The sequence below is a fragment of the Camellia sinensis genome, chromosome 1 (assembly GCF_055761805.1).
Source record: "Camellia sinensis isolate YWXY chromosome 1, ASM5576180v1, whole genome shotgun sequence".
Lineage (NCBI taxonomy): Eukaryota > Viridiplantae > Streptophyta > Magnoliopsida > Ericales > Theaceae > Camellia > Camellia sinensis.
The window spans coordinates 250924591-250996679 of NC_138961.1; the positions used below are offsets into that span (position 1 = coordinate 250924591).

The following is a 72089-nucleotide window of genomic DNA, read 5'->3' on the forward strand; positions in this document are numbered from 1 at the left end:
TTGGGAGTAGGATCCTTACTAGAAGTCCATCCCAGCAATGTCGCTGCACACTTCGAGCTTGTCTCTCGAGACCACCTTTGTAACCATGTCGGCTGGATTCTTATCTGTGTGGATCTTGGCCAGTTCTAATAACTATTTTTCCATCAATGATACCGAACATCAATGTAATTTGTGCGAGAAAGGTACATAGAATTCTTGCTTAGGTTTATGGCACTCTGGCTATCATAATGTACCATGAACTTTTTTTGCTTTAGTCCCAGTTCTTGTAGAACCGCTTTATCCACAACACTTCATTTCCAGTATCTGCGGCAGTAATGTGCTGTGCCTCTGTTGTAGATAGAGCAACACACTTTTGCAGCTTGGACTGCCAAGACACAGCTCCCCCTGCAAAAGTAAATAGAAATCCTGATGTAGATTTCCTACCATCAAGATCGCTTGCCATATCTGAATCAGTATGGCCTTCCAAGACTGGTTTAGCTCCTCCAAAGCACAAACACATTTTAGATGTACCCTTAAGGTACCTCAGAATCCACTTGACAGCTTCCCAATGCTCTTTCCCTGGATTGGAAAGAAATCTTTTTACTACTCCAACAGCATGAGCAATATCTGGTTGGGTGGACACCATTGCATACATTAAACTCCCTACTACAGATGAGTAGGGAATTGTCTCCATCTTTTCTTTTTCATTTGTAGATGAGGAACAAGAACTTTTGCTCAGCTTGAAATGGTTAGCCAGCGGAGTATTGACTGGCTTGGCATCTTTCATGTTGAACCTTTCAATCACCCATTCAACATATTTCTCTTGTGACTGCCATATCTTCTTGGCTTTCCTGTTACGAACAATCTTTATGCTCAAAATCTACTGTGCTGGGCTTAAATTCTTCATGTCAAAATACTGCGACAAGTCTTTTTTTAACTTGTTGATCATAGCAATATCTTGTCCAATGATCAGCATATCATCGACATACAACAGTAGGATGATGAAGTTTCCATCCGAAAACTTTCGGAATTATACACGCTGGTCTGCTACTGTTCTTTTGTACTCGTGATCCACCATGAATGAATCAAACTTCTTGTACCAGTGTCTTGGAGCCTGCTTCAGGCTGTAAAGACTCTTCTTCAGTTTGTAGACTAGATTCTGTTTCCCTTTAACTTCAAATTCTTTTGGTTGCTCCATATAGATCGTTTCTTCAAAATTACCATGAAGAAAGGCAGTTTTGACATCCATCTGTTCTACTTCCAAATTCAAGCCACTGTTAATCCCAGAGCTACTTGAATGGAAGTCATCTTCACAACTGGAGAGAAGATCTCATCAAAGTCAATTCCCTTCTTCTGCCCAAAACCTTTGACCACCAAGTGAGCTTTATGCTGCAGTAGCTTATTGTTTCCATCTTTCTTCAATTTGTATACCCATTTGTTTTTCAATGCCCTCTTGTCATTTGGAAGTGAAACAAGCTCATAAGTATGGTTCTTCTGCAAAGAACTCATCTCCTCCTTCATGGCTTGTATCCAGCAATCTTTCTCTGTATGACTCTTTGCTTTCAAAAAACTCTCAGGCTCTCTCTCATCAGTAATCAGAATATATTGAGAATCGAGATATTTGGTTGATGGCACGACATCTCTTCCAAATCTCCGCAACTGAGGCCCAATTGCCTCTAATTGAGGGGGTTGCTCCCCCTGCTCAACACCCTCTTCATCCGGGTCTTCATCTTTTTCCTCCTGATCCTCAATTTCTGGCATAGGATCCTGCAACTTTGGTACTTCTTGTTGCACATAATCATATCTAGCATTTTGTGATGACTCGGGAGATGAGAACAAGTTTAGAGTGATGACATCTCTAGACTTTGCAGACTTCTCAAAATCTGCTACTGTCTGGTCTTCTTAGAACACAATATCTCTGCTCTTGAACGTCTTCTTATTTATTGGGTCCCACAAATTGTACCCAAATGCTGCATCTGAATAGCCTACAAATATACATGGAGTGGACTTGTCATCAAGCTTCTGTCTGTTTTCCTTAGAGATGTGTGTGAATGCCTTACACCCGAAGACTCTCAAGTGAGAATATGATAGCTCACGCAATTGGCGTTGTGAGCAGATTCCTCGCCAACCCAGGTGTGAGTATTGTAAACTCTCTCCGAGAAAATTCTATAGTGGATATCTCTCTCGTGGATGTAGGCTATTGCCAAACCACGTAAATATCTTGTTTCTTTTTTGTGTGTGATTGATTTCTGGTGTGGTCTAATCCTAACAAGTGGTATCAAAGCCTCGTTGGTTGATTTTTCAGAAAAACAAGGTGTGTTTTTCAGAATTGCCTAGAAATCAAGTTGCTCGAAATTCACTTTCGAGTATACCAGGAGGAAGCTCTCGATGAGAGGAGTCCAGACGCATAAAGCAGAGGCAAAACGGATGTTGGGTTGGCCCACACGCGCCGGTTAAAGTGAGGCGCGTAAAGACAACTTTGAACCAGAAATCAATCACAAACAAAAAAGAGACAAGATATTTATGTGGTTCGGCAATAGTCTGCGTCCACGTGAGAGATATCCATTATAGAATTTTCTCAGAAGGAGTTTACAACACTCACACCTCACTCTCTCTCTATAGTACTCTCACTCACAGATTACACTCCCTGCTCTGTCTTTCACTTTCTGATTGATACAATTCAGCTTACAGCTCTCCCTATTTATACATAAACAGGAGAGTCCAAAAAACAAATCAATCTCTGCTTGCCAACCTCTACTTGCCAACAGCCAACTACCAAGTTAATGGCAAACCATCCTAGGTTTGAAAAACTTCAGCAATCATACTTGACTTCCATTATAGCCAAGTTCACATTGGTGTGGATCCTTAACATGATCTTGGTCTTTGCATAAATTTTAACTACTAACACATGTTGTAATATGAAAATCACTTTTTTTTTTTTAAAACAAACCAAAGGTAGTGGTGTAAGAAAAATCGATGGAATCAAACTCATTGCTTGAGATTGATCAAAATTTCAATTTCAATTTTTGGTTAGCACAATTTTTTTTCACAACTATTGATGTGATATAGATCTATATTACAACCTTCTAATAGAGAGCATCCAGATCCGGAAACTAGACCCACATCAGGTAAGTTAAATACAAAAAAATTGGCTAGAGAACAGAGAGTCCATCATCCAAATTTCAACTGAAATAAGTTGAACTTCGAAAAGCTAAGGGAATTATATAATATACATGATACACAAATATTAAACATATATATATACACATTCATGCACATTACAACACAGTTTGATTGAAGATAAGAAAGGAAACTCAAAGTGGGTCCCCAATAGCCTATTGCCCATTCCCCTTCCCGTTCTCACTTTAAACTAGAAACAGCGTGAAAAGCGCCTTCCTTTAAGCCCAATTTCTCAAGTCTGTTATACCCAATTCGTCTTTCCATTCTCACTCATCCCTTCCCCCCCCCCCCCCCCCCTCTCTCTCTCTCTATATATATATATATGTGTATATATATATATATATTTGTCACCTTTTGTATCAGAGCCTTCAAACAAGGCAAGAAATGGCTCACCATAGCTTGTTAAGTTTGGCTGCACTAGTGTTCTTGCTGATCATTGACCCTTATCGAGCATTTGGTTTGAGCCGTGGTTCTTTTGGGTTAACCGGCAGTAGTAATACTGTCATCACACCACCGGCTGGTATGTGCGCTGCTGCGGTGGCAATACATGGTTACAAATGCCAGGAGTTCAGCGTAAGATAAGACCATAATGTTTGGATTGATACATGCTATTTATAGTAACATGAGCTTCAGTAGTAGTAATGGACTAGTAAGGTTGCCATTTTGTTTGGTATTTTTTCAGGTGAAAACAGAGGATGGGTACATATTAAGTGTCCAGAGAATTCCTGAAGGTCGCGTCGGAGGTGGTGGTGATGCGAACAAGAAGCAGCCTGTCTTATTGCAACATGGGGTTCTTGTGGTACGTGTGCTATATATATATATATATATTCTATATATATATTTAGTTGCACTGTTTAAAATACAATGTCACCGGCTATTGAAAGTAATATTTTTTAAACAGTACAACTAAATAGCTGGTGTCATTGTATTAATAACCTATGGTGGACAAATAAGTTTTAAATATTATTCAGTCAAGTTAAGTCAATGAAAGGGATAAATATTTTCAATCATTACAGCAATGATCTTGTCCTAAGTACACTACTAAAATATATAATCCAACAAATTGAATTTAAAATTAAAAGTATTGCATTTTTTTTAAAAGCCATACACAGTAGTTTAAAATATGACGTAATTTTTTTTCCCTTTAGCTTCAAATATGAAGTGTTAAAACTATCATTAACAAAATTATTGCCTAGTGATTTATAGCAAAGGATGCTGTTGCTACGGGGAATAATGTTACAACATTTATACCAATGGCTTATTCATTGTCAACCTATGTCTGTGAAGTTGCATTAATCATATCATATCATAGAGAAAATAAAGTTTTACCTATTTTCTGTGCACTTAGAAGTGCTTGCTCCATAGATCATATATTTTATTCAGTCTAAAAGGAATGATGTAGTGATTCTGTCAAACTTTGAAAAAGGTCATGTGACATGTTTTTTGGTCCATGGTAATTTTGATTTCTTTGAGAGAAGCTTCAAAGCATCAATGGACACCCATGTATTTAGTTCTTTGAGTGGACAGTGGAGTCCATGTGAATGAATCTAATTTCTTGACAGATATGGAGAAACCAATTCAGTAATCAATTCGTTCATAAAACCATTGATTTTGTCTTTCTCCCTCGATGATATCATCACGAAGATGAAGATGTATTGGCTAAAAGCTACTCAAAGGTCCTAAAAAGAATGGTACACTTTATAAAGTGACTGGTCATTGCTTAATTTACGCCTATACTAAAGTGATCACTTCAAAATATCGACATAAAAAATGTGAAGAAAATTTTATAATATAACTTTGAAATTAATTCATAGTGATATGGCATTGGCGGTGGGTTGGGCTTTGAGAAATGACATATAATAATTCATGACATAAAGTAGTTCACGTCATTATAAATAAATTAATGTTGTGTTTGGTTGGAGGATTTGGAGAGGAATTTGGAAAGGGAAATGGAAAAGGTAGGTGAAATGTGAATAAATCATGCCTATATTTCACATAGTTTCACACACTTTTTCCCTTTCCCTTTTCAAATCCCTCCCCAAATCCCTCAACCAAACACACCATAAAAGATTATATTTAAGAGTATCAATTTTTTTTTTATTCATTAACTCGCATCACCTGCAATTTAGTTTTTTCTTCTGTCTCTAAATTGTAGCCTGTTTTTCTTTCTTTCTTTGTCACTAATGTGGATAAACATGATTCCCACATTAATTAGGAGATAAATGGCATATAAATTTTTTGTTTTTTGTTTTTTGTCTTTGGGTAGCCTAGGTGGTGAGATAAATATGGCCTTGTCAATGTGTAGTGCAAAAGTTGAAACTCATACAGTGAATTAAGAAAACAAAAGTGGCCGTTACAAGGAGAAAAAGTAAATGGTTTGGTGTCACGCAACCTTATAAAAAGCAACGTAACTACTAATACTATGATGTCAAACTCCAAGATAAAAGTCCAATAAAAGACTCTTGTATCTATCTTTGGCACTTGTTCCTCACAAAAATTAAGGTGTAACAGTCCAAAAGTGTGTAAAGTAAGTCCCATATAGAAGGTAGAAAGCAGAACCCTACTTACTGTTTCTGCAACGAATCAATTTTCAGTCCAATTAATGTTAAGTGATCTTACAAATTAAACAAATGTGTTTTTGTCTCTGTGTACTCATAATCTTCTTTTTTGTCCTCCTTTTTTTCTTATTTTGTGGGTCTTGGGTTAGATTCTCTCCAACCTTCTCTCTTTTGGGTTGTGTTCACACATGAATTGGGCATACTTTTCTGTGCCAATCTAATTGAGATGGGCCATCCCTCTCCTTCATTGATGTATACCTAGTGAAGTAATATTTATTTGATTTTCATCAATGAAGGATTTTTTTTATTTTTTTTTTTGGGTGGATTAAAAAATTTATGTGCAAGTACAAATGAATGCTACAATTTATGCTTTGTACCAGATTGTACCATGTGTACTGCCATACTACTGATAGTTTGTACACTTAATATTACCAATATATATAGGGTGTGATGGATGATTATGTGTGTGTGTGCAGGATGGAATGACATGGCTGCTAAATTCACCTGATGAATCTCTAGCGTTCATATTGGCTGATAGCGGGTTTGATGTGTGGATCTCCAATACTAGAGGCACCCGCTTCAGCCGCCAACACGTCACCCTTGATCCTTCCAACCCGGTATTTTTACTACTCTAATCATGATCAAGAGACCGTCATTATCATACTATTTCATTTCATCATATTATAAATGTCTCAAGTTCTATCTCATATATGATCAGCAATGGAGGTGTGAGGTTTGAATGCCATACAAATTTTACAGGAATTCTGGAACTGGACATGGGATGATCTTGTGGCACGTGAACTTCCAGCTGTTATTGATTTTGTGTTCAAACAAACTGGCCAGAAGATTCATTATGTTGGCCACTCCCTGGTAATCAAATCTTATTATACTTAAAATCATACATTGATTCTCTAGCAAAAAAAACAAGCGTTAAATACTACATTATTGGTTCCTAAAGTAATAAAATGTACTTTGACAGGGAACATTGATGGCTTTGGCATCCTTCTCAGAAGGACAACAAATAGACAAGGTGAAATCAGCAGCGTTGCTAAGCCCAATCGCTTACTTGAGCCACATGACCACTGCACTTGGTGTTGTTGCAGCCAAAGCCTTTGTTGGAGAGGTACTCATACTCATATATATGATTACCTCTCTTAATTAATCAATATTATACACAAGATACAGGTAATTAAGGATTGTAGCCCCTATAATAATCAATTAATTTCTGTTTTTGTTAACAGGTCACAACGTTGTTTGGCCTTGATGAATTCAATCCAAAAGGGTAAACAACCAACTAATTGTAATCTTTACATTTAGGCCATGTTTGTTTGGGTAGACATGAGTTTGAGATTGGACTAATAATCCAATAAAATTATTAATCTGATGTTTGGTTAAACAATTGAAGTACGAGCTAATAATCCATCTAGATATGATATTCTACATATGATGGACTATTCAATCCCATAAGAGGGGGTGCGATATAAATTGGAGGACTAAGCCAAAGTCTCCCTCCTTGTAATCCTAACTCAATCCAAATATAGGATAGGATATACAATCCAAAGAGATTCGTTGTCCTAGAACTATTAGTCATATGAATGTTAATCCAACCTAATTTAGTCCGCCTAAACAAACATGACATTACAGTAATACTATGTACCCAAAAAAATAATCCACAAAATTTATCTTGGATGTATGCTGAGCCAAGATAATTCACAAAAATAATTCACGAAAAATTCCCAAAAAAATAAATCTTTCAAATTATGAACACCTTTCTCAATATTTTTTTCTGGGTGCATTGCATTTTTGTAACATTTATCTTCAAATTTAACACTATTTTCTTAAACTGAAACTTGTAGTTTTCTTTCTAGTAGAGAGCCAGTGGCCAACTTTCTCAAGGCTTTGTGTGCTGAGCCACATGTTGACTGTTATGATTTACTAACTGCAATTACAGGTATACTAATTTGTATCCAGATTGACATTTTAAGTTTTACACCACATTTTACATGACACAAACAATTATTATTTTTCAGTGAAAAATTATACATACTGATTTTGAATGTAAAATTTGTGTTGAAGGGAAAAATTGCTGCCTCAATGCCTCCACAGTTGAGCTTTTCTTGAAGAATGAGCCTCAATCTACAGCAACTAAAAACCTGGTGCATTTGGCTCAAAGTAAGTATTCCATGTGATCTAAGCTCGGGATTTTGGACTTTTGATACTGATATTCATGCAATTTGAAATTGCAGCTGCTCGAGATGGAGTTTTGGCGAAATATGACTATGGAAATGTGAACTACAATGTAGAGCATTATGGGGAATCAAAGCCACCGGTTTATAATCTCTCCAACATTCCACATGACTTTCCTTTGTTTCTCAGCTATGGAGGCCAAGACGCGCTTTCTGATGTTAAAGATGTGCAAACTTTGCTTGACAGTCTAAAGTTACACGACCCGGACAAGCTAAGCGTTCAGTACGTGAAGGAATATGCTCATGCAGATTTCATAATTGGGGTCACTGCTAAGGATATTGTTTATAACCAAGTTATTACTTTTTTCAGAAGCCATCAATGATCATTGATAAAAAAAAAAAAAAAAATGATCATTGATTGGCCATCAGTTTAATGTATTGGCTCAAATTTTCACTTGTTAGCTGATGATGATAATAAATGTTTACCACTTCACATTTGACTGATTTAGTCCCTGTAGCAGGCTAATTTTATCCCTGACGTGTTTAGTTTTGACTTAATTCGTCAGTCTAAGTAGGAGTATTCTATGAAAAATACTTATTCACCAAAATCACCTTCTTGACAGTCTTGAATTGATGGCTAGGATTGTCATGGAAAGTTTTCTAGTACCACATAAACGGTGAAATTAAATAAGAGATAAACTATGTAAGTTTTGAAAATCAACTCATCTCCAATCAACTCAACTTTTCAAATGAACAATACAGTAAAAATGATAATTTTGTTCAATCCATTTTTATAATAGATATTTCACTCTCTTAATAGTTCTTTTAGAGCAATGGATACTAATCAAAAGTAGGTTATATTCTGTTCATTCATTATCCATACAAGTGAATGAAAAAAATTAGTTCAGATCTGTGGCTTCTCTGGGATAGAACATGAAGCTATTTCAATAGCAATGTGATGTCCCATTTTCATATCTTTGACACAGACATGCTAACTAGGAAGGAAGTTGTAGATTAAGTATCAAACAAACCATTAAAAATCAAGCCTTTGACATGTGTTTCAGAAACTAAGCAACGACTATAAGACTTCACCAAACTTTTTTTTTAAAGGCTGTGTTTGAATATTTCCGTATTGTATTTGGTAAGTTTAACTTTAATGCAGTGAACAAAGGAGCTTCCAGACAAGGTCTGTTGTGAGTATGATCACCAATAGTTTTATAGCTTAGTTTCAAAGCCAAGACTCCACGACTTCTGCATCTACCTGACTTTGCTTAGAGGGCAATCAAAACATTGTCCATGTCTGTCATTGGTATTTGCCCCTATTTTTATTTGAAATCACACAAATGCCCAAGCCAAGCTAACTAGGTAAGACGTGGAGTAATTATTCAGATATTATTTAAGGCTCTTAGTTAATGACATAGCGAAATTTTTTTGGGATGGAACAATGTTGACTTGTGTTTTCAGTTCTTTATTTATGAGAAGCACCATATTGGCAATTCTATAAAATAGTTCGAAAATAGTAATTAATAATTTTCAAAGTCATGGTGGGTTAATTAATAATAGTTTTGTTAGATATTTAGAAAAAAATTATTTAAAATTTTACCTAAATGTGTAAAGAAGATTTATGAGGCACAATTAATTCTATATGATACAATTTATTTTCTAGATAAAATTTTGTGGATAGTTAGAATTATTGAATTAACAATGAGCCCAACAAGGGCAAAGTGGTAAAAATTGTAGGAGTATTGATGTTTAAGGAAATAAACTATTTGCTGCTGAAGAGCTGTACTATATGTCTTGGAATAATATTATTTGTAGACAACAAAACAGAGGATATGATTAGTAACCGGAGTACTATATATAGGACGAGGTTGACGATGAGAGTGATCCAACAACCAAGAAGATCGAGGAGAAAGTGAAGGAAAATCAAATTGCAGCAAAAAATGGAGGGAGTGTACTTCAAAGTTTTGTTTGGAGTAGCACTGTTTATTGTTGTAATGATGAGTGAAGAAGCCGCGGCCGCGACACAACATGTAGTTGGGGGAAGCCAAGGTTGGGATGAATCTACAGACTACAAAACATGGTCTTCTGGTCAGACATTCAAGGTCGGCGATCAACTTGGTATGTCTTCATTTCAATGCATTTCATTCCTAAGATCTACAAAGAATATTGAAAATTTACTATGAGAATTTTTTTTTTTAAAAAACATTCCTTTATCAACTTTTTTCTGCTTTTCTTGTTTTGTCTCGTATCGAATTTATGGGTGAAAAAATTATCTTTTCATTCTAATTTAATTTATGTGTTGTGATTTGATTTTGTTTTATGGTTTTTTTTTGGGTTGGGGTTAGTTTTCAAGTACACTGCAGGGCTGCACAGTGTGGTGGAACTTGGTAGCGAAACTGCATACAAGAGTTGTGACATTACCAGCTCAGTCAATTCCTTGAATGGTGGCAACAATGTGGTGAAATTAAACAAAGCCGGTACTCGCTACTTTGCTTGTGGAACTTCAGGCCATTGCGGCCAAGGAATGAAAGTTAAGATTACGACAGTCGCTGCAGATGCTGCATCTTCTCCTTCTTCTTCCTCTTCTTCCTCTACTTCGCCCCCTTCAACTACTTCTGACGCTCCTGTTTCACACTCGTTTGCACATGTTTTGATGGTCACATTGCTTGTAGCCATTTCTATGTTCCTAGTATTTTGAACAATGTTGTGAGGCTTGTTTGTTTGTTTGTAAGAGCAAAATATTATATTTAATTTTGTTTTGTTTTGAGTGAGATTATTTGATAATATAAGTACTTGGTTGTTTTGAACGCGATTTTTTTGCATGACTATATGAACACTATACATCATAAGTATGAAGCTCTTTCAACAAATCAAAGCAAGATTGTTTTATTGCATCCAATCAAAAAGGAAATTGTTTGATTGCACCCAATTAAAAAAAATAAGGGCAAATTACATATGCCCCTTGAGGTTTAGTAAAATTACAGATACCTCCCCTGAGGTTTGAGAAATTACAAATATCCCCCTGAAGGTACTATTTGCATAACAAATTAGGGGGCAAATTATTATGAAAATATAAACTTCAAGGGACAATTTGTTATGAAAATATAAACCTCAGGGGGTATCTGTAATTTCGGAAACTTCAGGGAGTATCTGTAATTTAGCTGAATCTCGAGGGAGGTATATGTAATTTGCCCAAAAATAAAATATATTACTTTTTTTTTTTAGAGGGACACGTGATGTTAATGTCTACCTAGATTTGTTTTCTCCCATATTAGTACGTGAGCCGTATGATATATTTTGATGATCAAATTTGTTTACTAAAATATGTATATAGATCTATCGATTAAATAATTTTAGTTTATTAGTGATGTAATTCATTTTCTATAATGATAAATTAGATTATTATAATTATCAAATCATTTTAATTATTTTTAAGAATAATAAAATATTAACAAAGCTGATTATTACAAAAAAAATAAAAAAAATACCTTCTCTCTGCTCTTATCAAGTTGGGGCCCATAGACCGATCACCCACTTCAATGATCCTAATTTGTTGATTTTCTAAATTCTTGTGTTTATTCATTCATAAAAAAAGAAAAGAAAAAGAAGCATCATATTCATTTGTTGACTGCATCTATTTTATTAGATTTATTTTAAAAAACAAAAATCTATTTATTATTATTTTTATTTATTTAAGAAAAATATAATTAAATTATATAGTTACATTTATTAAATGAATTATTATTATTTTTTCGTATGAATATTTAAGACAAATAGCAATAGGATGATTGAAGGCCCATAAAGGGCCCACGAGCTCGAACTAGGCTGCTCTAATTAGAGATGAGTCCATTCCAAAAATAAAACCCATGACGCGGGCATAAATATGAAACGGACTGAAAAGAAGCCCATTCATTTGTATTTATTCGTTTTCTTTCGGCCGAAGGACGTTATAGACTTGTCATCTACCGCCAAACGAGGCAGTAGCTTACATCATACGCAAACTCACAAAATTTCCATGTACTACAAAAACAGAAAAAAAGATGGTAGAGAGAGAGAGAGAGAGAGAGAGAGAGCGCATCAAGCACCAGAAATGCCGGAGGAGGAGAAGTGAGAACATACCACGCACATATTCTCTCTCTCTCTCTCCACGATTGAAGATACCAAAAATCAGAGCATCAGAGCACAAGAGATTGCGTCAAATTGAAGCGCCTTTCGGAGTCCTTACAAAACACTGCTTTAGAAGAGAGAGACAATGCCGGAGGAGTGGAGGCCGGTAGATGTAGTGATGGAGGCAGCGTCGGGACCTCATTTTTCTGGCCTACGATTAGACGGCGTCCTCTCCTCCGCTTCGTCATCTTCAACCCTAGCCGACTCCAACTCCCCCAAACAGTTCTTCGTCATCGGTAATTTATTTTCACTTTTCTTTTCTCCGTTTGATTACTCAGAAAATCTGTTGCAATCGAAAGTCTGTAAGCTTTCCTTCTGTTTTCTTTCGATTTTCTCCCGTATTAAATTGAATTATATATATATATATATTAATATTAATTTTTCTATTTATTATCGGTTCGCTGTGCTTTAGGGCTACGATGTTGGTACGATTGATGTGAAATAAATTTCAGTTTGATGAAGTTGTATTTTAATTTTCATGTTTTGTGAAAATTGAGTAGGAGTTTCAGGAGGTACGGCTTCTGGTAAGACGGCAGTGTGTGACCTGATCATTCAACAACTTCATGATCATCGGGTTGTGCTTGTCAATCAGGTATACTCTAAAAACATTTGAGGATTTCTTTTTGTTTTTTTTTTTTGTTTTCTGTGTAATTGCTCTACTTGATGCTTGTGTGCTTATATAGATGCCAAATCCTTTATAAAAACGAGTAAAATGTTTTGCATGCACTCTACTACTTTTGTTTGTTAGGCACCCACCGTGATACTTTCTTGTAGGGTTGTTATGATGTTCATACTTGGCGGGAATGTAAAATTATTTGCTACAAATTTGGTTTTATCTAAAAGTCCTGACTAACAACATAATAGAGTAGTCATCAATGTTGATTTGTCAGCAATTCCAAAATTGTCCATAGATACATGACTGATAAGTAAGGTGAGTAAACGACAAGTGTAGATATATCTTGAATTAAAATTGTTATTACTAATACTTGGGTTTGGCATCAACTTTTAATCTTGCTTTATAAGCTTCTGTAAGTGTTTTTTTTATCAGCAATATTTTTAGATAACATCAAATTAATAATATAAAAAAGGCTGACATTAAACTTATTTATTTAAAGTTTGATGCCATCTAAAAAATTGAAGTAAAAGACAACAAAAAAAGAAAAAAGAAGAAAAAAGCAATGTAAAAAGCCCAAAATAGTAGGCTCGAAGAAAAACATATGAAAAGTGTGGTAATACAATTTTTTTTTTTTTTTTTGGAATACTTTGATCTGTAATGGTTTTTTGTTATGTTGGAATATCAAGTTAGTTAGTTAGTTATGATTATATTTTCTCTGATGCTCTCATTGATAGGTGCTTTTGAGCTAGTATACATAATTCTTACTCAAAATCTGATGCTCAGTGTAATGTTCTACTGCGGTGGTGAATGTAATGAACTTTTTGATCATTTTGACCAGTTGTTGTGTTCTGCACACCTTATTTCTCTTGGTTTCTTTTCTAGATTTCATTTTTTCTGTAATTTTCTTTCTTTTGGTTTTTGATTTCATTGAATGATACTTGGCCCCAGTAAAAACCCAGCTCACTTTGTTGAGTGCTTTACAACGGCCTTCTGGTATTATGGCCATGATTGTGAGTGATACCTGGCAGTGTATGGTTGGGATTTTTTTACCAAAGAGTTAAATGTCATGTATGGTATGTTTATTTTTCAACTTTTTGTTGTTAAGGATTCTATGGCTACAATATGGAATGCAATAGGAATTTTGATAGACAGCTGGTTGATTGGCTTGGATTACTCACTCTTTTATGAAAGCATATTTCTCTTTCAAATTTCCTGATATATGTTTGGTGTGGCTTATATGTAGGATTCATTTTATCGTGACTTAACAGCTGGAGAAGCACAACGAGTGCATGAATATAACTTTGATCATCCTGGTAATAAAATTTATAATTAACCTTTAATTTGTACGTAAACTCTGTTGGTGTTTTTTGTCCACTTTGCTGACTATATGGTGCAACTGGAATTCAGTAGAATGCACAGTAGCTTTTGTGCAAATCTCAAATATATGTTTGCTTGTGTGTAGATGCTTTTGACTCCGAACAGCTTGTAGAGTGCATTGAGAAACTCAAAAGTGGCCAATCTGTCCAGGTCCCAATATACGATTTTAAAAACCATCGCAGGTGTGCAGACAATTTCCGGCAGGTAATATTCTATGCAACATTTTGTATGTACTATTAATGTGGTACTTGGTATCCATCGCACTTGATAAAAGCTTTGCAACTCCTTTATATAATTTTGTTAAGAATTGCTGTGACCTTGAACTTGTCAAGAATAAATCTACTTCTATGTTTTATGTTATTGCTAATCATGCATTTTAATATCCCAATTTTGGCTATGCATGTCCTCCTTTATTACATGCTATGGTCAAGGTCTGTAGAATATCTGAGCCATAAAGACTTGTTAAGTCATTGCAAATTCAATAATTGTTTTTGACCCTTCTCGGATAAATTTCACCTGCATTAATATTATCTTACCACATTAACCTCACAGGTGAAACGCCAAGCTTCTTAACAATTCTGGTGTGGGAAAAGAGGGCGTTAGGCTGGGCTGGGCTGGGTTGAGTATTATTAATTACCTTTGTTAGGGGGTGTGGGCAAGAATCTGTTTCTGAATTTAGCTTTTAATGTTGTTGACCTCATTGAGGAGAGGAGTGAATCAAATTTTCTCACAGTTCTCAACATTTGGGGCAGATACTTTCAATGCCCATGAGAGGGCTTGTGAGATACGGAGTTTTCTTTGAATAACAAACTCCTCAGGCTGAATGAAGCAGAAATAAGTTGTGAAAGTATTCCTGGTTAGGCTCCAGGCTCCTCCTCTTGGTTTCTATCCATTTGTGTTCTGCTTTAGCTACGATTTGACCAGACATGGCCATACCCATGCCTTGCATTAGTAATCTTAGTTGGCTCTACACACCTGTTTGCTAGTAAATTAATCTTTTTCCACCCATAATTGGGATTGCTTTTTTTATTTATTTTACTGACAACTTGCAGACTCGGTTTTTCCCTGTATATTGAAAGAGGAAACAGGTCCTAGCCTAAGAATAGATGGCATACCTCAATTTACAGTCTCTGTCTGTAGCAGCCAGCTAGCATGGCCACTATGTGGGCATCTTAAACAACTAACCACAGGTTTCACCTATTTATGGACAACTTCTGATGCTGATTTTGCATTTCATTGCAGTTTGGGAGACGAAGAAACTGTTAATGCTTGCGTCACTATTTATTTTACAGAAAAAAGAATAAATTGGTGATTCTTGTACTTATGTGAGTGGAGCACGTTGAGTCCACCTTTGAGGCTAATCTCGTTGTCTCCAAGTGAAAGCTATTTCATGACAGTGAAAAAGAAATAAGACAAACTCTTTCAATGTCAGAATTTGGTTAATGCCTACTCAATATCACACCACTTAAAGAAAAATGCATGCTGTCAACAGCCAAAACTTCAGATCACTTTCAAAGGCCTGAGTTTGAAAATTGTTTCCATGTTAGGACAAGCTCTTGATCTGAAATAGGAGTCATCTTCATCATCTACAAGAGGATCAGTGTAATTATTGTCTGCATCAAGAATATTTGCTCTGCCCCGTGTGTCTCAGAGAGGCAGACGGAGAGAGAATGTTGTGTTTTTGATATTGACAATGTTGTTTTGATGATGATTTATGAATTTTCCTTCAACTTCTTTGAGTTACAGTTTAACGTTCTTTGTCAGGTAAATGCATCTGATGTAATTATCTTGGAGGGAATTCTAGTTTTCCATGACTCACGTGTTCGTAACTTGATGAATATGAAGATTTTTGTTGACACAGGTCTCATTCCTCCACTCAGATTATTGCTCATGTATTATCCCATAAAATCGTCCATTTTAGTAGCAATTTTGTTATTATAGCTTTGTTTTGTAGGACATTATTGTTGCAGTGCTGTCTGGTTTTTGAAAATCTTGTACATAATAAAGGTCTCTGTCTAATGAGGCTACATTGTAGAATAACATAGTTGATTCAATGCTTAAAGGTCATGGTAAATATCCTATGCAGGCCTGAGTTATTGAGGTCAGCTTCACTCTTTTAGGATGATCCATTGCCTTGCTTTTATTTTTTTGTGTATTAGCTCTGCGCATGTTCATTGCAGATAGCTTCCTTTTGATGGCCATAGACACCCTGCCTCCTTGCAAACTGTAGTTCTAGCATTTCTATATGATCATGCATATAAACATAGCTTCATGTTTGGCATTATTATCTTGAATCTTTTGGTAGTAATATTAAGCAATTTTTATGCTAGATATTATGAGTTTTTAACAAGTTTTATTCATTCCATCTTTAGTACATTACTTTTCTTATATGTCCAATTAATGATATACTTTTTTAATGTTAAGGCATCTCTTTATTATATATATCACAAATTTTCTCTCTTGGTTGTCTTCCTATTCTATTTGTTGACTGATACTGCAATTTTATAGATGATGATGTGAGGCTTGCTCGTAGAATAAGGCGTGATATAGTTGAGAGGGGTAGGGACATAAACTCTGTGCTTGAACAGGCAAGCCTTTTTTCTTATGTTAATTTCTTTCTTTTGGTTGTGTTTTACACTATATTCTTACTATTCAACTAAGTCTGGAATGTGTTGTTTTCTTAGTTGTACGATATTGTTTGCTTTTTTCATCTGATGCAATGCTGGTGGCATGCAATTTCTGAGGATGGTTTTTGAGAAACCTTTGGTAAGGCCACTGACAGTAACAGAGACCCTCTGTGTATGTTTTCTGTCTTTAGTAAGCTGATTTTGTAAGCACGAATGTTATGTGGTTTTGGCTATGAATGCCTGGATGGAATTTTGCTGAACTTGGCTTGGAATTTATGCATTTTCTGGGATTTTAGCCACAGAACATAATTGTAGGCCAGTTGCCAGGCAGGAAAGTAAATAAGATTGATAGAATGTCTGTGGGCCTTCTCACCTGTGTTATCGAATCAACTTTGGTCTATTTATGGTCAAATATTCGGAAATTGTTGACCAAGATGGGCGGCTTGGCTGGGGAAGATGATGATGTGTTTGAAGGGAAGCCATATGGAATATTTTGACACTACTAGGGTGATTCGTCCATATGCACTCTGAATTTTCTTGAAGTCATCAGTACCCAAGTTCAAGTCTCTTCATATTGGAGGAAAGGGGCACAGTACAGATACTTGGTTTAAGACTTGACTCGTTCATATGAATCATTTTTTCCTGATAAGTAAATAAAGTATCCACCAATGCTGCCAAAAGGGCTGCAGCATTTATATTAGGGAGCGCAAAGAAAAAGAAGTAGAGAGTTTTGGTGAACGGCTCTATTTCTTTCTCTTTGCGCTCCCTAATATATTGTATTTTTGTTTAGATTTTGTCTAGGAACACGCACATTTATCTCATATGGTTTTAATTTTTCATTGCTATTGGTGTGCTACTTTTAGGAACCTTTAGTAAACGTGCAACTTTACTAGATTTATTTATATTATTTAATTATAATGGGATAACAAAATTTGCAAATACCTTGTTGATTGTGCAGTACGCAAAGTTTGTGAAACCCGCTTTTGATGATTTTGTCCTGCCAGCAAAGAAGTATGCTGATGTTATCATACCCCGGGGAGGTGAAAATCATGTTGCCATTGATTTAATTGTCCAACATATCCGCACAAAACTTGGTCAGCATAACCTTTGCAAAATCTATTCAAATGTTTACGTTATTCAATCGACATTCCAGGTACACCTTTTTGTATCTTCTTTATTTTGTTATTATTATTATTTTCATTTCCCATGGTGGTCTTAGCCTTTTTTTTTTTGGGGGGGGGGGTTGAATTAGTGACCATCTTTTTTTGGGTGATTATGGGTAATCACCCAAAATCTTATTGATCAGTGATCTTGACAAACTTCTGAGAGGAGGGGGGATACAAAAAAATTAAGGCCTTGTTTGGTTTGTTTCTCAGAAAAATTTTTGAAAAAATTCTCTACAAACAAATTTTTAAGAGTAATCAAACCAGACAAACTTTTCCAAAAAAAATCTTAAAATTTTGTTTGGTTACCTACTTTCCAAAATCTCTCTCTCTTATACACATCAAATCAATCACTTTTTTTAAAACTCTCTCCCCAAAACAATTTTTCAAAATTATTTCTGAAAAAAGACAAACCAAATAAGTTTTCGTACTTTTTATCTCAAAACTACTCTACAAACACAAACCAAACACACCCTAAATCTTGGGTAGTTACAAAAGCTAACCTCAAGTAAGGTTGGGCTACAACTTTTTAACTGTGAGCCGCCGCTTTACAACTAAGATGTGGTTTCTGCTTCTGGGATGGTGGCACATTGTATAAAAAAAAAATTTGGGGATAGTGAACAGTAACAACAATAAACCAGTGAGTTAACATTAGAGTGCTGTTGCATATAGGCCATTCACATCGACATAAAGGAATGGGAATATTGTTTAACATTTTTTTCATGCCCTGTGATTGAAATGCGAATATTTATCTTGAGTTGTAGTTATGATCATACTAGAGACCCATGCTGCAGATAAGAGGTATGCATACGCTGATTCGAGATCATGATATATCAAAGCATGATTTTGTATTTTATTCGGATCGGCTTATTCGTTTGGTAATTTCAACTGGTTAGCTTATCCAAATTCCATTGATTTACAAAAGGTTAATAGAATAAAAATGTTAAATCTTACCAATCATCATTGCTTTTATTGTTTTTGACTTTCAGGTTGTGGAGCATGGACTTGGCCATTTGCCTTTTACTGAGAAGCAAGTGGTCACTCCAACAGGTGTGTTTTAGGAGAAAAATTAGTAGCAAGGCATGGACTCAATTCAAGTCTCTTCCTCTCTCTCTGATGAGATTTGGAATATAAGTAGACTACTTCCTTTTTATCTCAAGTTTCCTTCAATTCTCTGAATTTAAACTGAGAACTTTATATGCCTTCAATTTTTATTTGTTTGTGTTTTTTTACATATATGGTTGTGCGTTTTTCCTTGCTAGCATATAATTTAGTATCTCCTGATGGTGTCAATTTTATGAAAAGATATTCCTCTACATATGCCGACCCCATTTGATGGGACTTAAGGCTTGGCTTGGTTTGGTTTGGTTTGGTATATTCCTCTACATATGGCTAAACTAGATTTTAAAACTAACTATAAATTGTTGGGATTAACTTATGATGACTGTGATTGTTGTTTCATTGGGGTGTGATTTATTCCTTTTTTTATATCATCTTTTCTGAAAGCATATGTTTCCTTCGCTTTTAAAAAGTGTACATGAGAATGAAATAATTTGTCCAGCTCACTTTTAGTCTTCTTCCTCATTTGCTTTCTTTCTTGTTGAATAATTTTGTAGTTTTCTGTGACACCTAAAATTAAACATTCATGGCAAATTAGTTTTAACTTTAAACTTCATTTAGCTATTAACATTCATCATACTGTTCTCTTGTTTGTCTTTACTTTGTATGTCATAAAGAGGGGGTGCATATCCTTTTATTGAAAAAGCAAACAGCAAAAAAAGGTAATGGACTACAATATATTTCTATCTGCAAATTGGAACTGTCCACATTTTTTTTCCCTTTTGGTACATGTAATTGTTTTATGTTGTATTCTTAAGTTGCCTATCCCAAAACATAAATTTTGTTAATTTGTTGGTATACTAATGCAGGGTCAGTATATACTGGGGTTGACTTCTGCAAGAAATTGTGTGGAGTTTCCATTATTCGAAGGTGAGCATTAAATCAGGTATTTTAATAGTGACACTTCTGGTTCTGGAAATAATTTTACTGAATTCATTATAAAAACCATTTCCCATTATAATGGTGAATTATGATTCCATTGGTAATGTAATTTTTAATTATTTTTTTAGTCAAGAATAGATATTTTAAATGAATAATCATTCCATTGTAATTAATCAGACACTACCTTATAGTTTGTTTTTTTTCCGTTCCACTTCTGGTTCCATTTTTTAAATTTTCTTTTGGTTTACTTTGTAAGGTCACTGTGATACCCAGAATGAAGTCACATTGATGCAAAAGCGGGTGTCTTTTGTCAGGACCATCCTCTCTATTTATGCCCTTCAAAAGTGATGTGATTTCTGTTTCTAGTTTTCTCCACTATTTCGATTTTGGCTTCCCCCTAGTTAGGAGGATGAGAAAATTAAGAGTACATTGCACCCCAAAAAAAAAAAATATGCATAGATTTTTTGCAATGTGGAAGAACAATCTTTTGGTGTATTTGTTTGATATTTTTTCTTGAAAGATATTTTGCCTTATGAGTACTCTTTTAATACTTCAGCAGCACTACAAACACTACAAAACTTTATTTAAATCAAAATGTGATGCCAGTAATCATCATCTGCGGATTATTATTATTATTATCATTATTATTTATGTTAAATAGCATCCTTGCACTTGGTGCTTGATGCTAATGTTCATAAATGTTTCTACAGTGGTGAAAGTATGGAGAATGCATTGCGGGCTTGTTGCCAAGGAATAAAAATTGGAAAAATTCTGATCCACCGTCATGGTGACGATGGGAAACAGGTGATCTTTTTTCCCGCCTTCCTCAGGGACTTTGCTTTCTTTTTGTCACAAGGATCATGAATTGATGTGTAACTGTAAATTGTCATCTCTTATGCAGCTTATATATGAAAAACTTCCCAAGGATATTTCGGAACGGCACGTGCTGCTTCTGGATCCAGTTCTTGCTACAGGTAACCCATCATCCTAGTAGTTCCTTAAATTTTTTCCTATGTTTTTTGCTCGTCTGTTTTCAATATCTATTAAGGTTTGTGTCATGCAAAATGGGCCTACAGGAAAGAGGATGAGTTACATTCTGATGATTTTTTTCTCTCCTTTTGCTCTTTCTATTTTTCTTCTTTTATCCCTTTTTTTCAATCAAATTCATGCATTGTTATATTTACAACCTAACAAACCATATGGACTTTCTTGAAGGTAACTCTGCTAACCAAGCAATTGATCTACTCGTACAGAAAGGAGTTCCAGAATCCCGCATAATATTTCTGAATCTCATTTCTGTGAGTTATTTCTCACTGCTGGTTGCAAGTGCATGCTTCTATTTAGTGCTAATTACAAGGTTCGCCCTTGAGATTTTTGACAATTATAGAGACCTCCTTTGCGGTTTCTAAAATTACATTGACCTCTTCTACTTTTTCTGACATTATATACAAACCTCGCCTCCATTATCTGACTGTTAAGATGGTTAGATGGTAACAGAATTTTCTAATGTCAGTGCATTTTGGTCTATAAATACCAAAATTATCATTATTCTCTAGCAACCAAACACTACACCAATATTATTCTCACCACCAAACACCTCTCATCTTCTTCTCCCATTTCTCACCCCATCTTCACACCCCCATCAAGACCACCATTTTTTTCTCCCTCCCCTTTCTCTGCACACACTCTACAAACACACTACTACAGTCCAAACATCAATATAGTACTGGCAATACAAGCCATTAACTCACTAAAATATTCTTTCTGTTAAACCCACTAAACCTAACCCACTACACCCACTAAACCTAACCCACTACACCACTACCACCCACCACCTCCACTACCATCCACTACCACCACTCACCTACCTCACCTACTCCCAAAACCTCTCCTATATAATAGCTTGTAATATACAAAATCAATACATAGCAATTATAATACATACAATTTCTCTCTATATCAATTTATATAATTTCTCTCTATATCAATTTGTCTAACATGGTATCAGAGCAAGGTTAAGAACTTAGTGATTCCGCTTCACCGGCGGGCGGCAGCCTCGCCTTGGCCGTCCGCCGGACAAATCCAAATTTTCTAATTTCTCTCTCTGCAGACAGCTCTATTTCCCTTCTCACTGACCACGGCTTTGCTTCATCTTCTCAGCCACCACCTCTGCACCGATCCACCTGCACTGCCACGGGTGATAGAGAGAGGGCCATTGTCAATCTGGTTCACCTTCTGCAAGAAAGAGAGAGAGAGAGAGACTGCAGTGCAGTCGGCACAGAATAGCGTCACGCCCCTCTTTTCCTTTCTGGTTCGGTTTATTGATTCTTCTCTCTTTACTACTTTCTCTCTCATCGAAGGTCACTTTGTTCCCACGGCATTCGATTAGAGTGAGAGAGAGAGAGATTGAGAGGGAGAGAAAAAGGAAAGGACGATTGGATTCAAGCAATCTCTCTAGTTGTCTTCTGAGATTAGCATTTTCTTTCAACAAACGTCCAACTTCATTCTCCAGCTCATTTGTGTATGCCTGTTTTCTAGCTCTTGAACGGTCAGCAGACTCTCTGTTCTTCATCAAGCGCTTGTGTCGCCGATCACTATCTTCATTAACCCTTTTCTTCACCAAAGCTTCCAAGGGATTTCTACCATAGGTATGACTTTGCAATTGTGGGTGTGATCTTGTCCGATCGGACTTTTCAAAACCACAGTGGTCATCTCATCTCTCATCCCCAAGAAAAATCAATGGAGGAAGTGTGGAAAGACATCAGTCTCTCTTCTCTCCAACAACCCTATAACTGCACCCACCAACTCAACTTCCAAGACTTCCTACCTCCTTCCACCACCAAAGACCCACCACCACCCACAAGGGTTTATGAACCCTCCTCCGCCAGAAGCGGCGGCGCCACCGCCTTCGGTCCCCTTGCGCCGCCTCCGGCCACCGTATTGAGCTTGAGTTCAGGTTACGGAGAAGACGACACACAAGCTGCTTCAATACACACACACGGTGCACATCTCTCTCCATGCACGACACAACTCACTCTCTCTGACTCTCGGTTAGAATAGCAACCAACAGCATGGTTTTTAAAGAATCACCACACACACACCCACCCAACTTCTTCTCTCTCTCTGATACAACCTGTAAAAGCTTCTCCATATATTCTATTTCCTCTCTCCCACCTTAGCTGTTTTTTGTCCCTCCACCATCATTGTTTCCACCACCCACCTTTCTTTATTATTTTCTTTTTAGTCTCCACCCACACCTTTTTAGTCTCCACCCACACAACACAACCCTCGAGGAGGAATTGGTGCAATAAAAAAATAGAGCACCAAGTAAGTTGTAAAAAAAAAAAAAAAAAAAAAAAAAAAACAAAACAACCTTCATCATTCCACAAACTCCTTTTATTCATGTCGGGGCTCACCCCGATCACCATATTTCCACAAAAAAAAAAAAAAAAAAAAATCTTCTTTTCATTCCATCTAATTTTTCTGCTCAGTCTTATCCCTTCAAGCCATTCGGATTTGCACAATACACTCATTTTATTTCTATCGGGCCTTCGCCCTGATCATAATTTTACACCAAAAAAAAAAAAAAAAAAAAAAAAAAAAAAACAACAACAACAACAAACAAATCGACACCCAAACAACAACAAACCAACAACATCTACTGACGGGATTTTTCTTCTCTACTCTGCCGCCGGTCTCTTCTTCTTGCCTCCATCCTGGGCGGCCCTTGACGGTGCTGCCTCCGTGCTTCCTCGACCACCAAGCCAGTTGCCTCCTCCCTGCTCATCCACTCCCGCATCTGGTGGCCCTCCAAATCGGAACATCACGGTGGCCTTCCGCTTCAGCTCCTTGTTTTCTGCCCTTAGCACGCTTATCTCTGCTCGCGCATCCTTATACATGCGTTGGAGCAGAGCCAGCTGGGAGTTTAATTGCTGCACCTCATTTGTCCTACTCTGCAGCCGGTGCGACAAGTTTGTGACCGCCGTCATGGACTCCACACATGCCTTCAAAGTATACTGATTCGCCTCCACATCCATTTGCACTGCCATTTTTTGCTCCACAGACCGCATCGGAAAGTTCAACGGAGCAAAACTGGAAGCGCTTAGTTGAGTTTCACTGGCCGCCGCACCAGCTCTCTCTCCTGTGGACTCGTTGAGGTCGGGAAAGAGAGTCAGCAGACCACGGGACGACGAAGCCATTTTCTCTCGCCACAGAGTGTTACAGACTCTCTCTCTCAGCACCACAGTGTTACAGCCTCTCTCTCTCAGTACAACGCAGAGTTTTACAGAGGATTTCGCAGGTTTTTTTGCTTCTGCCTCGGCCTCAGGCTCTGTTAAATAGCCGAGGCAGCCACGCGCATCGCGCGCCTCTTGACGCCGACAACCTGGCACGCCTTTTCATGGCACGTCTTTTCATGACTCGGGCACGCCTTTTGATGACACACCTTTTGAGGGAACGACTTTTGAGGGCTCGATATCTACATCCATGTATATCTTTTGGGCAGCCTATATACACACTCATACAGTGTCTTCTACACCGGTCAGCTTTATCAATCCCTTTGTTTCAACCTCAAATAGGTTTCTATCTTCACACCTATTTGAGTTTGAGGGGGGGTTATACACAGTATCATGTATAAGTCGCTCATGGCGCACTCCCTAAGTCGCCCCCTTGGTGCACCACCACAACTTTCTACAACGGTCCGACATGACCCCATAAACTGTCCCGACATTGATTCCGGTCAGCTGCTACATCGGTCCGACATGACCCCGTAAACTGTCCTGCTACAACGGTCCGACATGACCCCATAAACTGTCTTCTACATCGGTTTGACACGACCACACAGTGTCTTCTACATCGGTCCGACATGACCCCGTAAACTGTCCTGCTACACCGGTCCGACATGACCCCGTAAACTGTCCTGCTACACCGGTCCGACATGACCCCGACATGACCCCGTAAACTGTCCTGCTACACCGGTCCGACATGACCCCGTAAACTGTCCTGCTACACCGGTCCGACATGACCCCGTAAACTGTCTGCTACAACGGTCCGACATGACCCCGTAAACTGTCTTCTACAACGGTCCGACATGACCCCGTAAACTGTCTGCTACAACGGTCCGACACGACCATACAGTGTCTCCTATCCCATTTTTAATTTTATTTGTCAGCTTATTTTTCTGTTTTGTTACTCTCTCCAAACTCAAGTTGGTTTGTGTCTAACCTCCTTGAGTTTGAGGGGGCTGTTAAACCCACTAAACCTAACCCACTACACCCACTAAACCTAACCCACTACACCACTACCACCCACCACCTCCACTACCATCCACTACCACCACTCACCTACCTCACCTACTCCCAAAACCTCTCCTATATAATAGCTTGTAATAGTCCTGTTTGGTAGAGCTGTGGGAAAGTACTTATAGCTTATGCCTAAACAGCTTATAGCTTATAACTATGAACATAAGCTGATTTCTGACTTATTCTTAAAGCATCTTCTGCCCCACTCAAAGAATAAGCTGATTTCTGACTTCCAAAAAGCTATAAGCTATAAGCTATAAGCTAAACCAAACACATCAAAATAGTTTAAATTAAGCTGAAAGCTGAAATAAGCTGATTATAATTTCTGCCAAACAGGCACAATATACAAAATCAATACACAGCAATTATAATACATACAATTTCTCTCTATATCAATTTATATAATTTCTCTCTATATCAATTTGTCTAACACTTTCAATCCCTCAAATTATCATATATCAGATTTTGTGCATACATATGCATAGAAACCAACAGTCAGATATATAATAACTCGTATATATAACCTCCAAGGGTTGGCCTAATGGTGAAGGCTTGGGTTTTAGGAGTTTGCTCCTCTCTAAATCTCAGGTTCAAAACCTCTTAGATGCTATCAATTCTTGTGTTGAGTCATTCCATACAGAGCTCTGCTCTGACTTTAAATGGCCCTCCCGCTAGTGGACGGTGGGATTGGTCTCCCTAATGGTGAAGGCTTGGGTTTTAGGAGTTTGCTCCTCTCTAAATCTCAGGTTCAAAACCTCTTAGATGCTATCAATTCTTGTGTTGGGTCATTCCATACAGAGCTCTGTTCGGACTTTAAATGGCCCTCCCGCTAGTGGACGGTGGGATTGGTCTCCCAGGGATTAGTCGAGGTGCGCGCAAGCTTGCTCTGACTTTAAATGTGCCCCCGCTAGTGGACGGTGGGATTGGTTCCCCAGGGATTAGTTGAGGTGTGCGCAAGCTGGTTCAGACATCCTGAGTTATCAAAAAAAAAATAATAACTTATATATATATATATATATATATAAATCCTCATATGTGATGATTTTATGGTGTTATATATATAAAAATCCTCATATGTGATGATTTTATGGTGTTACATTGCATTTAGGCCCCTGAAGGAATACATCGTGTGTGCAAACGGTTCCCTTTCTTGAAAATTGTCACATCAGAGATTGACGCGGCACTGAATGAAGAATTTCGTGTCATACCAGGTATGGGAGAGTTCGGGGATCGTTACTTTGGCACTGATGATTAAACCATATATTATTGAAATGTAGAGATTATGATCCAGTACCGGATGGCTTAATTTAAATTAGATCCATGTGTGGATAAATGAAACATCAATTTGCATTTGACTATAACTTTCTTGTATTTATTTATATTGCTTTTGCTTTTCTTTGCTTTAAAAATCAGTGTACTTGATAGTATTTGAACATGGTCAACATGATTTTCCCATCTAAAAATAAAAACATGATTTTTTTTTTTCCACTTCTATGCCCACCATTGAATCCCACCAAAAACAAACCTTAGTAGTATCATTACTCCCAAGACCTTCAATTTGGAAAACAACATTTTCATCACTTGAACAACATATGTACTTTTAATTTATAATATTTTTATCACTTGAACAATACATAATATATATACTTTTAATTTAAAATTAAAATTTATATCTTACAAATTTAAAAGCACATTTATCGGATGGAAACACACGAATCTAGGGAGCGTGATGTGTCTTGTGGTGTCGTGAGGGCATTTTCCGAATTTATTTTGATAATTCAAATAATTCATATTGTAGGATTTGTTGAGTAGGTTATCTATAAAAAAAATTAAAATAATTAGACATTTGTAGCTCATAATAAAACCACATTTATATATATATTTTAAATACGATTAGCATACCTTTTTAAAAAAATAATTAGGGTCTAATCATGGGGTATACATGTTTGATTAACCTATTTTTTTATATATATGATACGTTAACGAACCTTATAATATGAATCAAGACAAATTTCAACTGAAATGTTGTGATGTGATAGCACCCTCCCTTTTCCCGGCGCGCACACTAATATATATAAAAATTTTGGAGAGTAGTAATGTAATCACAATAAATAAAGATTTTTTTAATGGGAAAATTGATCTAGGGTCCCTCTCCCACTTTTCGTAATGGAAGAGATTCACAAAATTATTTTTTGATATCTAAGGTCCTTAAACATACATCAGAGAAATTTCATTCCTTTATACTATCTTCATCATGTGACCCACCACCACTCCCAACAACCCGACTCTCAGTCCCCCTCATCTTCCAACAATTCTCAAAGCTTTACCTAGTGGAGATTCCCGGCCTCGTTCTCCTCCTCTCCTTCCCTCTCATCGCAATCGCATACATCTTCGTCTCCGAAGCCCTCGCGATCCAGGCGCTCATCTTCATCTCCTACACCGGACTGAAGATCCGCGACATCGAGCTCGTCTCTCGCGCGGTGTTGCCGAGGTTCTTCGCAGCAGACGTGAGGGCCGAAAGCTCATGTGAAAAACCAACTTGAGCAGTTCGATGCTGGGAGGAAATGGGCATCTGTTCATGATAGAATGAGGGTACTTGTTACTTACGACGATCTGATTGGAGATGAGGATCCAAAAGACAAATTAACCTGATCTGGGAAGAACTGCATGTTTCTGTTGTTCGAACAGTTTTGTGAATTTTTGGTTCTCCAATTTAAATTCCTTTCCAGCATTCTCTTTCTCAGCTACCAAGATAATAGAAGACATATTTTGCCTATTCTCCAAGAAAGGAGGTGTTTGTGTTTGGAACTTTGGATTAGTGAAAGGATTTGAGGTGAGAGAAGAAAAATGAATGGAAAAGTGAATGTAGTAGAATTTTTTTTTTCCTTCACTTTTTCCATCAACAAATCCCTACATAAATCTATTCTCCAAACAAAGCATGAAGGGTAGGGGGAAGAAAATAAATGAAATGAAAAATCAGAAAGAAAAGAAGAAACTGCTTTTTGTTAGTTAGTACATATATGGTTGGTTCTTATTTAAGAATCCCATTGAATTGAATTGAATTGAGGTTTTTTGTTAGTTATTTATCTTCTTGAAGTATACAAAGTTGCCCATGATGTTAAAGCAGAGAAATTTGCCTCCATCTCTGGCATCCCAATCACAGAAATTGGAATTTCTCTAGATTGGAGAGGAAGAATTTCTTTGGTTTGGGTTGGAGAGGGAGAATTTCTCTGGGTTAAGTGAATTTCTCTGGATTGGAGATGAGAATTTCTCTGGTTTGTAAAGTCAGAGAAATTTCCTAGATCAATGTACAATCACCAAGTTCTGTTCATAAAAGTACAACTTTACTGTAAATAGAGAGAATTTCTCTGGTTTCAATCTAGAGAATTTCTCTGATTTGAAGAGAATTTCTCTGGTTTTGGACCAGAGAAATTTGTGGGTTTGTGGGTTTGTTAGACATAGGTTTAATTGTAATTAATAGAGTCAGAGAAATTTGCGAAGTCAAAGAAATTTCCTGGATAGCCATACAAATTTCCTTTCCACAATTTTCTCTAGATTTATTTGGTACTCAGATAAATTTCAATTTTCTCTGGAGAGAATTTCTCTGGAACTGAAATTTCTCTGGATCCTGTTAAGGGACCTTAGACATCATAAAAATATTTGATGTCCTTTATACTATAAAATCATAATATCAGAAATCTTAAAAAAAATATCCAATTCTTAATTAGCATATATTTTATAAGTTATTACATTCTATAAAATAAAAATAAAAATTACTAACTAACGTGACAAGCAAATAATATGATAATAAATAAAAGGAATTTGAAAAATTTATTAGTTTATATTATACGTATGGTAGTATTTATTATTATTATTATTATTTTCATTTGTTTTTTACTAAAATCATGATTCATGGTGGCGCCAACTTTGCTGTGTGGCCATCAGGGTGGCTCAGCTATAAATATAGTGTGCAGTGCACCCCATGAAAACTGACATGTTTGGAAGTTACAGATTTTATATATATATAGCCTGCTTGGAAGTCTTATATTATTTATATTTATTTTTCAGCTATTGATGGAAAATTTGAATATGTTATTCCTCCTATGGACGACTTGCTTAACCTATGAATTCATTATTATTATGATTTATCTAAACTTGAGTCAACAAGAAAATATCATAAATGAATTATAATACTCTTTGAGAGAGTAAGAGTTGGTTTGACCGAAGGCCATTTAGTAAATTTTTTACTTTCTAAGATAAAATTATTGTTAAAAGAAATTGATGTGTTTGATAAATGTTTAAAAAATGTTTTTTATTTTAAAAGTTAAGTAGATCTTTCTTTTAAAAAAATAGTTTTTTTTCAAAAAAAAAAAAATCAAGTTTAAAGAGGCCAAGCATAAATTCAATGGTGGATTCCCAACTCAAAAAAATAAATAAATAAAAATAAAAAATAAACAAACTTCTTTCTATAAAAACAAAAAAACAAAAATAATCCCCCAGTTATTTTTGATATTTTGCCCAACCATCCAACCCCACGAAAAAAATAAAAATAACTTACAAGTATGATCAGCTTTGAGTTCTAATTTTTATAAATTTCTAGATACTATTATTACTATGTCTAGACTCAAGCAATTAAATTGTAATAATGCTACTATGTTTATCACGTAATATATGTTAATACGGTATTAACAATGAACATAAGTAATGAGATCCGTTACATTTCAATAATGATGATAAATGACATACTAAATTACTTTAAATATATAAATATAATCATAACCAAAAATGACATTTGGCTGAGATTCCAAAATTATGTTCCCATTTAGGGGATGTTTGGGGTGTCCTAAATAAGTACACTTTTGACTTTTTGAGCTAAAAAGTAGAGGAAAAAAAGATGGTTGCTTGGGATAACTTTTTGTTTTTTTATGAAAAAATGTGTATTAAAATATTATATGAAATAGTAAAATTACGTTTTTACCCGTACGTTCTAGACTCATCAGTGACAGTGCTACAAAAGGATTGTACAGAATGGTCGAAATGGTGAGAAGAATTTGAACATATGCATATATAGCATGAGGCTACATGGGTACTGTTGGGCCCGTTGGGGCCCACCACGGGTCCCATTTCAGTAATCCAAACCGTTTAATGTGTAGAACTCATTAAAAAATCACTTTGATCGGATATCAATAGCTATGTGATCAAAACAGTTTTGTATGAGAAAAATGGATGGCGAATAATAGACGGCTGGAAAAAAATCTGATTTGATCACATAACTATCCATATCCGATCAATGTAATTTTTTTCAAGCATATAATACTCGACAAGTTCTACACATTGAATGGTTCGGATTATCGAAACGGGATCTGTGGTGGGCCTCCACGGACCCAACAATGCCCTTCAATTTAATGAATATATATCTATTTTTTTTTGTACCATCACTGCGTAAATTTCCCATCACTTCAGTACCATCACTGTGTAGCTTTTTGGATTGTACTAATATTGTGGAAATTGATTTTTTTTTATATTTTTAATTTGTGAATAGTAATAACTTTTTTTCATTTTGAGTAACTTTTTGACTTTTTCTCAACATGCCAAACCAACCCTTAATAATTTTCTGCAATAACCTTTAAGACAGATTACATCTCAATGATTTTGGAGTCAATAAAAGACAGATTACATAAAGAAAAATGCCTAACACCCCCAGTGGGGGTCACTGGGGGTCGTTTTTCATTGGCCCAAAAACTGTTTGCCTTTTTTTTTTATTTTTTTTTTATTTTCAGCCAATAGGGGGGTGACACCTCACTGGGGATTGTCAGTGGGGGTCTGTAGCATGGCCCTTACATAAAATATGGTATTAACAACAAACATAAGCAATGAGATCCATTACATTTAAATAATGATGATAAATGACATATTAAATTACTTTAAGGAAGCAGTTTGCCTCCAGTCTGAGATCAGACTAGATGATACTATTTGGTCTGTGGGGGTCCATCATGGGTCCCATTTTGTTAATCTGAACCGTTCAATGTGCAGATCTCGTCAAGTACTATGTGCTTGTAAAAAATTACGTTGATCGGACATCAATAGCTATGTGATTAAATCAGTTTTGTATAAAAAAAATGAACAGTAAACAAATTAACAGTTGAAAAAAAACTGATCCAATGAGATAACTATCGATATCCGATCAACGTGATTTTTTACAAGCATATAGTACTCGACGAGTTCTACACATTCAACGGTTCGGTTTATCAAAACGGAACCTGTGGTGAACCCCTACGGACTGAACAATACCGTCCAGTCTGATCTCGGACTGGAGGCAAGCTTCCTTACTTTAAATATATGAATATATCACAACCAAAAATGACATTTGGCTGAGACTCCAAAATCTGTGTTCTCATTTAATAATTGTTTACAATAACCTTTAAAACAGATTACATCTCAATGATTTTGGGGCCAATGAAAGACAAACCTCATAGAAAAATAAATAAAATCAAATGTTTATGAAGGTAAGGAAAAATTCCAGTCAAATCATTAAAAAAATGTTTTATTTATAATAAAGAATTCAAAGGTTAATCTCAAAAAGTTCACTGACTAACAAGTTTAACTACATAACAGATAGTTGGAGAAATTACAATTAAGTACATGTTTTTAAAAATAAGCGAAAATTATACTGGCAGTCAAATCAATGATAAACTTTACCACTGGTGGTGGTGCCCAAGGGGATTACACACTTGTATCCCACATGGGAGAGCATGGTTCGATTCTTGAGGGGCACAAAATATCCTTGTATTATTGTACTGTACTTTGATCATGACCTGACCTCTTATTACGGCAAGGTGAGTAAGGTCCATTGTGTGTCCTGCTGGTGGGTCTCTTTCTATAGGTTGTGTGCGAGAGAGAAATTGTAACAATCCTGACCTCTGATTTACAGTAATTCGTGATTAAATAAGCTTAATCAGTAATTAAGAGAAATTCTGAATTAAATTGCATGTGTGTGTTGCAATATTGTGCTTATCTGTTTGTGTTTTTGTTTCGGTTGGCGAATTGAAGGCCTTACGGTATCCGATTCAGAAATTGACTTGAATTGGTGATAATAAGGATTTTTAGAATTTTATGGTAAGTTCAATTGAAATTCGATTCGGAACAATTAAATTAGATTAATTAATACCACTTTGCTTAGCTTAAGCCAAATTAATTAAATACCACTAAGTAAGCTTATATAAGGCCACTCCTACCTCTCCTATACATTTTTACACCCTTATTCCCTCATCTTTGAGCTCAATGTGAGAAAGAGAGAGAGAAGGAAGTTGGATATCAACTAGAGGATTGAAGAAATTGAGCAAGAATTTACTAGAATTGAAGGATTTGGACTTAGAAACTCAAAATTAAGCTTCTAGCTCTCATCTTTACAAGCCTAGGTAAGGAATCTAACCCTTAGTTGTGTAATTGAGGTAGTTTTTGTAAGAATTCAAGTAAATGAGGTGGACTAACATGAGAATGAGCTAGGATTAAAGAATTGTAATTCAAATCATACATGCATGTTCATATCATGAAGTTTTGAAATTGTTTTTATAAGAATTTTCACATGCATGTTCATATTTTGGTTGTAGTGTAGGAATTCACCAAGTTTTTTAGTAGAATATCTCATTTGATCATGTTTTGGAAGCTATGAACTCAAATGAATACATGCATGACATGTTCACATCATCTTCTTAGATTTCAAGTTGAATGTTGCACAATTGACATACTTTTGAGCTTTGATTTCATGAAATGATCTTTAAACCTTCATATTTTACAAGTTTACACATGTTGTCTTAAGTTTTGGGCCCAAAAGGATGTGAATTATAGCCTTGGATTTGAATTTGGAGTTGAGAAGAGCAATTTGGAAATTCCAGATTTTGCTTCTCCGCTCGAGCGACGGATTCTCAGCTCTAGCGATCACTCTGTGATCTTGCATTTTCGCTCGAGCAACCAGAAATCTGCTTGAGTGTGAAATGCACGCTCCTAGAAGTTCTTATGTTTTGCAGGCCGCTCGAGCGACAAAAGTTGTGCTCGAGTGAAGGCATGTCTCTCACGCTCGAGCGAGCGCCAAGTGAATATCAAGCCGAAAAATCAAGCAACCAGCACTTTTGCACAGTTTACAGACCGTTCGAGCGGGGGAATTCACGCTCGAGCATCTCTTCACATGTTTGCATGTTCGCTCGAGCGAGGGAAGTTTCGCTCGAGTGGGACCCCTATTTCCAGCATTTTTAACTAAGTGTTTTCAAGTGCATTTTTGCATCCTCATTGCATCATAGGCATTTCTAGGCCAAGATTAAGACACCATAATGAGGATAAAGAAGTAGAAACACACCAACAAGAAAGAACTAAGTTAGCATTTCCTGGTGTGCAATTCAGTATATGTTCGTTCTGTAACTGTGTAGGTCACGCGCCACAAGACGTCTGATTTGCCCATTTTGTCTATTTACCTTGGAGCCATCTGTTGATTGTGAGTAATAATTTTGTAAAACTATATTCAATTATAAGTATTTTCTGAATGATATAAGATGATCTGTTTTTTGAAATATAATTATTTTCTGCATAAATGAATGGTTGTCCAATATTTCTGAAATATATTCGTGGCATTCTTAACTTCTGATGACATCTGTTATCTGTTCTGTTACGTCCTAATTATGGGTCAACTGTATGTCTCATGAGCCAACTGTTATGGATCCTTATGTATATGACCCATTTATGGGCCAACTGTACGTCTCATGAGTCAACTGTACCATCTCCGTGCACGTGAGTCAATTATATGCCTTTATGGCCATCCTTTTATGGGTCAATTGTATGCCTTTATGGCTGTCCCTTTATGGGTCAACTGTTTCTGCTAGTGTTAATGAATATACCACGTATGATTAACTACAAATTCTGATTATGTGTATGATTCTGAATCTGTATCTATTATGAACTATGATTTCTGAACATGATTATGAATCCATTTCTGATATCTACTGAATTCTGTTTTCTATAACCATTATGGACAACATTTATTTAACCCTTCACCCTGTTATTATTTACTGGGTTCTAGCTCATTATTTACATTATGTATGTAGGTGATCAGGGACGTGACCAGGCTCAGAGTTGAGGACATAGTGTCTCAGTTTTGTCAGCCAACCTTTGTGCCTCCCGAGGAGGTTTCGGATTAAGTCAAGTTTAGTGGCTATTTTTGATGAATGTATTAGGCTTTGTTTCTTTTGATTTACGGACAAGTTTTCTATTTATATGTACATGGAGTGACGTGTAAATACTGTATCTTCTAACGTCACTCGTAAGTTTATAAAAGTTTAAGATTATCTGTCCTATTAATGTCTTCACAGCTCAACGGACTATGAATATTTTATATGTTTGCTTTCGCAGCCCCTAACTATATGTTATTCTATTAAGAGGCCTTTGGTAATCTAAGGATTACTGGCCGGTTATGATGTTAAACCTATAGGGGCGGGTTTGGGTTGTAACAGAAATATTCGCCTCGCACTGTACCTCTTTGCTACCAAGCTCGTCTCACTCCGTTAGAACTCTGTCGTACTGTGAACAAAACACTGTGAGCTACTGGCAGGTGGGTTGCTGGAAAACCCTTCTGACGGTCAAGTTAACTTTTTAAGAGAAGAAAGAAGGCAGAGCACTGTAGAAAGAAAGAGAGAGTTTGAAATTGCTTACCTCTAACGTCTGTATGCTCCTCCTTTTCAAGGCTGGCCATGCAGTCTCAGAGATTGTGGGTGCACTACATCTGTTGTCCTTCTCTAGACAGGTGGCCGTGCTCTCCTTTACATTTCTTATACCTGTAGAGACCAAAACTACCAAATAGTATTTGTCGCACCGCCAAATGGTATTGACGCGTACCAAGACTGGATTCCTCTTTTCTTGTTATTGGTCCACATGGAATACTAGACCGAGCTATTACTTATAAACCACAAGCATCACTTTTATCGCCTTCACACTACGCTGAGATTGACTGATTTTCCAGAGAAAATGCGATGTGGTCAAAGCCTTAACCACATCACCTGGAGCCGGTGGGATGTGCGGTTCGTTATCTCGGCTTCTTATCATGATCTCACGAACCATCCATCTCAACGATTGTAGCCAAACCATCTACAGCTCGGTTGCCACGTGGTCCCACTATCTAGAATCGCAACGCTGGGACAGCTCGGCCCACCGACGCGGGCCAGTTTGGCTGAGATTGGCCTGACACCGTATTCCTTGTCTAGCTCGGCCCAACACCATATTCCGTATGGTCCCAAATCGGTCCACGACGTTACAGACAATCTTAGTCTGGCCTAGGGCCTACAGATGCTATGATGTCCCCACAGAGCGTCTTTGTTTTTTTTTTAATTCAAAAAAAAGGAAAGAAACTTTGCCAACGTAATTATTTTTTTATTTTTATTTTTTATGAATTTGTGAATATTTTGTGAAGGCATCATTAATCTGTAATTTTTCCTGTATATTTTAGAAAGAATATGTTACCAATTTGTGGCTCATCAAACGCTTGATACCCTTCTGGTCAACCAACGACCTGTAACCAATTATTACCTGGTATGTGTGAGATAAGGAATTACATTATTTCAGGGACTAATCAAGACTCCTGAATACTCTCATTACAAAAAAATAATAAAATAAAAATAAAAATCTAATAACTAAAAGTCAAGTCCTTAAGGGCCAACCTCACACACAAAAAAATAAAAATAAAAATGACACCAATACATGTTCCCAGGATAGAAGTTTGGATACTTTCAACCTATTATCCAACTCCATTAAATTAAACTGCATGATGACTAAACTATCCAACAGAGAAGCTTAATGTGTATATATATATGTTTGCAGTGAGTTATGACAGAGTCACAACACACAACACTTATTCTCATTGGAGCATACTCTTACATTAGCACACAAATAGCTTACTTCCACTTGTCTTCTTCATTCTCTTGATCCCTGGAACCATTAAACTCAACTCTTGCATAGAAATTGAGAAACAAGCACTCAAGCTCAAACAAGGTCTCACTGATCCGTTAGGCCGACTTCTTCTCAGGTTGGAGAAAATTGTTGTATGTGGAACGAAGTAACTTGCAACAATAAAAATGGAAATGTTGTCGAGCTCAACCTCCTCAATCCATTTCCAGATAGTTTTGATATCATTGGAACGGGTCACGAACTGGGAGGTGAGATCGATCATTCTTTGCTTGACTTGAAATATTTGATTTACTTAGACTTGAGCATGAATAACTTTGGAGGGATCCAAATCCCAACTTTCTTTAGATCCCTCACAAAGTTGAGATATCTTAATCTCTCTGGTGCATCTTTTCGTGGGACAATCCTGCCAAATCTTTGAAACATTTCAAACTTGCTTTATCTTTGATCTCAGCTCACTCTTTCGCTGAATTAAATGGCAATGATTTGAAATGGATATCAAGCCTTTCTTCCTAGAAGTACCTTAATTTGGGAGGTGTGGACCTTAGCAAGGCTTCATCCTTTTGGCTTCAAACTATTAATATGCTTCCTTCACTTTTAGAATTGCATTTGCTTCAGTATCTACTTTTTAATCTTCCGCCCGCTCTTCAATTTATTAATTCTACATCCCTTTCAGTACTTGACCTATCTGACAATGGCTTTAATACCCCATTGGTTGTTCAATTTTAGTACCCTTGCCCAACTTGATCTCAGCTCCAACAATCTCCATTGTGGGTTGTCTAGAAGTCGAGGTAAGCTTTGCAATTTGCACATGTTGAAGCTTTCTATCAACGAAATCAATGGCGAGGTAACTGAAATGTTGAATGGTTTTTCTAGTTGTCCCAACAATAACTTAGAGTCATTAGACTTGGGATACAAGCAACTGACTGGTAATCTGCCCAAATCATTTCGATACCTGAAGAATTTGCAATATTTTATACTTTGGAATAACTTGTTCGAAGGTTCAATTCCAAACTCCATCAGAAATATGTCCTCTTTGGAGGAATTATATCTCTCCAAAATCAAATCGGAGGGAGCATCACACAAAGTCTTGGGTAATTGTCATCATTAGCTGTGCTGGAGCTCTTTGAGAATCTATAGGAAAGTGTCATTACTGAAGCTCATTTTGTGAATCTCTCAAGCTTAAATGAGTTACCAATGAATAAAGAATCACAAAATATTTCGGTGATTTTCAACATCAATTCTGATTGGCTTCCTCCTTTCAAACTCACATACATAAACATCAGATCATGCCAGTTGGGCCCCAAACTCCCAACTTGGCTTCGAAATCAAAATGAGTTGAACACATTGCTTCTCATAAATACTAGAATTTTGAACACCATACCAGATTGGTTTTGGAAGTTGGATTTACAACTCAATGATAACAACTTAAGTGGACAGGTGCCTAACTCATTAAGGTTCAACAACCTGTCAACGTTGATATGAGTTCAAACAACTTTGAGGGACCTTTTCCACTATGGTTTTCCAATATGAGTACACTATATTTGAGGGACAACTTGTTCTTTGACCAATTCCTTAAATATTGGCGAAGTAATGCCCCAGTTGACAGACTTAGATATGTCTATGAACTCTCTAAATGATAACATTCCCTTATCCATAGGTAATATAAATGCTCTGACAAACTTAGACATCTCAAAACTTCTATCTGGAAGAATTACTGACTTTTGGAATGATATGCGACACTTGTACCATATCGATATGTCAAACAATTATTTATTTGGTACAAAACCAAGCTCAATAGGTTTCCTAAATTCCCTCAAATTCTTATTGCTCTGTAAGAACAATCTTTTAGGGGAAGTTCCTTCCGCTTTGCAGAACTGTAAGAATTATTGACTTTTGGAATGATATGCGACACTTGTACCATATCGATATGTCAAACAATTATTTATTTGGTACAAAACCAAGCTCAATAGATTTCCTAAATTCCCTCAAATTCTTATTGCTCTCTAAGAACAATCTTTTAGCGAAAGTTCCTTCCGCTTTGCAGAACTATACATCCATGGATACCATTGAGCACTGGCCATACAATGGGGACATTGATGATTCTGAATCATCAAGACTCACTACAGACGAGGTGTCTAAATTAATAGGAAAAGCTGTAAAAGCCGCAGTGGAAGGATCTACATCAGCCCAAAAAGTAAATGTACAACGGAGACAATTGTAAAATAATTTGTAACCAATATTTGTATTAATAAGAAATTATTTTACTAGTAACAATATTTCAATCTACAATTCAAATGCGCTCTTACAATCGATTTTGTGCGACATTCCCACACAAAATAACAAATAATTGCGTTTTTTACAATATTATTGTACGTGCCGCTCAATTGACCTAAACTATCTCGGAATTTGGATACAACATTCTTTCCGATGTTGATAAATGTTTTAACGCCTTGACGGCTAAAAATTGGATATTCATTTGATTGCAGCGGCATTACAACGGGGACACGCCGTAATACAACAAAATGGTCTATTTCCGTGCCTCTAACCATACAACCAGTTCGTGGGTCACCACTGGACCATAGGAAAACATCTTCAAACTTTGGCGTATACGCAGGATTAGGAAACCGGTCCAACACAACGACAAATTTACGTTGGCCATTGTCAAGTATACCAGATGGATCAATGTCCACAGTTTGTTCTGCAGTCTGAGTAGGGACATCACGCATGTCGCGTTCGAGGCTAGGCGTATCAGCAGCAACTTCGGAGAGACCACCAGTTTGACGTAAAACTACACCCTGGATGTAGAGCCCTAACAGCTTCAATTTTTGGGATAGTTGTTCACCCCTTTCAGTACCAACCTCCGGCAAATCGAAATGGAGCGCAACCGGATTTTTTTTAAATTGTAAATATGCCCGCCCGAAGAAAATAAAGGGCGGGATTCCAAGTATTATATTATGCAACCTCGGAGCTGATTCTAGTTACAAAGAGTTTTTGGAAAAACATGAACACGCCAGGCTCAAAGCGTGGACGATCCGCAATGCAGAATTCTATACGGTCGACGAGCCCCTATTCGCCAGAACCAATCAAGAAGAGGCATCGTAATGCCAAGAAGAAGGCCCAACGCAGGAAGATATTCCACTTCCAATGCGGGTGTTCATTATTCCACATCAACGGATGTATCGAACCACATCCATTGGAGAGAGAGGACGCTATCAGGGGTCTTCTACGATACTTTGAAGAACCCGATGTGGTTCAAAGTAGTGAACATGTCCAGACCGGGAAATCAGGGGGTGTACAAGATAGAATGCCTCTTCAACTATAACCTCCGGAAAGCATTGAGAATTCGGACGTTTACCGCGACAATGTATACATGGCTGACATCCAGTGGTCACAGAAGCCTGTCAGAGACTGTATTTACCCAGCTTATTACACGCAGGATGACGAACAAATTATCCAGCTTTGGAATTACTAGCCCTGTAAATTATTGTCTCGCACTGACCATTGTACTCGACGAGCTTTCATATTATGTAAAAGATTGGCGATGGGAAAATATTTATGTAAATTTTTATGATTAAATAAAAATGCAATTTTATTGAATTTATGTTGTATTAATAAATTCGATTTCTGAGCAGGTTTAAGCTGGATAAATGGGCTGTAATTGGTAAACAGACCAACGGACTAATTACAATAATGAGACCCATTTAATGTTTTTCAGGAACAATTAAAATAGGCCCAGACATATGGCACAGCAGCCCATTAGACATAGGCCGATCAGTAAGCGACCCATCCAAACTATGAAAGAAGTGGACACTAAAGATAAGGCCCAAATTTTATTGTGCATAAAACAGTTACAAAATAATAATTTACAATTTTTTTTATGATCCAAACATCCACAACCACAATCAAAACATACGGGAACATTTGTTTCAGGCGCAGTGTCGTAATAATAATCAGCGGCAGAATCTGCATCTGCACAGCGCTTCATCGTCTGCATGACTGGAGGCGTCGCTTGGGTTTCTATTTCAGAAATCGCTTTCAGACCGCTGAATAGAGCATCTTGTTGCCGCTGATAGACGTTGATGAGCCGGATTAATTTTTCAGCGTTGTTTTCGCCGATGACCAGCAAGGACCAGTGCACCAACAATAGATCCAGCTCATATTTCAAAATCAACCGCCGAAATTGGCGTAGATCTCCGTGATCCATTTGCAAAATAATTCAAACTCCCCAAATTATTTTGGCTTGTATAATTTCCGGCCTGCGCTTGCTTTTTTAGATTTTTAATCCTAGCCGCAGATGTGGGAGCGGCGCTTGCCTTTTTATATTTTTAATCCTGACCGCAGATCTAGGCGCGGAGAGGAGCCCCTAGACGACAACACGCCGCGAATTGTGGAAGGGGGCACCAATCGGGGGACGACACATGGCGCAGGGGGAGCGTCCCAGGTAATATTAGTGGGACGCTCCTGGGCACCTATATAACTCACTCCCTAACTCTCTTCCACCAGTAAATTTTTTAGAGAGTGACTGGCGTCATCCGAGAGAGTAAGTGACGTCATTGCGAGTGAGTTATGGCATCAATGCGACGTCGTTTTAGAGTCCAAAACAAGAACATCTTCCTGACATATGCCCAATGTTCCATACCTAAAGAGAGATTATTAGAGAAAATTAGGGAGTTGTTCACAACCAGGCCACCAAATTATGTGAGGGTTGCATATGAATTACATGAGGACGGGCAACCACATCTCCATGCTCTTGTCCAATTTTCATACCGTTTTCAGACGCAAGATGAACGATTTTTCGACGTTACTCACGATCGAACTAATCGCCATTTCTATCCGAATGTACAAGGGGCATACAACCATCAGAATGTGCTGGAATACATCTCCAAACACGGGGATTACACAAAATGGGGTGAATTCCGTGAGAGGGGCCGCTGCGCTAACCAGAACAGCAAAGAAAATATATATCGCGACGCACTTGCAGCCGGCACCAAGGACGAAGCACTGGCACTGGTACGAAATGGCGATCCAAAATGTTTCTGGCTAAATTATGACAAGTTGTCATCCAATTATGACCGGATTTCATTTAATCCACCATTGCCGTATGTTCATCCATTTATAGACACAGTATGGATCGTTTCAACAGCCATACAACAATGAGTTGCGGACAATATAAGAGACGAAGCCCAAAGACCGCACATGCCCAAGAGCATTATAATTGAAGGCCCATCTAGAATTGGTAAAACATGTTGGGCCCGGTCTTTGGGGCCGCATAATTATTATTCTGGCCACATCGATTTGAGGGACCACAAGGACGACGTTTTCTACAACATAATCGATGATGTGACCCCACAATTTTTAAAACATTGGTGGGAGTTTATGCGACATGCGTGATGCCCCTACTTAGACTGCAGAACAAACTGTGGACATTGATCCATCTGGTATACTTGACAATGGCCAATGTGAATTTGTCGTTGTGTTGGACCGGTTTCCTAATCCTGCGTATACGCCAAAGTTTGAAGATGTTTTCCTGTGGTCCAGTGGTGACCCACGAATTGGTTGTATGGTTAGGGGCACAGAAATAGACCGTTTTGTTGTATTGCGGTGTGTCCCCGTTGTAATGCCGCCGCAAACAAATGAATATCCAGTTGTTAGCCGTCAAGGCGTTAAAACATTTATCAACATCGGAAAGAATGTTGTATCCAAATTTCGAGATAGTTTAGGTCAATTGAGCGGCGCGTACAATAATATTGTAAAAAACGCAATTATTTGTTATTTTGTGTGGGAATGTCGCACAATATCGATTGTAAGAGCGCATTTGAATTGTAGATTGAAATATTGTTACTAGTAAAATAATTTCTTATTAATACAAATATTGGTTACAAATTATTTTACAATTGTCTCCGTTGTACATTTGCTTTCTGGGCTGATGTGGATCCTTCCACTGCGGCTTTTACAGCTTCTCCTATTAATTTAGACACCTTGTCTGTAGTGAGTCTTGATGATTCTGAGTTATTGGATCCGGCCTCACTTACTGATGGGCCTATGTCAACTGGGCCGCTAGGCTGATTATTTGGACCAGTGTTGCTTATTGATGGGCCGTGGGTCGGCAAAATTATGTCGCGCCGACTGAATGATTCAGGCCCATCCCGAATTGAACTTGCTAACATTCGTGCCGCCATTATTCTTTGGGCCGATGAACCGTATTGGCCCATCGGTGCTGACAACGTCATTGTGGATTGAAAATGTGATTCAGAATTGCAGCGTGTTAGTCTTGCCTTTGTTAATTTGCGCTCCACGTGCCAAATATCCACGTGGCTGTTGTTGAATACCTTGGACAAAACAGTTATTAATGGCGGCCGATAAGTAATTTCATCTGGGAACGATGATGTTTGGAAAGCCAATATGGCTTTCATTTTGCAATATTTCACATCATCGTTGATGTTTGTTTGTAGCAATTTGTACGACGCTGTCCATGGGCATCCTTTCTTATCTGCGGCAGCATAGGCGTTTCCAAAATATGTGATGTTTACTGGGCATGTAACTGGAAACGTAAAGCGGGCCTGTAATTGATCATCTGCTCATAGCCGTGTGTCTCGTATTTCGACTTCGACGCGACCAGTAGAATTAAATGGACACTGTGGCTAGGATTAAAAATCTAAAAAGGCAAGCGTAGGCCAAAAATTATATAAGCCAAAATAATTGGGGGAGTTTGAATTATTTTGCAAATGGATCGCGGAGATCTAGGCCAATTTCGGCGGTTGATTTTGAAATATGAGCCGGATCTATTGTTGGTGCATCGGTCCTTGCTGGTCATCAGAGAAAACAACGCCGAAAAATTAATCCAGCTCATCAACGCCTATCAGCGGCTACAAGATGCTCTATTCGGCGGTCTGAAAGCGGTTTCCAAAATAGAAACCCAAGCGACGCCTCCAGTCATGCAGACGATGAAGCGCTGTGCAGATACAGATTCTGCCGCTGATTATTATTATGACACTGCGCCTGAAACAGATGTTCCCATGTGTTTTGATTGTGGATGTTTGGATCATAAAAAAAAATTGTAAATTATTATTTTGTAACTGTTTTATGCGCAATAAAATTTGGGCCTTATCTTTAGTGTTCACTTCTTTCATAGTTTGGATGGGTCGCTTACTGATCGGCCTATGTCTAATGGGCTGCTGTGCCATATGTCTGGGCCTATTTTAATTGTTCCTGAAAAACATCAAATGGGCCTTATTATTGTAATTGGTCCGTTGGTCTGTTTACCAATTACAGCCCATTTATCCAGCTTAAACCTGCTCAGAAATCGAATTTATTAATACAACATAAATTCAATAAAATTGTATTTTTATTTAATCTTAAAAATTTACATAAATATTTTCCCACCGCCAATCTTTTACATAATATGAAAACTCGTCAAGTACAATGGTCAGTACGAGACAATAATTTACAGGGCTAATAATCCCAAAGCTGGATAATTTGTTCGTCATCCTGCGTGCAATAAGCTGGGTAAATACAGTCTTCGACAGGCTTCTGCGACCACTGGATGTCAGCCATGTATACATTGTCGTGGTAAACGTCTGGATTCTCAATGCTTTCTGGAGGTTGTAGTTGAAGAGGCATTCTATCTTGTACACCCCCTGATTGCCTGGTCTGGACATGTTCACTGCTTTGAACCACATCAGGTTCTTCAAAGTATCGTAGAAGACCCCTGATAGCGTCCTCTCTCTACAATGGATGTGGTTCGATACACCCGTTGACGTGGAATAACGAACACCTGCATTGGAAGTGGAATATCTTCCTGCGTTGGGCCTTCTTCTTGGCATTACGATGCCTTTTCTTGATTGGTTCTGGCGAACAGGGGCTCGTCGACTGTATAGAATTCTGCGTGACGGATCGTCCACGCTTTGAGCTCGGTGTGTTCATGTTTTTCCAAAAACTCTTTGTAACTAGAATCGGCTCCGGGGTTGCATAATATAATACTTGGAATCCCGCCCTTTATTTTCTTCGAGCGGGCACTGATGATTAAAATGGGCCCAAACACATATTCTTATTGCTCCTAGCGACGGGGAATGAAGATGCGTCCGTCGATGGCACTTTTCTCACCAGCCTTATATTTCTCACACTTTTCATCAATGATCCTTTTTAAGGCTACGGATGGACTCGCACGCTCCACAATCGGTATTTTCAAGGAAGAAGAAGCCATTGATAGGAGTTTTTTCAGAAGACGAAGTTGAGAAAGAGAGTAATGGGAAAGAGAAAGCCAATAGAGATGAAGGGTTTGTGTGTTAGGCGACCAAGTGTATTAGAAGCACAAAATAAAAGGGTTTTTAAACCTTTTTGTCTGAAAAACACCCAGTCGTTTTAAGTGGACAAAATTCATTAAAAAAAAAAGTACTAAAGGTACGGGTGCGAAAGTTCCTCTCAATGTTGATAGTTATGGAGGGAAACGAATCTCAACTAGTAATATTGGCTTTGAAATAAAATGTTTGGCTTCGAAGCCAAGCTTTGGCGCCAAAATTAAGTGGCAAACAGCTTCGAAAGCAGGAAGTTGACTTTGAAGCACATTTCACACCTAAGAGTGCAAGAATGCCTAGGTATTTGTTTACTTCAAAAGGATTAAAGACCTGTTTTTAGGTTTCTTGATGAGAGTAAAATCCTTCGAAGCAAAGTTTGAAATACCTTACGGTTGGAATTTGTTTGTTCTAGGTTTCAAACCAATAGTTGGTTTTGTAGTATACAAAAGGAATCACTCTTTTTTTTTTTAGAATAAAACGGTGCAATCCTTAAAGGAGATTTCCATATTTTGGAAAGTGTAGATTGTTTGTTCGAAACAAAATAATTAATCTGAAACTGCTTGATTGTATTAACCATATGTTAGGGAATTGGATATGATCAAATCAAGTTTGGATAGGCAAAATTGTTGAATTCGAAGCTCTGATTCTGAAAAGAGACCTAAGAAAATGTTGTCAATTACACTCCATATGATGGAAAAGTTCAAATTGGGTTTCTAGTATTTCATTGGATATGATCGAATCAAGCTTCGAAGGACAAAATTGGTGAATTCGAAGCCCTGATTCTGTTTGTTCTTTGACAAATAGAATAAAATCAGATCATGCCAAATAAAGAGAAGACATCTTAGCTTTATTAAGACAAAAGGAATTACATCAGAAGCCTTTCTTGGCTACATGTTCAAGTTCATAAAAATAGGGAATAGAGTAAATGACAAGGTCATGGAATTTGTTCCAACTGTGGTCAATGAACTTTTGTTCCTTTTTAACTCTATCTTCTATCTTCTCCAAGCTAGGCTGTAAAAGTTGATATGCTCTTATTTGATAAAAAAGTTTTTTGGCCTTTATTTCAAACTCTGTTTCTTTCAACCCTTGTTCTATCTCATCCATGTCCAAGTCATCCCAGTATACAGAGTTTTTATTCTTGAAATCATTATATTCATCGATAAGGAAGGTTCTCTACTTCATATCGGCTATGAACTTGACGAGCTGAGATTTGGTCCAAAGATCAAGTGGTGGCCACAGAAATTTGATGCCAATGAAGAAGCAGTGAAAGTTGGTCTAAAAACATCTGGAGCTCTGCTTGGGCGATGGAGTTGAAGACATGACCCCAGGTCATAACATCACAAGCCCATTGAAAGTTCTTAAGAGGAACAGCACCCTTGAGAACATTGAAGGGCAAGTGAGAAAAGGCCGTAAGCAGAAGTTGGGCTTGATATCGTTCAAATATAATAGGGAGAGATGGAGGGCTATCGGAGGAGAGAAACTGGTCCTCAAAAAGAGTAAGTCTTAGTTCTTCTATCCAGTGAGGGTTTTGCGGAAGAGGAGGTGCAGGAGCTTCTATCTCGAAAGAAGGAAGGAACTGAGGGTTGCTAAAGCAGTCAAGCCAGTTAGAAGAGCAAAGTTTTGCCTTCCGGGCCAAGAACGACGGATTGTACCCTTGTGCCTCTGTTGGACGACGAGTGGCTTGTACTATCTTCGTAGGCATGGAGGATGTGTACCATGCTACAAGTAAATTGTCTTCTAAATGGCATTGGCAGTCAATGGGTACATATGGGTAAACCACCGAGCTCCGAGCAAAGGGAGGGAAAGTTAGAGGATCAACAAATTCGACAAAGTGATGATTGATTCGCTCTCTTAACTTGGACTCCTCAGGTTCTGGCTAGCATCTCCAGCTAGAATCCTCAGAAAAAGAAAAACCTGCAGTCTCATCCCACGCAGAAGGCTGTGGGTCAGAAGAAGAGCTTCCAATATCCATGTTTGCAAAATTTTGGTTTAAAGAATTGTGGACAATAGGTTCGTAATCCATAGGTCGATAGTTTGCAAAAGCTTCCATGACTTGAATATAGAAAGGTGGATAAAGGTGGCTAATCAATGCATAAAGGTTCTTTCAAGGACGAACAACAATATCAAACCACTCTTCATATGCTTGAGCAAGGTAAGAAAAGGTTTGCTTGGCCATGAAAGTTGTACCAGTCTTTTCGAATACTGAGATAGTGGGAATGTTCAAAGGATAGAAGAGAATTTAATTCAAATGTTTCATTGATAAATGACGGTTGCATTTCTGAAAAAGTGCAAAGCCCATGCAAGTTCTAAGACGTGGATAAAATGCCTTGATCCACTGATATCACTAAGTACTGGGTATATTAGTGCGGCGGGTAATGTTGGCTACATATTTTGTACAGACCAATCACAATTCAACATGTGACAGGATGAGGGCAATACGGGAAGACAATTCAAATCTTCAATCGTAATCACACACGTGACAGTTAGTATTGGTTATTGTGGATTTGCATAATACTGAATCAGCAAAGAGATGCAAGATGACGTGGCTTTAATGGTTACTCATATATTTAAATTCAAAATCAGGAGGGAAGCCTAACTACAGACATGGCGTAGTAGAGCTAACTGTGAGGAAACATGATCAGCAATCATGGAGGGATGATTCGATGGTTAGAAGCTCATTTCGACGGTTATCAGTGAGAAGTATAAATAGCAGAGAAAGCCTCAGAAAGAGGCCCCGAAATTCAGATCCAGAAATCAGTTTTATCTACTTTATTTTCCTTCCAATTTTTACATTTCTTGTTCTTTACATTTCTGTACTTCAAATTCCTGCACTGCACTTCATTCATAGGAGTAATTTCAAGTAGCTTGTTGCTGTAAACTTCTACGAGGCTAAATTAGATCATTGTAAGTCTTTCATTTTTACTTAATGAAATGCTACGATTGTTCTTCATTTAATTATTGTTTGCTAAATTCTCCTAAACAAAGCCACCAGTAAAAGTCCTCTTTGTTGAGGCTAAAAGAACTGAAGCACAATCGTCTGATAATTGGTTGGCAATTAATCCTTTGTAAGGACTGATTGATCCTTGCTGGCACGCTTAAAATTACAATACTAACATTCGAAAGCCAAAAAGCCAATAGTCAGTTATGAATATTTTCAAAACGTACAAATTCATTTTTTTTTTTCTTTTAAATATTAGTGGTTCTGTAGACTTTAGGATGGTGAATTTGCTTACAGCATGGAGGCGGCTCCTCATCAAAAGGTTATTTTTCAATAATATATGGTTTAATCATCAGTGCCAAAGTAACGATCCCCAAACTCTCCCATACCTGGTATGACACGAAATTCTTCATTCAGTGCCGCGTCAATCTCTGATGTGACAATTTTCAAGAAAGGGAACCGTTTGCACACACGATGTATTCCTTCAGAGGCCTAAATGCAATGTAACACCATAAAGACTAAATCGATGTAACAAACCAATTCTAACCATAAGGTATTTCAAACTTTGCTTCGAAGGATTTTATTCTCATCAAGAAACCTAAAAACAGGTCTTTAATCCTTTTGAAGTAAACAAATACCTAGGCATTCTTGCACTCTTAGGCGTGAAATATGCTTCGAAGTTAACTTCCTGCTTTCGAAGCTGTTTGCAACTTAATTTTGGCACCAAAGCTTGGCTTCGAAGCCAAACATTTTATTTCAAAGCCAATATTAGTATTTGAGATTCGTTTCCCTCCATAACTATCAACATTGAGAGTAACTTTTCGCACCCGTACCTTTAGTACTTTTTTTTTAAATAAATTCTGTCCACTTAAAACGACTGGGTGTTTTTCAGACAGGAAGGTTTAAAAACCCTTTTATTTTGTGCTTCTAATTCACTTGGTCGCCTAACACACAAACCCTTCATCTCTATTGGCTTTCTCTTTTCCATTACTCTCTTTCTCAACTTTGTCTTCTGAAAAAACTCCTATCAATGGCTTTTTCTTCCTTGAAAATACCGGTTGTGGAGCGTGCGAGTCCATCTGTAGCCTTAAAAAGGATCATTGATGAAAAGTGTGAGAAATATAAGGCTGGTGAGAAAAGTGCCATCAACAGACACATCTTCATTCCCCGTCGCTAGGAGCAATAAGAATATGTGTTTGGGCCCATTTTAAAGGAGATTCCCACTGAGCTTCCAGCTCTGTATCTACGTCTGGAAGATCATTGTCTCCTTTATGAAGGTGGTCTTGATTGGGGAAGTTGGAGGATGAACTGCCCCCATCGCTACTGGCCCACAATGAGACCAGAGTGGGAGGAATGGTATGATCGGGTCGTCCCTGATAGGACACTGGATCTTCAGGAGCTCTGCCTCTTCGACGCCTTTCAATTATCCAGGTTCACCATTTCAAAGGACCCTTTTTTAATACCTGCTGCCCTTTATTTTTGGAATTCTGCCTTCAATTTCTTCCAATTTAGATGTGGGATGATGGCTCCTACTATCCTTGACATCTGCCATTTGTTAGGATTATCCCCTACTGGTACCCCCATTGATCCAGACTATCCTGACCTCAAAACCCCTTTTTCCCTCCCCTCTCTGAACTCATCCTATAGTGACTTTGTCAAGGTTGAGAACGAAAGAGAAGGCTTTGTGACTGATAGGATATTTTTCTCTTTTATATTGAATTGGCTTTGTAAATTCCTCTTCTGCACCTCTTCTCAAAGGATCATGCCCAAGTTTGCCCCTCTTACCAAAGCCCTTGTTTTACAAAGAAAGGTGGCCTTAGCTCCATACGTTCTAGGTCATGTTTATAGAGCTTGTTCCTTTTTTGTGAAAAACCCTTGGATGCCAATCAGGGAGGCCTATTTTGGATACTTCAACTTTGGCTTTTTGCATACTTCACCAATTTATAGTCTAAATGCCTAAGGTTTTTAGAGCCAAACCCTACCACTCATGGTATGAAGTTAGCCAATATTTCACTCTATCCTTCTAACTTTGCTTTTTACTTTTCTTTCTTCTACCAACTCCCAGTTTCCCCTTCTTTTCACAGCTTTCGTCCCTTCGAAACTACTAATATTGGCCTATCCTGGTTGAGGACCTTTTTGAGTGATAGATCCTGTTCTACACCCCAGTACAAAAATATGTAGGCCTCTATTCTGATTCCCAGGGAACTATTCATTGGGACTATGAACCCCATAGCTTACAAGTGCATCTCTGAGCCCTATTGTCATGCCCAATTTGCTAGGCAATTTGGACTCTCACAAGAGGTCCCTATTCCTCTCTACAGTTAGTCCAATTTAAGCCTTACTAGCAAGGATTTGAAGATTCGAAGATCTAGATTGGAAGAAGCAACTTCTAAATTCATCCAAGACTTAATTGACTTTGAGTATTTACCTTTCATACCTCAAAGCAACATACTGAAAAGGTGCCAGAACTGGTGGATAGCTAATATGGAGGTGCACTTGGCCATTCCTTCTCAAGATCTATTAATGGTACTGGATGTATCTCAAGCCAAGTCCAAAGGGACTGGAGCTGTTATCTCCTCCATTGCTCATGTTACTTCAGCTCTTGCGCCTGCCACTACAAAGTCTGTTCCTGTTACCTCAACTCCTTCTAGAGTTACTCGAGCTGCCTCGAAGAAAAGTATGTACTCATGCTTCTTTTCTCTTCTCATCCTTTATGATGCTCTTGTCCTCACTTATGGTTCTTTCTTTAGTGTAGGTGGTGCGGGTGCCTCATAAGGAGATTCTCCCTAAAAGGTTCAAGCTTTAAATCTTCTCAAGTGCAAACAACAACAACAAAGGAAAGGAAAACTCTTGCTTGACCCTGAAGAGGAGGTACTCGAGGTTCATGAAGAAGAAAAGGAAGCAGAAAAAGAAGAGACCGAAAAAGAGCAAGAGACACCTTTAAAAAGAATGAGAAAAATGACTGTCTCTTTTTCTAATTTCACTGGAGACCCAATTCATGAAGCATCTGCTAAAGCAGTAGAAGCAGAACATTCCAAAGAGCTTATTGTATTTCAGAGGGCTGAGAAGATGAGGCAACAACAAATACTTAAGGATGAAGCTGTTGTTGCTAATGAACTCCAAAGAGAAGTTGCAAGAAAACAACAAATTGCTGAACATTATACTCTTCGCAGCTCTCCAACCATTGCCACCACTTCTGAAACCAGTAATTTCCTTTCGTGTCTCTATTTTTCTTTCTCAAATTCTTGATACTGAGACTTAACATTACTTTGTATTTATTCCTTTGCAGCAACAACTACTCTGCCTCCTCCTTCAATAAGGACTCCTTCAATTTCATCTAAAGTTGAAAGACCTTGAAATGTGGAGCCAATTCAAGCAATACTCCCACTCTCTGGTCCTATATTTTTCATACCTTTCTTGAGGCAAAGCATTCTTGCATCCCTATCTTTTGGCTTAACTCCATACTTTCCTCTTCTATCCTTTAACTTTACCCAATTTATTCTCCCTTCAAGCCTTGCTGCTTCTTTCCCTCCTGAGGAAATTCCAGCTATTACTTCATATCCAGTGATAGCTGATTCCCGTAGAAAAGACACTGGTAGCTCACCAGTTTCTTGTCCACTATCCCTATCTAGCTCCAGTCCCTCTTCTCTTGACTTACTGGTAGCTAAGACTATAGAAACTGCTAGGGATACTTCATCTTCCTTTTCTATCCCTATGCAGCCATCTTTTCCTTTTATCAGAGTCCTTTCTACACCAACCATGTCAACAGAAGAAGTGGATATTTTTGAAGCTAGACTAGCTAGCTTTTTTGACATGCAATGAAACTGATCCATTAGTCCTAGCTGATTCTCTCTTAGAAATTTTTCAGAGCTCTTCCTCCACCAGTAGGACTTCATTGCCTTCATTAGACTTAGACAGTTGTTTGGAGTTGCTAACGTTCTTCTCGAGGATACCCTTCGAAGCCTTACAAAGGCCTATTATTAAGAATGGCTTCCTCCAGTGTTGCAAGGTTATTGAGTAATCCAGCATAACTATTTCAAGTTATTTATCTCAGGCGGCAGCTACCATTGACTTTTACATCAACATCGGCCATGTTGCCAAAGCGGTAGAAGAGAAATTGCGGAGAGACCAAAGATTTGTTTCCCAAATACATGCTAAAGTGTTAGAATTAAAAGAACAACATTCCTTTGTCTCCCAATTTCGAGCTCAACTATTGGAGAAGAAAGTTCAGCTTGAAGAAGAGTTATCAGCAGTCAACCTGGCTTTAGATCGAACTGCCACCAAGCTGCAGATTACTAACCAAGGACTGGCTGATCAAAAGCAGGAGATGGCTACAACCATTCAGTTGTTCCCAGCTCTTAAGAGTAGAGAGTCAATTGTAAAGGAACAGTTGAAACATTGTACTGACATTTGGGCCAATCTATAACTGCATGTATTCAACTCATTATGTGTCATGACCCAACCCTAGGGGTTTAGAGTTGGAATCGTGACCTACTAACTTATTCTTATTCAAACAATCTAAACTGTGCAAGCGAAAAAATATACTTAGACAGAAATTTTATTTCATACTACTATTTTAAAAAAAAAGAAATACATTTCTAGGGCTTTCATTATTTTATTATTCAGTGACCAGCCCCGAATAGAGATAAAGGAAGCAAAAATATAAAAAAAAGAAAGATAAAGTAGTGGTTTAACAACAGTCCATGAGCAGGGTCCATTTCGTGGGGTTATGGATTTCCCTTACATCTCGTTACCTGAAAGGGTAACAGCTATAAGCACACAGCAGAGTGAGAAATATTATGCCAAGAGTGTAGGGAATACAAAATATCCATGGATAACTAGTTAGGCTAAACATTTGCATAATTTAATTTAAAATGACAATTTATTTAAAGTGGCAGAATACAGAAATCATGTAAATAAATAATCATAACCACGGTATAAAACAGAACAGAACAGAGGTCACAGAAGTGACAGTTAGAACAGAGGTCAATGGATCCATGACAAACAGAGGACCACAAAGTGGTCAAACGGAGGCTCATGGCTATTTAAGTCCCCCAAGGCGTGGGACTCCCATGGTGGTACTTACAAAACATAATTATTTATAAGGTTATAGTCAAATGTATACTAAAATTTAAACAACCATATCCATGGGTTTCTTTTTAAGTAAATAGAGTTTAGAAAGTAACCCACGTAACTGAAATATTTATAAACATAACTTAATAAATATAACTTGTTTAAAATAAGCTATGGTAACTCAAAACATTTGTAAAACATATAATGGTAAATCAAGGTATAACATATCTCACTTTAATTATAACCCTTAGCCATACTTTACTATCAGAACCTTCTTACTATGAGTTCCTTATACTCACTTACGTACCTCTCTCTCTCTCTCTCAGTTCCTCTCTTTCTCTTGTTCTTTTCGTGTTTTTTTTCCCTCTCCAAGTCGCAACACCTTACTCCTATTTATACTGTTAACCGAGCCATGAGGGGCAGCCACGTACCCCTCTCTCTCTCAAGGTCATGATGATGCTAGGTGTTGAGTTATTAATTGGGGATTCAATATAAGATTTGAATCTTTTTTTGGATAAGATTAAATCTTTTCCTTTGGGCCGTAATTCACCAGCAGCTGCTGGGCCAACTAATTTCCATTTCCTTCCTTTTTTTTTTATTCATTTCCTTTCCATTGTTGCTGGGCCCTTTTTTTATTCCTTTTCTTTTTCTCTTTTTTTTTTCTTAATTAATGTTAAGCTTTTTCAATGTTCCTAATTTAAATTAAATTACATCTTATTTTATTTTCTTTTTATAAAATTACTTATTTTATTTTAGTACTATACCCATTATTATTATTTATATTATCTGCATTATTATTATTTATCTTTAGTTTGACCCAATTAATATTACAATTCCATAAATGTGTTAATTTGCTTCCAAAAATAATTTCCAATTAATCCTATAATCCAATGCCAAATTAGATTTATGTATTTATTTATTTAATAGTCTATCATCACATGCCACTATAATTATATATAACTCTAATTAAACGTTTGGGGTGTCACATTATGAAATAAGATCTTTATTTATTATTTGAGTGTTTTCATGCTCCTTTCGTTTAGCAGTTATTATATTCCTTGTGTTTCCCACACGGTTGAATAATAAGACTTCAAATATTTGCCATTAATTTTCTTGGGGTGTACATATCCATTCAAATTTCTCAAATGATATGTTTTCTAAGGCAAGAATCTATGAACTTGATATGGTCCTTCCCAATTAGGTGACCATTTGCCAAACTTGTGGCTTTTAATCCCTATTGGGAATATTGTTTTCCATATCAAATCACCTTCATCAAAACTAATGTGCTTAACCTTCTTGTTATAGTTTTTGACCGCTTTCTTATTTTGGAAAAGAATGCTATTTAATGCCAGAATTTTAACTTCATCCACATTCTCTAATTCTAAACACATAAGTGACTCATGTACTTGATCTTGGAGAAGTCCTATAAGCCCATAATACATCCAACAGTAAGTTATGCCAATCCCTGGGATTGTCTTCTACAACTTTCTGTATTCATTTCTTCAAAGACTTATTGGATGATTTTTCTTGACCATTAGCTTGTGCATAATAGGGGGTAGAATTAACAAGGCTAATTCCAAACTCTGCCACAAAAGACTTTACCATCTTCCCATCAAATACAGTCCCATTATCAATAGTTATAGTCTGTGGGATTCCAAATTTGTGGATCAGATCTTTAATGAATCCAATAACTTCGGTCTGGTCTACAACCTTATATGGTTTAGCTTCGACCCACTTAGTGAAGTAATCTGTGGCCACTAAGATGAAACAATGATGCTTCGAAGAGGGTGTATGTATTTTCCCTATCATATCCATAGCCCATCCTCTAAACGGCCAAGGCTTCACAACCTCATGCAGATCAGTTATGGGTACATGTCTTATTGTGCCATGTTTTTGGCATGCCTGGCAACTTCTAACATATTCTTTGCAATCTTTAAGGATGGTTGGCCAATCGTAGGAATGTCATTGAAGCAGCCATCTCATCTTCACACCAGGTTGATGCGCACCATAGAGGCCTTCATGAACCTCAGCCATGGCTATTAATGTTTCCTTTAGGCCTAAACATTCTAATAATAACCTGTCTGCCCCCTTTTGTAGAGAGCATTACAATACATTATGTATTGCATAGATTGCAATTTGATTTTTCTGCTGACTTTCGAAGATAAGCTAGCTAGATACTGCATTATTGGATGCCTCCAATCTTGTTCTTGTAAGTTATTATGATTGACTTCTAAGACCACATTTCTTTTATTTAAGGGTGGTATTACCTTTTGATATGTTGCTGGCTTATGTTTATTTGAGTGTTATCCCTTCTCCTGAAATTCGAAACTTTCTGAGCCACATCATTAGCTTTGTTATTCAAGAATCTTGGGACATAAGTCACATTTGTTATCTGAAATTGAGAAAGCAAATGTAATGCAACAACATAGTATGGTAACATGCTTGCACTTTAACATTTGAAAATTTCTTTCACCTAGTTAATCACTAATAGAGAATCTCCAAATATATCAACTGCATGAGCTTGTAATCCAATAAGTATTTCCAGTCCCATTATTAAAGTTTCATATTCAGCTTGACTATTGGAACAAGTAATTTCATCCACTCTGAAACCATGTGTAGTTTCTACCCCTTGTGGTGACTTAATCACCACACCAATTCCAATTAGACTGTTGGCTTTTGATCCATCGAACCACATTTGCCATGGTTCAACACTAACCATACTAAGCTCCATTATCTCTTAGCTTTCAGTCTGACATGGATGATCTGCCAAGAAATTAGTTGAAACTTGTCATTTTACTGCCTTTTGGGGGACATATTCTAGATGAAATTCTGATAAAGCTAGTATCCATTTGCCAATTCTTCCTCTCAACATAAGTCTAGACAACATATATTTAACCAAATCTGTGGTTGCAATTACCAAAACAATTGTAGGCAAAAGATAGTATCTTAGTTTCATTGCAGCAAAATACAATGCAAGGCACAACTTTTCTACAACTGAATATTTACATTCACAAGAATTTAGAAACCTACTAAGGTAATAAACTGCTTGCTCTTTGCCTTCTTCATTGTCTTGGGCCAAGAAAACTCCTAGTGAATCTTTTGCTACAGCAATATACAACTTTAAGGGCTTATCACCCTTTGGTGGCATCAGCACTGGAGGCTTGGCCAAGTAGGCTTTGATTCCTTTAAAAGCAGTTTGATGCTCTACTGTCCACATAAACTCCTCTTCATCTTTCAACCTTAATAAGAAAGAAAATACTTTAGTTTTTCCTGCAGTATTAGAAATAAATCTTTGAAGAAAATTAACCTGTCCAAGGAATTTTTGTACTTCTTTCTTAGTTGATAGAGGTCTGGCTTCAATGATAACTTTGGCTTTATTCTAATAAATTTGTATTCCCTTCTTGTGTAGTACATAGTCCAAGAAGTTTCCAGCTGATACGCCAAAAGCACATTTGAGAGGATTAAGTTTCAACTTGAACTTTCTCATTCTTTCAAAAGCTACTTTCAAGTGAAACAAATGTTCCTCCATGGATTGGGATTTCACTACAATGTCATCAATGTAACACTCTAAATATCCTCTAATGAGATCATGAAAGATAGTGTTCATAACCTTTTGATATGTAGGCCCGACATTCTTCAGGCCAAATGGCATTTTAACACATTCGAATGTACCAATGTTCCCAGGACATCTGAATGTTGTCTTGTGGATATCCTCTTCTGCAATGCAGATTTGGTTATAACCTGAGTGCCCATCCATCATTGATAAAATCTTGTGCCCTGCTGAACTATCCACCAATAAATCTACTATGGGCATGGGTTACTCATCTTTTGGAGTCGCTAAATTCAAGTTTCTAAAATCGATGCATACCCTCATTTTACCATTCTTCTTAACTACAGGCACAATATTGGATAGCCATTCAACATACCTGGTTGTCCTAATAAAGCCTGCCTTAAGGAGCCTAAGAATTTCTTCCTTGACCTTCTGAATCACTTCAGGACTCATCCTTCCTAGTGTTTGCTTGTATGGCTTGAAATTAGGCCTCATAAGGAGCTTATGTTCTACTAATGACCTATCCAATCTTGGTAGTTCATTATAAGACTATGCAAAACAATCTTTATATCTCTTTAAAACCACCAACAACTGGTCCCTGTTAAGAGCATTTAACAAAGCACTTATATAGGTAGGCTGCTGTGTAGAACCTTCCCTAAGTTAACTTCTTCCAAAGGATCTTGTATTTGAGGACTCACTAATGCTTCTTCTTTAATTTCTTCTGTCTTCGAAGTAATTTCTTTGCTTTGTTCTGCTCCCAGTTCTTTTGATTCAACATCTTCGCCCTCCTCTTCATAGACAAAGTATGTCCTTAAGGCTTCTTCTTCCTGTATCTCTTGGACTTTTGTTTCGATGTCCAACTCACAGTATTTATCAAAGGCCAAAAACCTGACTTGTTGTTGCTCTTGCTTACAGCCAACTACCATGGCTTATTTCTCTTACTTTTGCACCTTCTGGACTATTGATTTTATGTCTAATACTGAGAACTTAATTAAAGCCATAGATTTGGCCTCTTAGGTTCCATCTTTTTGCCTACAACCAAGCATCATTGTCATTCTTGGCGACAAATTCTTCATCAGGACTTTCCTGGACTAAGTGCTTCAGGTGTGCTAATTCCTCATCAGCCGTCACTTCGGCTGATCCATCTAGTTTTCTCAGTATACTGAGTGGTGTCACTCATTCAGTATACAATTTGGCCTCTGTAAAGTCTGCACAAGCTATGAAGGGTTGAGTACCTGCATTGATCTCCTCTGTCTCTCCATTGCACAAGGCCATCATTATCTTCTGATGTAAAGATGAAGACACACATTTGTTGGTATGAATCCAATCCCTACCAAGTAGAGCATTATACTTAGCATTACTGTCGATAATGAAGAATGTCGTCGTGTAGTCCCTGGTTCCCACACTCAGGTTGATGGGCAAAATACCCTGAGCTATTTGTTTGTCTCTAGTGAAACTAGTAATGGTTGTGCTGGTTGGGATTAATCTGGGATTCCTTTTTCCTAGTTTCTTCAAAGAAGATTTTGGAAGCAGGTTTACTGCTGCCCCATTATCCACCAATACTCGGTTCATCTATATCCCATCAAAGAAGGCCTTGATATAGAAGGGTTTGACATGCTGTGTCATGGATGTCGTAGGATACTCAAAAGGGTATGGGAGGTTAATACTCACATTTTCCTTACTCTCGTCTCCAGTTTCCATTGGTGTGGCCACTTCAGATTCATCTTGCACCATGCTAACCTGTGAATCTTCACTAGAAATTGGAATTGGGTCAATCTCATGACCGTCTTGGTTTTCATCTTCAACCTGGAACTCCTGTGGTAGTATATGCACCATATTCACTGACACTGGAGAAAACGAGCCAAATTGGACCACCAGTTGTACCTGCTTCTTTTCTAGGCCAACTTGTTCAATTACTTCAGAAACATCTTCCATGCTGCATTCTAGCACTTCAGTACTAGTGACTTCCGTCAAATGGTCTGTTTCTGCTGGTTTTTTGACTAAAAATGTCTGTTCAGCCATGAAGGCTTCAAACATTTCCTCCTCAACCATCTCCTTCCTTTGGCCTAGGCCAACTTCTCCCTCTGTCTCACTATCGCTTTCCATCAAAGCCCTTTCCAATCCTGCTAAACTGGATCTTTCTTTGGCTTTCAATTCGGAGTGAACTTTGGCCAACTGCTCTTTGCCGCAACTCCTTTTGTCTTGAGGAGTCGATTTTGGACTATGATATAACTTTGGACTTTTTCTTCCCTCTGTCTGGCCCTTTGGCTGGACCAATGAAGAGCTTTCCCCACTTTCTTTCAGATCCTTCTGGTACTGAGTGTACCTTCGCTGGATCTTCCTCCTTTAGGATATAGAAATCAGTGGGACCATATTTGGTTCCTTTGTTTTTGGATGCTTTAGTAACACCCAATTGTTTGGAGCCACCAAGGGAGGTTTAACCATCCTACCTTGGTCTCCAACAACATTTCTTTGGGTAGGTATTTCCTTAGGTTTGTTCTGCATAACAAACCAATCTGGAACCCTAGGTACCCATGAACCCACTAGCTCAGTTATCGAACTGTCTCTTTCTTCATTCGAAGCCAGTTTCGAAGTTGCCTATGAAGGCCACTGCTTAACCATGGCTCTCTGTTTTAGGCCTAATTTAGGCCACTTTTCATCTTGTGTGAGGCTGGTTTAGGGGGCTAATCTCTGGCTTTGATCTCATAACTTGAGCCCACTTCAAGTCTCCTCTCAGGATGATCGCCCTCCATTCTATAATAGTTAGGTGGTCTGAACTTATGTAAAGGTCTTTTGCCCTTGGAGTGCATTCTAGTGGCTGTTGTCCCAGCCAGGAATGGTTGCTGGCTAGGGCCAGTTGGATATGGCTTTTTGTTATAGGCACTGGTTAGTTTAGGACGCCTCTACACATCTTTGTAATACTACTTCCCATCAATCGGGAGTCCTTTCAACCACTTGTAGCTTAATCTGCATCTGGGACACATTCTTTGCATGATAGCTACCTTTAAAAAGTCATCATCCAGTGCCCCCTCATTAGAGTCTTTCATTTGGTCTGCAAAGCCCTATCCATCAGTTGGTGAACTTCTAGCATTTTTCTTGACAATAGCTTGGCTGGCAACATGCGTTTGCACATTAACCTCTTCTAATTCCTTCAAGGATAAGTTCTAGAAGTCTGACAAAATAATATTGGCTGCAACTTTTCCAATTTTTGGGAATGGATTAGTGTTAATCCCCATAGCTTTTTCTGCTTTAGCCGAAAATTTTAAACTCCCTTTTCAAATCTATTCTTGGATCCTGTCTCAAAAAATAATATAGTTTTTAGTTGAGTAAGACCAAGAATTATGCCATTTACAATACACTTTTTCTTTAAGTTCTTCTAGAGAAGGAATTTTGACTACTTTTGGTAACTTTAGAAAGTTTACCGCAAACAAATGATCAAAAATGTCATCTGCCTTTGTTGAATCGAAAGAATATTTTCTATAAAGGTCTTTCTTTCTAAACTACTGGTCTATTGTAGTATCTTTATGAATTAATGCCTCACAAATCACAAGCTCTTTCCCTACGATCTTTGCTGCATCAATCTCATAATTAGGATCTCTATAATACGTCTTGTATGATGCATTACTTTGATCTTGTTCTTCATGTAGTAATGATTCATACCTAGACACCTTATAGGATAATTCCATTAAGTCTCTAAACTCAGTTGAGTCAAACTTCTTTCGAAGCCTAAACTCTAAACCATTTTGAGCCAATCTTATGAATTCAGGCTCTGGTAAAATGATTCTACATTTGTTTCATGCTCTTTTGAATCTGGCAACAAATTGAGCAGCCTTCTCATCAGGCCTTTGACTCAACCTTGCCAAGTCTACCATGGAAACTTCTGGCTCTGTTTGGAAGAATTGGGCATGAAACGCCTCCTCCATTTGTTGCCAAGTTTGGATAGAGCCAGGTGTAAGGTTAATACACTATACAAAAGATGCCCTAGTTAGAGAATTTGAGAACAGTCTTAACTTCATGTAATCATTATTCGTAAATTCATCACATTGGGCAGCGAACCTAGCAATATGTTCTACTGTTGACTGCTTTTCATTCCCATAAAAAAGAGCAAAGTCTGGTATTCTAAATCCTCTCGAGTATTCATGTATCCTATCCACCCATTCTGGATATGGTTTCCTGTACACAGGAGTTTGAACCCCCTGAGCCATAGGTCCATACATTTCTCTAACAATAATAGCAATTTGGTCCCTAGGAACCATATTTTGTGCTTGTTGAACCACTACTGGAGGAACAAACATAGGATTTGGTGGACAACCTTGTGCCTGAGGTCCTCTTGGTCCATAGGGAGGTATATTTGTGACTGGTTGTCCTATGGTGCTGGCTGCTGTTGAGGGTATGGGTGACCCCTCTGAGCCTGTCCTGCGAAAGGACCTGCGAAAAGTGTTGGAACAGGTGTTGTGTCTCATCCAGTCGTAGGAAACCCTTCCAACCCCTCGAGTACAAATTCGAACAAAGGATTAGTGAACTCCCTTGTGCCAGGTATGGCTTCGAACATGGGATTTGAAAACATCCTTACGTCATTTTCTTGTGTTGGCCCAGATCCACCAATTTTCATGGTTTCATTGTTAAGTAATGAGACATTTTGATTTGTCACATGCCTCGAAAGAGGCTCATACAAAGACTGAGGTGATAGTCTTTCATAGTTTTGATTATTAGTTTGACCATTAGCATGTCTATTACTTTGCATAAGTTGTTTATCTCTAGCCAATCTTTGCTGGAGGACATTTGAAGTTTCCTCTATGTGCCTTGCGTTAGTTGGTTGATGGGTATTCATTCGATCCATAAAGGATATTTCCCATCTTTCCATTGTGTTCATTAACTGCTGTCTCATAGCATCTACTAGGCCTCCCCATGGATTCATTGGCTAAGTAGACGGAACAGTGAATGGTCCAACTCCATGGCCTCGTCCAATATTTTGAACATGTAGTACTTGCTCCGAAGTGTTGGTTTGTTTGACCATAGGTTCTGATAAGACAGGTACTTCCACAGGATGTGTTATCACATTATCTTCTGGATTAGATATTTCTACCTCTCATTCCATACCTTTTTCCAAGCATTTATTTTCTCCGTGTCTCCTACGTCTAGTCATTTTAATTAGTCCCACCGGGCGTGCCAAAAATATATGTTGACTTTTTTGGCTTTCGAAGGTTAGTATTGTAATTTTAAGCGTGTCAGCAAGGTCCTTGTAGAAGATTAATTGCCAACCAATTATCAGACGATTGTGTTTTAGTTCTTTCAGTCTCAACGAAGAGGACTTTTACTGGTGGCTTTGTTTAGGAGATTTTAGCAAACAATAATTAAATGAAGAACAATGGTAGCATTTCATTAAGTAAAAATGAAAGACTTACAATAATCTAATTCAGCCTCGTAGAAGTTTATAGCAATAAGTTACTTGAAACTACTGCTATGAATGAAGTGCAGTGCAAGAATTTAAAGTACAAAAATGTAAAGAACAAGAAATGTAAAAACTGGAAGGAAAATAAAGCAGATAAAACTGGTTTCTGGATTTGAATTCCGGAGCTTCTTTCTGAGGCTTTCTCTGCTATTTATACTTCTCAATGATAACCGTCGAAATGAGCTTCTAACCGTTGAATCATCCCTCCATGATTGCTGATCATGTTTCCTTACAGTTAGCTCCACTACGCCATGTCTGCAGTTAGACTTCCTTCCTGATTTTAAATTTAAATATATAAGTAACCGTTAAAGCCACGTCGTCTTGCATCTCTTTGCTGATCCAGTGTTATGCAGATCCACAATAACCAACACTAACCGTCACGTGTGTGATTACTTTTAAAGATTTGAATTGTCTTTTCGTATTGTCCTCATTCTGCCACGTGTTGAGCTGTTATTGGTCTACACAAAATATGCAGCCAACACTGACAAATTGTTGTTGGACATGTCCCAAACCGATTGAATCAACCGAACTGGTCCAAGATGGTGGGTTAAGTATGTTTTCAAGCAACCATCAAAATTTTTTTTTTTTTTTTGAATTGGTTTTTGAAGTGAAAATAATAATAATAATAATAATAATAATAATAATAATAATGAAATGAAATTCCAGTCCCACTCCAACTTCGTCTATTGTCATCTACCTCCTCTGACAATCATATGTTTTAATAGATTTAGGATTTAATTTCTACAATATTTATCACTTTTTGTGTAATCATTTTGGAATTAGTGTCAAATTTTCAATTTATGGTTCAATATTTGTTATGGAAAATGTTATATGTCCTAAATTTTTTACTAAATAAATGACAAAATGTCTTATATGAGTGTGGGGTTCACAAAATTATAGACCCCATATCCATGTGACACATTTGATCATTTATTTAATAAAAAATTTAATATTCTTAACATTCCCCATTTGTTATTTGATTGATGGCTTAAATTGGGGGTTTTATAGTGGAACAAGGGTTTCTCACAGCCATTTGATACAATAATTCATACAATAAAAGGCATATTTATTGATAAAAATAAATAAAATAAAAATCATATATATATAGAACCCACACTAATAAATAATAAGATTTAATATAATATCTGAAATATTTCAATGATAATCATCATTAATTAAGATGAATGGCTTTCCCCATCAGTATCTTTTTCAGGGACTAATGTGGAGCAACTTGTACAGTAACCAGAACATGACATTTGGCTGAGAATTCAAAACCTGTGTTCTCATCCATAATTTTCTGCACCACCGTTTAAAAAAAAAAAAAAACCCATAATTTCATGCACCAACCTTTGGAGCAAGTCTTTCGATGACTTTAGGGTCAATGAACAAGTCAATTTGAACTTCAGTGGTGGTGTAAAGTGTATGGGTGTTAAAAAAAATGGATAGAACTGGTAAATTGATTTAATTTGGTCTAAATTGTCGGTTTTGTCTGATTTTTCAGTTACGGTTCTGGTCCTAAAGATAATGGAATCATTTAAATTGGTCCAATTTCTGGTTCCAAAGTTTTGGTCTTTGTGTCAAGGGACGTGATTTGGTCTTTGTGTTAAGAGACGTGATTTGGTCTTTGTGTCATTTTAGTTCATGTAGTTTCAATTGACTCGATTTTAACTCTGAATTTACGGATTTATCTCAATTTATTCCAATTCCTTATAATTGTTGGGTAAATTACATCAATAGTCTTTACATTTTGTTATTAATTTCAATTAACTCAATTTTGAACCTTACTTTTAGATTTTACGTTAATTTAGTCCAATTGATAATATCTCTAGGGTTTTTGATAGAAAATTTTCACTGAATTAATTAAGATTAAGTCATTGAATTGACCAAGTTTATAATTTTGCTCATAAAATGATGACTGATGTTGCATTTGCCGTGAAAAAATGCTATTAATTAGACCAATTTGAGACAAAATAAAAAACTCAAGGCCAAAATCAATTCAATTGAAATAATAGGAATTAAAATGGCACAATAGCCAAAATAAAGGGACTAACAGTGTAATTTGCCCTAATTTTTTGTATTTTTTAATGAAAAATATGCATGTCATTTTAGAGGCAAAATTATGAATTTGCTCAATTCAATGAGTTAATCTCAACTAATTACTAATGATATTATTAATTGGACCAAATTGACACAAAATTTAAAATTAAAGATCAAAATTAATCTAATTAAGAGTGTAGGTACCAAAATTAATTAGACTTGAACCCTTTGACTTATCATTATTTTCTTCTAATGTCTCAAAAAATAAATTATTGTATAAATTTTAGTTGTGGGGCTAGTCATTTATTAGTTAAACAAGAAGATAGTATAAATTTCAATTTATTGAAAATATATAACCATAAAATAATTTGTGTGAGTATTGGGAGGGCTACTAAACTTCAGATTGGCCTTTGGGGGTGGCAGGCACCCCTCGGCAATTAATCAACCAAGAAGAAAAACACTACAAATCAAATAGGATTTCAAAACTTTCCCCCCCAATCTGCCATTGAGCATGCCTACCATCTTATATAGGATGTGTCATCAGTTCATGCTGGCTATATGCAATGGTTTGGATTGAAAATCATAATGAAAATACCATGTAATTTCCATTGTATGTAGCTTTGATGGGTTAGTGCAAACTAGTGGTTCTTCATTCTTTCTAGGATTTTTAAGAGATGTGAGAAAAATAAGATTGAAAGAACTATGATTCTCCCTCTTTATATCCCCTTGTTCCTTTTTTATTAACTTCTGCTGAACTATATTATGGGGAGTTCTAGCGCCCTCTATTTGTGTGTATAGATGTTTATATAAATAGTATGTATATTACTTGCAATTATGATAGTGTTTGGCATCTTATGTTTGTTGAAGGTTAAAGGGAAGATTTGATCATTTACTTTATTTAAAATATGCAAATGAAATTATTTTTACGGCTTGAATTCATAGGTGCAGTGGCATACTACATTATGAATTTTGTTCATTAAATAATTAGTTTGGAAAAGTCAACTATGTTTGCGATGTATTGAGGGTATATGAAGGTGGTCAAAGATCCACCCTTTTATGAATGTAAAGGCCAAACATCATTGGTATGTTGCTTGCCCAGTTGCCCATGCACTTGCTTTGGGATCATTCAACTTGTTTTATGGTATGTAGTTAAACTTTCTCATCAACAGAGATACTTAAAATCAATTTTTCAAACACAATATTTGTTTTAAAATATAACATTTTATAGTATATGCTTTCATAATCATTTTGGCATTTGCTTGTTTCTAAATAGTTTAATTTTTAAGTTACAAAAAAGCGAGATTTGCTTCTAGAACTTGAAAACAATCTGGTGGATTATTTCGCAAGTTAATTTAATGAGATACACTTGAGGCTCATTCCTATAAATCATGGATGTTCATATATACATGAATATTGTTGCACCTTGTTGTCAATCGTTGGTAATGTTGGTAGGTTATGGGCCTTCTAGGAATCATGGCAGGCATTATGCTGGCATGAGACCACTTGGAGCTGCAGATGACCTCTTTTTGTAAGAGAATTGGATCGTGGGGACCACCTCCACTTCTTAGTTATGCTTAGTAGGTGTGATACACCTTGTTAGGTACCATAGTGGGTAAGCATGATACATTTTTTGTGGTATCACATGACTTGGTCTATTTGATCTTCTTGTGGAGATCTCTCTATCATGTTTGGCCAAAGTGGGGTCACTTTGAGAGGGCTAAACTAAAAAACTTTAATGATCCCTCGACTCTAGCCACCAATCATGTCCCTAGATAGAATTTATAAGTTATTAATTATTTTCTTGCATATATCTATGTGTGTGTAAAAATAATTAATTCAAATTTAGTTAGGTTAAAACAACTTCTAGAACTCTTGACATGGCAGCTCTGTTGGACAATCTTCACTATATCTAATGAGATTAAATTCTGTTGTGTACTAAACAACAACCAGAATATAAAAGAAATAAAAGAAAGGAGAGAATTTGTTTGATTACAAAAATCAAACTAGAAATAAAATAAATAAATAAAAACATATTTTATTTTGTTACAAAAACAAAATTAAAATCTGATTAACAAATAAAACAGAATAATAAATTAAATAACTTACTTGATTAATTTCTTCGAAAAATAATCTGATCAAGTCCAATGTTTGACACTGTGTTCTTAAGACAGATTCGTCCTCTCCACGGTACTCTCAGAATGTGGACGTCTATCTCCCAGGATGAAATGATCAACTACAAACAATAGCAGCACTACAAATTGTTTGTCTTACGAACACACTAAGTGTTTACACTCTTTCTTACAAGAAAATAATGTAACAAAATGAAGAATAAATTTGCAGAGCTCTTAAGGATGAAAATTATGAATCTGTAAACATCAAATGAGGGCGGTCCTATTTATAGATGTAGTGGTAGCTACAGATTTTGAATTAAACAGGTGCAAACCTGTTTGAACAGGTATGAAACCTGTTTGGTTTTGAATTTAAACAGATTTGAATTTGTTGAGTTCAAAAATTCAAACAGATAAAAAACGGGAAAGACCCTGTTTGGGTGTACAGTAAAACCGGACCAGTTTATTTTCGGAATTAATTTGAATTCTAGATTTTATTTTTCAAAAAGTAAAATTTAATTCAAATGTTTTTGACCAAAAAAGAAAGGTATTGGGCCGGACAAGCCCAACCCAACCTCACACTACGCACCCGCACCCAGCCCGTCCGACCGGGTGGACGGCGGCGGCGCACGTGTGGTGATTTTTGAGTCCAATGGGTCTAGCCTATTTTGCCCATAACCTCCCTCTCTAAAACACTTGAGTACCCCTTGGGGCACACCCCAAGTTCCAATCCCATGCCTTATAAACCCATTCAAAACTTCCCACCAAATCAATGTAGGACAAACCTTATTCAAATCTTTAAGGATTTTCCACCAAAACTCCATTTCCATGGAGCATACTTTGGTTTCAATTTCCCATTCACTCGGTAATGGTTTTGAGCAACCAAATATACCACATGAATCACAACGCGATATAGAATGCGTTACCACTTTGACCTGCGAAAATCGATGCACGGGCCTACCTAAAAAATAGACCAAACTTAGGAAAAAATTATGTTATTAACCCAGAATTTCTAAACCATTTCCAACAAGCTCAACAAAAGTATGGTCCTCGTCATCGATACAAGATCCCTCTCTTACTCAAGGACCCACTAAGAGCTAATCATATATATGACATTACTTCTAGCTTTGTTTCAGAATAGCATGCAAAACTTATCTAAGAATTGCAGAATGATAAGAAAGTGTTCCAAAGGCTCTGTTTGGTACAACTCTCTAAACTTAATTCCACCATTACATTTGCGTGTGGTGTTTATTTACGATTTTCAAAAATTAATTCCACACTCACTTTTGAAAACTCTGTCCAATGCAGGAAAATTTGGGCTAATCGGTCGTCCTCCCGGACGTCTGGCCGATTGACCGGAACAGTGCATAATTTATTTATTTTATTTTTTTATTTTTTTTACAAATGCCACCTGTTATTTTTTATATTTTAAATAAAAAAAAAATTTGAAATTTTTTAAATTTTTTTATGAGTTTTGAATAGAATTTTGAGTTGTGTGTTTAGTTATGAGTTGTAAGTTTTTGTATCAAATATCATATGTCACATCAAAAATTTCCCACTCAATTCAAAACTATTTTCAAAACTCATTCACCAAACAAATTTTTCACATTCAAATCATAATTCCAAAACTCACAAACTCAAAATACAACTTTATTCTCAAATCATATTTAGAAAACTCTATCAAACGCAACCAAAGTATCTCTCTGTTTTGGTGGCAAATTTTAGTTAGCAGTAAGTTTTGGATTAATGCTTTATTTGACCCTGTTTTGGGGCAGCTAAAACAATTGTAATCGAATTGCAAATCTGTTTACAAAGACTTCTGTACAAATAGGGTCCAAGCAAAGCAGAAAAAAGAACAAATTGTAATCAATACTCTTTAAGGAAGTGTAATTCTAAAAAGTTTCTTCTCGTTTTTGTTTTGGTTTGTGAGAAACTGTGTGAGCTCTTCTTTCTTGGTTAAGGCTTGTAACAGTCATAAATAAACACATTTTGAACTTATAAAAGTATTTTTTTTTTATTGGCAAATGTTAGTTGTTGGTTTGTTAGATTAACACTTATAGGAGAAAATCTCTCCACCTTTGGCACAGCATCTAAGCGCTTGCGCTCTCTTAATTCAACTCTCTTAAGGGGAATTGAACCCATGACCTCCTTGAGACTAAGCCCTAAGGAAGGCATGGTGGTTAATTAGGTTACGCCTGGTTGGTTAACTTATAAAGGTATATGAATGTCATTAAACCATGGCATTTTAATTTCTAACCTATAGAAAGAAGTCAAAAGTAGTGAAGGGAATCCTGATATTGGTATTGGGAATGGTTTTGATTATTGTTGATTGGTGTCTTTGGTTGTTGCTGATTTTTTAAGCGATTGCTTGATATGGTCTAAAGACTTACGGTTGTTGCTTTCATATAATTTGTTGTAGTGTAATGGACCAACTAAGTGATTAGATCATGGTAAATTGATTCCCGAAATATTTTTATTTCCTTTCATTAAAATATATATGCGTGTATCCAAAATATTTACTAGCAGACAAGTAGCATATGGCTTACTTATCTACTAGAGAAATGCATATCACTTTCAGTTGTGATCATCAGCACTTTGCACTAGTTTATTTATTTATTTTTTTAAATATTATTTATTAATTGTAAATACATATTTACTTAAGTAGTTAAATTTTGATTTACAAGTTGGAGATATAGTTGTTCTAAAAAGTATTACTAGGCTAACAGAAACAGTTGCAATCGGAATACTTAAAAACATAGATCCATCTAAAGAAGTAGAAGGGAAAGAACTAGAAGCTGACTATTGAGAGGTACATGCTTAAGTGCTAGTCAAATCTAATGAGCTGTTGGAGCTTATGTTGCTTGGCCTGCTCCATTTGTGGTATATTTTTTTCATAAATATTAATGTTATTAACAATTTTATATTAACTTAATATAATTTCTAATACTTTTATATGTTTATATTTGGATGCAGACTTCACAAGTTATGGATGCTAGTTGAGAATACTTATACAAGTGAGGCTGAGAATTTGGAGGCTGAATTTGTTTTGGTAATTTGTCTCTACGAAAGATGTATATAACTATGGTTTTTGAGAACTTATGGTTGGAATATGAATATATATTTTTTGCTTTGACTTTGTTAGTGTGGTAGAATGTTTTATAATTTTTATTATGATTTTTATTGTAATATAAATAAATTTATATCTTTAGATCAAAAAATAATTGTGGTTTGAATTTTCTTCGTTTTTGATATGATGATCCTATGGTGGTAATATCTGTTTATTATTACAGAAATATTACAGAATGAATAGATGTCAAATTAATATAGGATGTGACAATTAATATTTAATTTTTTTATAAAATAAAGGACAATTTTTACAGGCATTTACGCATACTTAGTTGTTTTTAAAAGTGTCATTAAAAAGAACATATAAGTGGCATTTCATAGTGGTGGTAGTAGTAGCTTTGCAAAGTGTCACTAGAATAAACTCCAATGGCACTTATATCCATTTATGGCGCAAATGAATTGGATTTAGTGACATTTATAAAGTTGTTAAAATATCAATTGTGGCATAAGAAGCGCCATTAAAAAGGCATGTAGTGGCATTTGTTAGATGTAAGTCTTCTTTGGTGACACTTGGCAGCGTCACGAATACTGTCTACCATGACATTAAAATATCATTGAAAGCCTTTAGCCTTAATGGTGTAATGACACTTACAAATGTCACTGAAGTATACTAAGTCTTTTTTTAATGGCACTTGGTAATGTCACGATCATGACATCAAAGTGTCATTGAAAGTCTTTAGCCACGATGGTGTAATGGCACTTGCAAGTGTCACTAAGGTGCCACTAGTATGTACTGTGGCGTATGTATAAATCGCATTTGTTCAAAACGCACAAGACTAAAAAATGTCACTTGATGAGTAGTTTTGTGGCATTTTCAAATGTCACTAAATTAAGAAAATGTTGTAGTACACTCTTAGTATGGTGGATATAAAGGTTGGTTTGGAAAGGGGTTTTTTTTATTAATTTTTCTTCTAAAATATAAACTAAGAAAAATTAGAGTGTTCATAAATATATATATATATATATTTAATTTTTTGCAAAAAAAAGTTATAATATAGCGACCCCGGTCTTCTCCCATTTGATTATTGTATCCGGACTTAGGTTCCGTAGATTCTGTCATTGTATAATTGTTGTTGTTGTCCCTTATTTTCTCATTTGGACCTATAGGATGTGTTGGGCAGGTTTATTTCAGGTTGGTTGGGTTTAGAAACCAAGTGTTGCTGTCCAGAATTTTGGATCTTCGCTCGAGCTAGGAGTTTGTCGCTCGAGCGAGCTGTTATTTTTGGTTCTTCGCTCGAGCCGGGGTTTGGTAGCTCGAGCGAGAGGTTGCGTCTGATTTGGACCTGTAGCTGTGCATTCTTGGCTCGAGCGAGATTTTCTTCGCTCGAGCGAGTTAGTTCGTTCTTCGCTCGAGCGAGAGTTCCTTCGCTCGAGCGTGTGTCTGGTTACAGACCTGAGGGTTTGAGTTCTTCGCTCGATCGAGTTTTCTTTCGCTCGAGCGAGCTTTTGGGTTGTTGGCTCGAGCAAGGCTTCCTTGGCTCGAGCGTAGCTTCTCTGTGTCTGGTCGCTCGAGCGACCAAGTCTTCGCTCGAGCGAGCTTGTCCAGTTTATATACACAGCAGCGGGTTTTGATCAGTCTTTTTCATCTTCTTTTGATTCCAAACCCTAGGTCCGACTTCTCTCTCTCCCTACTCACATTCTTTCTTAGATTTGATCTATTTAGAGGGTGTTTCTACCCTAGTTGCTTTATTAAAAATATAGAGGGAGTCGAGGGCTTTCATTTAATCTGAACATTTGGCGATTTGGAGCACATTGGTATTTGGGCACTCATCTCTGTCTTCACCATTTGGGTTGTTTTCTTCGAGGTAGGGATTTCCTACTCCATTTTATAGGTTTTGTTCTAAGCTTTGGTATTTTGATATGTTGGGGATACTTTGGTAAATTTTGGGAAAAACCCTAGTTGTATTATTAAATTAATTTGTATAATTAATTCATGGAATTGGGAAAAGATGGTTAAATTCATGGAATTGGGGAATTCATTGATTAAATGGCGTAATTGGATAATTTGAATCATTTGTCTATTGAATTGTTGACATAGTTATTTTCAGTTCAGAAATAACTGTTTTGGGCTATCGGTGGAGGATAGTCGTGATTGTTGTAGACATTGCATGTGGATTAGGAATAACTGAAACTAATCACATTGGTTGAGTCATTAATTTTGACTATTGCATTGATACAGAAAATACGTGTATTGATTGAGCATTGCATTTGCATACATTGTTTTGTGTGGGAGGAGATAGGGGATGTACTCCACGGTTTAGGGGAAGATAGGGGATGGACCTCTAAACCGGATTTTGTTTGGGAGGAGATAGGGGATGGACTCCATTAGTATCACTTTTATGTGTGCTTATTTATATAGAAGTGTTTTATTGATACAGCACTAAAATGTGTATCAATCTGGAAGTATGAAGTGTTTTGATTTGAGCTTGAGTCTCATTTGTTTGTTGATATTGGAAGGATGTAAATATGATATATGTAATTCACTGTTGTAAGTTTGGCCAGGTTCTGAGCCATGTTGATAAAATTGGAAAGTAAAACGTGTCTTAGACAATAGTGTCATGAGACTGTAAAATGAAGTAATTAATTATCTTGGTTAACCATCTGTTGAATGCTATTGCTTTATTCATTGCTTATATGTGGTTTAGTATATTTCTACTGGGCTGTGGCTCACCCTTTATGGGAACATCATTTTCAGGTTCAGGTGATAAGCTACCTCCAAGGACTTAGCTTGGAAGGACTTGGATTTTGAAGACTATTTTTTAGTTATTTGTTTTTTTTATTGTTAGTACATGTAAACACTCAATCCTAGGGCTTTATTTATATTTGAGTTAGAACTCATACTTTGTGTCCAAGTGTTGGCTTGGAAAGATGTAAGCCGGTAGGGCATTTACTTTGATGTTACATGTAATGCTTTTGTTTAGTAAGACTCTGATGGATATTATAATGAATTATTAAAGTGTTTTCTTTAAATAATGCATGTCAATGATATATATAATGGGTATATTTTTGAGGGCGTTACAACTTGGTATCAGAGCGTACCGGGTTTGAATACTTTGGGTACGTGGGAAGTGATTAGTATCACAATGGGTTCGTCTCGTTTGATAGAGACTTAGTGTAACGTTATATGCTTATGTGATAACATGTTTATGTGATTATGTGGGTATGGAATGTAGTTTCTGGGATGATGATTGGACCCTTGAGTTTCTAGTAGTCTTGTTGGAAAGGCACTTGATCACTGCTGCTTCCAACCGGAACTATAGTAACGCATTGGGACTATCATTATCCGGGAATGAAATTCGTAGGTGCTTATGTGATTATGTGCTTACGTGGAATGAATTATTGTTGTCCAATGCATTAGGACGTGAGTGTTTAGCTTCAGCACATTTATTAATGTGCTAATGTCTTTG

General features: G+C 36.9%; 3 protein-coding genes and 1 long non-coding RNA gene across 17 annotated transcripts; 3 read left to right on the plus strand and 1 right to left on the minus strand.

The window, feature by feature from the left end:
* The first annotated feature begins 3311 nt into the window (after positions 1-3311).
* MPL1 (Myzus persicae-induced lipase 1) lies at positions 3312-8411 on the plus strand. Of its 3 annotated transcripts, none has more exons than XM_028195469.2 (9): positions 3312-3732; positions 3842-3958; positions 6194-6334; positions 6477-6587; positions 6697-6840; positions 6959-6999; positions 7589-7668; positions 7794-7889; positions 7964-8411. In XM_028195469.2, exons 1-9 carry the CDS (start codon positions 3544-3546, stop codon positions 8284-8286), a joined length of 1242 nt encoding a protein of 413 aa, XP_028051270.2. In that variant the 5' UTR covers positions 3312-3543; the 3' UTR covers positions 8287-8411. The 3 variants fall into 3 exon arrangements, with proteins under 3 accessions (XP_028051270.2, XP_028051269.2, XP_082758259.1); XM_028195468.2 differs by having other exon boundaries at positions 3375-3732; positions 7574-7668; XM_082902133.1 differs by having other exon boundaries at positions 3386-3732; positions 7586-7668.
* A 949-nt stretch (positions 8412-9360) lies between these two features.
* Positions 9361-10714, plus strand: LOC114255927 (mavicyanin). Its single transcript, XM_028195467.2, has 2 exons — positions 9361-10024; positions 10252-10714. Exons 1-2 carry the CDS (start codon positions 9847-9849, stop codon positions 10602-10604), a joined length of 531 nt encoding a protein of 176 aa, XP_028051268.2. The 5' UTR covers positions 9361-9846; the 3' UTR covers positions 10605-10714.
* Positions 10715-11538: 824 nt separating this feature from the next.
* LOC114255879 (uridine/cytidine kinase UKL1, chloroplastic) lies at positions 11539-34506 on the plus strand. Of its 12 annotated transcripts, none has more exons than XR_014348815.1 (16): positions 11539-12309; positions 12574-12665; positions 13933-14002; positions 14152-14270; positions 15831-15927; positions 16575-16654; positions 17652-17846; positions 18651-18734; positions 18846-18906; positions 19785-19845; positions 20568-20661; positions 20759-20831; positions 21073-21155; positions 25991-26104; positions 26266-26368; positions 34253-34506. XR_014348815.1 is itself a non-coding variant. In XM_082902148.1 (16 exons), the coding sequence occupies exons 1-15, from the start codon at positions 12159-12161 to the stop codon at positions 33601-33603; spliced, it is 1386 nt and encodes a 461-aa protein (XP_082758274.1). In that variant the 5' UTR covers positions 11539-12158; the 3' UTR covers positions 33604-33645; positions 34253-34506. The 12 variants fall into 12 exon arrangements, 9 of the variants coding, with proteins under 9 accessions (XP_082758274.1, XP_028051215.2, XP_028051216.2 ...); XM_082902148.1 differs by lacking the exon at positions 25991-26104 and adding an exon at positions 33581-33645; XR_014348814.1 differs by lacking the exon at positions 34253-34506 and having other exon boundaries at positions 26266-26525.
* On the minus strand, positions 23266-25747 carry LOC145806135 (uncharacterized). The gene is made up of 2 exons (XR_014348822.1): positions 25505-25747; positions 23266-25249 (listed from the first exon to the last, which is right to left on the minus strand). It is a non-coding gene; the product is annotated as an uncharacterized LOC145806135 (long non-coding RNA).
* Positions 34507-72089: the final 37583 nt, after the last annotated feature.

What these genes read in the sequence shown, in the direction of transcription:
- MPL1 (XM_028195468.2), top strand. Translation starts at nt 3,544, where the DNA reads ATGGCTCACCATAGCTTGTTAAGTTTGGCTGCACTAGTGTTCTTGCTG. An exon ending in ATTATGTTGGCCACTCCCTG is followed by an intron (nt 6,588 to 6,696) that starts GTAATCAAATCT and finishes GTACTTTGACAG; the next exon opens with GGAACATTGATGGCTTTGGC. An exon ending in CCTGGTGCATTTGGCTCAAA is followed by an intron (nt 7,890 to 7,963) that starts GTAAGTATTCCA and finishes TTGAAATTGCAG; the next exon opens with CTGCTCGAGATGGAGTTTTG.
- LOC114255879 (XM_028195413.2), top strand. Translation starts at nt 12,159, where the DNA reads ATGCCGGAGGAGTGGAGGCCGGTAGATGTAGTGATGGAGGCAGCGTCG. An exon ending in TAAACTCTGTGCTTGAACAG is followed by an intron (nt 16,655 to 17,651) that starts GCAAGCCTTTTT and finishes TTGATTGTGCAG; the next exon opens with TACGCAAAGTTTGTGAAACC. An exon ending in TATTTCTGAATCTCATTTCT is followed by an intron (nt 21,156 to 26,265) that starts GTGAGTTATTTC and finishes CATTGCATTTAG; the next exon opens with GCCCCTGAAGGAATACATCG.
- LOC114255927 (XM_028195467.2), top strand. Translation starts at nt 9,847, where the DNA reads ATGGAGGGAGTGTACTTCAAAGTTTTGTTTGGAGTAGCACTGTTTATT. An exon ending in CAAGGTCGGCGATCAACTTG is followed by an intron (nt 10,025 to 10,251) that starts GTATGTCTTCAT and finishes GGTTGGGGTTAG; the next exon opens with TTTTCAAGTACACTGCAGGG.